Genomic DNA, 72,089 nt, shown 5'->3' with positions numbered 1-72,089 from the left:
TAATGCAATACTAGTAAAGTACAAAGAGGGACATTCCTGCAAAATTTTGTTAAAGAAAAAAAGAAAAAAAAAATACCATTGAATGATTTGATGAAGGTCTGAAACACAATTTCCCCCTTGTTTTTATTTTTTTTAATACGGCAACAAAAATAACAAGGCAAGTAACCCCAGACAGTTTCTGTGCTATAAGACTATTTTAGTAGTAGCCACTAATTCACCAAACCAAGAGTTTTAGTATATGAACCAAAGGATTAGAGCTAGGTAAGTCATGTTACCTGTTTGTGAGTGAAAATGACCAGTATATTAGTCCACTTCTGAAGATGGATTAATTTAATATTATGTGGTTAAACATATCCATTTCCTGAAAGTGAAAGTGTTAGTTGCTCAGTCCTATCTGACTCTTTTTGACCCCATGGACTGTAACCCACCAGGCTCCGCTGTCTGTGAAATAAAGAATACTGGAGTGGGTTGCCATGCCCCCCTCCTGGAGATCTCCCCGACCCAGGGACTGAACCCGCCTCTCCTGCATTGGCAGCAGATTCCTTACCACTAGAGCCACCTGGTAAGCCCATCTGTCCTTGGATCGGTGTCTGGACCCGAGTCTGGACATGTCCGATGACTGACGTCACAGCTCTTCCGGACACTCGCGATCGCCCTCACAGTCCCTTACGCACATCCTTGCCATTAACCGAGCATCCTCAGACTCGGTAACTCCTCCCGCTCTTCTCTGCACTCCCCAAAGACCGTCTTTCAGAGCGCGTTCAGCTAACCGCGTTCCATTTTTCTCCTGGGCAGCTTCCGCTCCTAGCGCTCAGAGAGGACCGGTGCATCGGGCCGGTGGCAGAGCAGACTCCTTCCCTGTGCATTTGTGTCAGGGTGGAAGGAATCTGAATGACAGCTGCCAGGTCTTTTGTGCTGATTTTGCAAGGTTCAGGAAATCTAATCCTCACTAGGCCGTAAATGTACAATACAGGCTTGCTTTTTCTTCAGGCATAAGTGTGTGCCGCTTTCCCCCCCACAGTTCAATCATCTCTTGAGATCACCAGTAGCTTAATGATAAAGAATAAAATACAAACGTGAAAATGACTAGCTGATGGAATATCCTTGCCATTGCTTGAGTTGAAGGATTAAAGGCTTATGTTTGTCAATTTCTTTCTGTCAACTTGTCAATAGAGTTGTAAGCATTCATTCCACCCAGTAGTCCTCTTAATTATTATTACTGCCATTTAGTCAAGCGCAATAGTCCCTCGGTTCCCCAAGGCATTTGAATCAGTAGGCACTTAGCTAAATTAGTTGGTGATGGTTAACCGTGATGTCACACCATTCCACAAGGTACCAGTATCTTGTTGCCAGTGAGGGAGGATCACCGTGTGTAGGCCCAACCGCGCAACCTGATTAATCCCAGAATCTCAGCTTTGAGGATTGCGTTTCTTGAACAGTTCCTGGCACTCAGGACCATATCTGTCAGTGTCAAGTCAGAAAAGCAGAATCTACATGTTGTTGAAACAGAGTGAGTTTCATATATGGAATTGTTTGAACAGATATTGAAGGAAGGACTTTCAGGCATAAAGGAAATGCTGAAAAGAAGACAGACAAGCAAGGATAGGAAGGAGCTCACTTTTAGAAATGAGAATACAGGCAGGAGAGGCAGGGGCTGTTACTTTCTAGAAGCTATGAGGGTGAGGGATCCCAAGGTATTAGCACTGAAACCTCCGAGAAAAGATGCCCCCCAGATGGTCCCGGCATCTCAGACGCTCGGAGGAGATGCCACGCAGAGCTGAGACATACACCTCTAGGAGCAGGAGCTGCTTGTCTGGCGCTGGTGCCTCTGAGTGGAAATGGCAGGACAATTCTGGGAGTGTGAATAAAAATCCTGGACCCTGAAACTACTTGCTACTCATCAGCTGGTGCTCCTGAGAGTAAGGCTGGGGAAGAAAGCTGCTGGAGAATTATGCAGAGAGAAACAAGTGGATCAGTGAGGAACAACTCCTGTGTCTTCCCGCCTTCCCGTCTCCCGCCAGAATCCCCTTTTGATACGTCCTAACAGGGAGTATAGCTGGCTTTTACAGGGCCCCAGAACCAGTATCATGATAGAGAAGTATGAAATCTGGAAAATATAAGGTAATCTGTGGTCTTGATGAAATAAGGAAAATTTTAATGGGATTCCCTAGTGGCTCAGACAGTAAAGAATCTGCCTGCAATGGAAGAGACCTGGGTTCGATCCCTGGGTCAGGAAGATCCCCTGGAGGAGGAAATGGCAACCCACTCCAGTATTCTTGCCCAGACAGAGAAGCCTGGTGGACTACGGTCCATGGGGTCACAGAGTCGGACATGATTGGGCTACTAATACTTTACTTTTTAGCCTGTCACCAACGTTTTTTGCTCCTGTTAAATTCCACATAATTCTATGTGCCATGATTGATTTTAAGTATTTATCTGAGAAATGAAACACACACACAAGAGGTACAGTAGGATGAGACTGGTAAATGTGGAAACAAAAGCATTCCAAGTAAGCAGCATAGTCTACTATGCCGGGGACTGACTTCAGAGAAAGCAAATTGCATGTAAATTTGTGACCATCAAGAGGTTGTTAGAAATAGAAACAATTGGAATTTCTTGGGTAGAATTGAGAATATTTATACAAATTATGTTCCATATTTTAAAAATAATTTTAATTTATTTAAGTCTACAATGTCATTGTTGATTGAATAGGGAACTCTATAATTTTTGACTGCAAAGAAGAGTTTGACAATTTGACAACAGAGAAGAAAAACCACTATAGTATATTTTTTGACACATTATCAATTTTTCATATGATCTTCATGTAGTTAACGCAGTGAAGGCAAAGACCATTATAACAGCTTCATCTTTTCCAAACTTATGGTTGATTAAAATTCAACATTAAACATCATTTTCATGTACATTTGGTTTTTAATCAACAGATCAACATATATAAAGTTTATTATGCAAATGGGCTGTGTTCCTCTTTCATATTCACAGCTCAGGAAACTTTGAAATATTTCAATTAAATTGGAAGTCTCTTCCACTCTGCCAGGTTTTTCTCTAGGATTATGCCTTACTAAATAAAAAAGGCAATCATAAAATTGAACAAGCTTTTAGCCAGAAATAGAGCACCCCCAGAGTCTCAAGGACACTTCACGTGCAGGCCTTGCATTGGTCTGAGAGCTTTGCTTGATGTGCCCCCGGCGCTGTGAATAACCTCTGATAACCAGATCACAGATCTGCCATATCAACTTGGGTGTTCTCTCTTTTTGGTGAGGAGTCTTGGATGCCCCAATGATAGCGTTCGGCTACAAGAGAGATACCTACCCATGTGATTCACTGAAAAGAATCAAGCTAGACCCCAAACTTCTATTATTTCTTGCACTCAAGTGGTTACTGGCTAATCATCTTACATATGGACTCAGAATCTAGTGAAGGATTTGGAGCTAGCCATAAATGCTTTTAATGGAAATACTGTTATCTCTATAAAAATAAGGACGACTAAGAAAAATTAAGAAGAAATAATTAAATTTCCTTGTGCTATTTTGTTTTCCGTTGGCTTAAAATAGAATAAATGTAATATACCTAACTTTTTTTTTTCAGAGAATTTGCTGTTGGAAGAGATTTAAGAAAAATAAAATTTGTGTCTTATTTTCACGAGAGGAACAGTGAGATTTTTCTGAAGTAAGAGACATACCTTTGGGGGTAATAATTAGAAATTGAAACTTAGAGAATGATAAACATGTTACATCAAACTGTAAATTTCTCTTGAAATGAGATTTGAGCATAAGTAAACCAAAAATGATAGATTTTTTAGTAAAAGACACTGCCTTCAGCTACTGTATTTAATTATTGTTGGTTTCATTTAGAGAAATATATGTTTTTCAGAATAGAATAGCAGAACACACGTAGAGAGGCATGCACACACACGCAAACCAGCACCTAAAATCATTTTATTGTCTTCCTGCCTCTCACACACATACTTTTATTTATTCCAATGCAAGGGGCACAGGTTCCTCCCTGGTCAGGGGATGAAGATCTCACATGCCTCCTGACCAAAAAACCAAAGCAAAAAACAGAAGCAGCATTGTAACAAATTCAATGAAGACTTTAAAAATGGACAGCATCAAAAAAAAAAAATCTCTTTTTTAAAATTAAATAGTATATGATGAACCACATGAATATATACATACATGAAAGAAGTGATTCATTAAAACATGACCTTAATTCATATGGTCCTACAAAATATTTAGTAAGCAAACACACACACATACACAAGTGCTGGAAGAACAGATATATAAATAAAATTAGCAATGTAAAGCTGGGCTTCCCAGGTGGCTCAGTGGTAAAGAACCTGCCTGCCAATGCAAGATTCACAAGAGATGAAGATTTGATCCCTACCTCCAGAAGATAGGACTTCCCTAATAGCTCAGCTGGTAAAGAATCTGCTGCAATGCCAGAGACCTGGGTTCAATCCCTGAATTGGGAAGATCTGCTGGAGAAGGGATAGGCTACCCACTCCAGGATTCTTGGGCTTTCCTTCTGGCTCAGCTGGTAAAGAATCCACCTGCAATGTGGGAAACCTGGGTTTGATCCCTGGGTTGGGAAGATCCCCTGGAGATGGAAAAGGCTACCCACTCCAGCATTCTGGCCTGGAGAATCTTATGGACTACAGTCCATGGTGTCGCAAAGAGTTCAACACGACCCTGGAGTAGGAAATGGCAGCCCACTCCAGTATTTTTGCCTGGAGAAGTCCGTGGACAGAGGAGCCTGGCGGGCTGTAGTTCATGGGGTCTCAAAGAGTCAGACACTGCTGAGTGACTGAGCACACACAGAGCAATGTAAGGCCAGAGCTGAAGCTGGGACACACTTATGGAAATGGCAGAGCAGAGTGAGAGAAGCCGGATTTCAAAAATGATTTTATTACAAAGCAAGAAGCTGGCTATAAAGGAGCAAGATTCAGCAATAAAACTTGTGGAACACAGAGCAGTCTGATGTTTTGACAACTGGCTACTGGCTACTGCTACTTGAACCCCTTCCAACACAGCCACCTCAGAAGTGTGTGTGCATCCAGGGCAGAGCAGATGAAAGCGGATCTGAAAGAAATGCCGGGCCGGGCTGAGTGACCCTGTGCGCGTTTTCAATAGGGAGACACAAAAGAAGAATTATTCTCCTCCTCAATTTACTGCTGCTCTGTCCATCTCAGCACTGACAGCCTTGGTAGGTATAATGACCAGCTGGGGTCTGAACCTGTATTTTATATTTTCTCTCAGATCTGTGGATTCAAAGACTAGCCAGGTGTGGGGAATTCAAAAGCAGACCAGCCACAGTAGAGAATCACCTGCTCTGATTCTAGAGCTCATGTTGGAATATCCGAAGTGCTAGTGTGAAAAACCTTAAAAACTGCAGTGATCCTGTGTAATCTGTTTATTAATTTTCATTGGATTGCATTAGCTCCCAGAGCTGGTATAGCCTGAGCATCTTTGAAGCATCTGCAAAGACATGCTTATAATAGTGAAGAAAACCACAAGTTCAGTCCAAAGCTTCATTACTGCCCCTCAGAAATTATTTTCAAGATTGGACATTGTGAAATAAAAGGGTATTAGGTCAGCAAAAATGTAGAATTCTTCAAAGTTTTATCTATGCCACATTGTATATAGATTTTAGTAGCCTGTTACTTGAAAAAAATAAACAATGTTAAGAAGTTAAGTAAGATCCCCATGGGAACTTCTAGAAAGACTTTTAGTACTGAAGACTCACTAAAATTTACCTATATTTACCCCTGGAAATTTCACCCCCACCCACCCACCCTGTAGCTCAGTTGGTAAGGAATTCTCCTGCAATGCTGGAGACCTGGGTTCAATCCCTGGGTTGGGAAGATCTCCTGGAGAAGGGAAAGGCTACCCACTCCAGTATTCTGGCCTGAGAATTCCATGGACTTGCATGGAAGTCCATGGGGTTGCAAAGATTCGGACACAACTGAGCGACTTTCACTTTCACCCCTGCAAAGCATAAAATAATATATAGATGTATAAAATAGTATCGTATTTCCTAGGTGATTTTTTTAAAAGCCTATAGAATAAAGGGAATAACACACGCATACGTCTACAACTTCTTTGGAATCCTGCTTTTTTATATTATATATCTTGCTTAACCAATGGTAGTATATTATCTAGAATCTCTAAACTTAGGCATTCATACAAACATGAGATAATGTTCTTACCACACACACACACAAAATAGTAATTATGTGATGTAATGAAGATGCTAGTTAACACTGAAATGGTAATCATATTGCAATATATAAGTGAATAAAATTAATACTTCGTACTTTAAACTTATACAATATCTGATGTCAATTAGATTTTGATAAAGCTGGGGAATACATGTATTATTTCCCAATTTTAGATATGGGGCATAAAATTGTAAAATGTCAGAACTGGAAGAGTCTACAAAGATCGTCTTGTCCAAAGCTAGAATTTACAGTTAAGAAACAGAATCCAACAAAATTCTCTAAAGCAACTATCCTTCAAATAAAAAAATAGAAACAGGTATAGAATTAAAAAGGCAAAATCACATAGTTAAGAATATCAGTAATAAGAATGAGGAAAAACGCAAGAGAGAAAAAAGAAGGGGAAATTGTGATTTTTATTTGTGGATGCTACGGATACATGTTGCACATCACAGAACAGGATTTGTTCTCTTAATTTTTCTACTACTCCAAAACACTGAATGAATATTTTCAAAAATATTCAGACATACCACATTCGTAATCTTCAAAGAAAACCACTTCCTTCAGAAAGGAGGACCTCATTTCATTAAAGAAAGCAGAGATAGCATTTCTTTTTTTAATTTTTTTAAAATTTATTTTTATTTTTTATTTTTCAGTGGGTTTTGTCATACATTGATATGAATCAGCCATAGAGTTACACGAATTCCCCATCCCAGTCCCCTGCAACAATAGTCTCACCCACAGAAAGAGAAGAGCCATGGAAATATTCTGAAATGCCAACTCTCCTTAGGGGTTTTGTTAGAATATCATTTTTCTCACTCCTTGCAAGTCAATCACTAGATATGAAGGATCCTGAAAAATGTCTCCCTTCCTTTCCATGTATGCTGCCTAAAGAATCTGGCTGGTTGCTGTTGCAGCTTTGTTTTTAATCTGTTAAGCTGCCACTTACTAATCTGTTATTCTTGCTTGCATTTACTTTCGGCTTACTTATACTTTAAAATTCTGTATAAAAGACAATCTCTTTAACAAGTGGTGCTGGGAAAACTGGCCAACCACTTGTAAAAGAATGAAACTAGAACACTTTCTAACACCATACACAAAAATAAACTCAAAATGGATTAAAGATCTAAATGTAAGACCAGAAACTATAAAACTCCTAGAGGAGAACATAGGCAAAACACTCTCCGATATAAATCACAGCAAGATCTTCTATGACCCACCTCCCAGAATATTGGAAATAAAAGCAAAAATAAACAAATGGGACCTAATGAAAATTAAAAGCTTTTGTACAACAAAGGAAACTATAAGTAAGGTGAAAAGACAGCCCTCAGATTGGGAGAAAATAATAGCAAATGAGGAAACAGACAAAGGATTAATCTCAAAAATATACAAGCAACTCCTGAAGCTCAATTCCAGAAAAATAAATGACCCAATCAAAAAATGGGCCAAACAAGGATATACAATGGAAAAAAGACAATCTCTTTAACAAGTGGTGCTGGGAAAACTGGTCAACCACTTGTAAAAGAATGAAACTAGAACACTTTCTAACACCATACACAAAAATAAACTCAAAATGGATTAAAGATCTAAATGTAAGACCAGAAACTATAAAACTCCTAGAGGAGAACATAGGCAAAACACTCTCCGACATAAATCACAGCAAGATCTTCTATGACCCACCTCCCAGAATATTGGAAATAAAAGCAAAAATAAACAAATGGGACCTAATGAAAATTAAAAGCTTTTGCACAACAAAGGAAACTATAAGTAAGGTGAAAAGACAGCCCTCAGATTGGGAGAAAATAATAACAAATGAGGAAACAGACAAAGGATTAATCTCAAAAATATACAAGCAACTCCTGAAGCTCAATTCCAGAAAAATAAATGACCCAATCAAAAAATGGGCCAAAGAACTAAACAGACATTTCTCCAAAGAAGACATACAGATGGCTAACAAACACATGAAAAGATGCTCAACATCACTCATCATCAGAGAAATGCAAATCAAAACCACAATGAGGTACCATTACACGCCAGTCAGGATGGCTGCTATCCAAAAGTCTACAAGCAATAAATGCTGGAGAGGGTGTGGAGAAAAGGGAACCCTCTTACACTGTTGGTGGGAATGCAAACTAGTACAGCCACTATGGAAAACAGTGTGGAGATTTCTTAAAAGACTGGAAATAGAATTGCCATATGACCCAGCAATACCACTTCTAGGCATACACACTGAGGAATCCAGATCTGAAAGAGACACGTGCACCCCAATGTTCATCGCAGCACTGTTTATAATAGCCAGGACATGGAAGCAACCTAGATGCCCATCAGCAGATGAATGGATAAGGAAGCTGTGGTACATATACACCATGGAATATTATTCAGCCGTTAAAAAGAATTCATTTGAATCAGTTATAATGAGATGGATGAAACTGGAGCCCATTATACAGAGTGAGGTGAGCCAGAAAGATAAAGAACATTACAGTATACTAACACATATATACGGAATTTAGATAGATGGTGGCGATAACCCTATATGCAAAACAGAAAAAGAGACACAGAAGTACAGAACAGACTTTTGAACTCTGGGGGAGAACGTGAGGGTGGGATGTTTTGAAAGAACAGCATGTATACTATCTATGGTGGAACGGACCACCAGCCCAGGTGGGATGCATGAGTCAGGTGCTCGGGCCTGGTGCACTGGGAGGACCCTGAGGAGTCGGGTGGGGAGGGAGGTGGGAGGGGGAATCGGGATGGGGAATACGTGTAACTATATGGCTGATTCATGTCAATGTATGACAAAACCCACTGAAATGTTGTAAAGTGATTGGCCTCCAACTAATAAATAATATTAAAAAAAAAAAAAAAAAAAAAAAAAAAATGGGCCAAAGAACTAAACAGACATTTCTCCAAAGAAGACATACAGATGGCTAACAAACACATGAAAAGATGCTCCACATCACTCATTATCAGAGAAATACAAATCAAAACCACAATGAGGTACCATTACACGCCAGTCAGGATGGCTGCTATCCAAAAGTCTACAAGCAATAAATGCTGGAGAGGGTGTGGAGAAAAGGGAACCCTCTTACACTGTTGATGGGAATGCAAACTAGTACAGCCACTATGGAAAACAGTGTGGAGATTTCTTAAAAAACTGGAAATAGAACTACCATATGACCCAGCAATACCACTTCTGGGCATACACACTGAGGAATCCAGATCTGAAAGAGACACGTGCACCCCAATGTTCATCGCAGCACTGTTTATAATAGCCAGGACATGGAAGCAACCTAGATGCCCATCAGCAGATGAATGGATAAGGAAGCTGTGGTACATATACACCATGGAATATTACTCAGCCATTAAAAAGAATTCATTTGAATCAGTTCTAATGAGATGGATGAAACTGGAGCCCATACAGAGTGAGGTGAGCCAGAAAGATAAAGAACATTACAGTATACTAGCACATATATACGGAATTTAGAAAGATGGTAACGATGGCCCTATATGCAGGGCAGAAGAAGAGACGCAGAAGTACAGAACAGACTTTTGAACTCTGTGGGAGAAGGGGAGGGTGGGATGTTTCGAAAGAACAGCATGTATATTATCTGTGGTGAAACAGACCACCAGCCCAGGTGGGAGGCATGAGTCAAGTGCTCGGGCCTGTTGGGCTGGGAAGATCCAGAGGAATCGGGTGGAGAGGGAGGTGGGATGGGAGACCAGGATGGGGAATTCGTGTAATTCTATGGCTGATTCACATCAATGTATGACAAAACCCACTGGAAAAAAAAAAAAAAAAGAAATTCTGTTCGATATTGTAAAAAAAAAAAAAAATCTGTATTAGTTGGAATTCAGATCTAGTTGTTAATGAATGAGACCAAACTGTGGTTACTTCAGAAATTAGGTGTCTTCTTTCAAGAAAAGGAAGTCTGGAGGTAGCTAGTCAAAGGCTGGCATTGCAGCCAATTCTGTGACATGATTAATCAAGGACTCTTTTCTCCTCTGATATCATTAGTATTTGTCTCACAAGCCCAAGGTTACCCCGTGGTTTAAAATGGCTACTGGGACTCCAGAGCATCAAGTTAAATAAAAACAATTACAGATTTTCCTAAACCACAGGGAGAAGTACAGAATTTAACTGCAGATTTCAGGATTTTGTTAGACATATATTATTTTGTAATACAGATATGTAACAAGTCCATGGGGTCGGGGTCGTAAAGAGTTGGATACAGCTATGTGACTGAGTACACACATACCCACAATAACTAGTTTAGTTAATAAGACTCTTAGAGATAAAGGTATTAAAAAGCAGCATGGCAGAACTAAGATTTAAATACTCCAGTCATGCAATTTTTTTTTTTTTTTTTACTGTTAAAGGGCAAAAATATCACCACATAATGCTATTTAAGAAACTTTAATTTTTCACAAAGTCCAATTTAAAAATATAAACTAGATAAGGATGAGAAATAGAACTTTAGGCTGCCTCGAGGTTCAGGTGGACTTGACAGCTTAAATAAAAGGAGTCATGTACTTTCTACAAATGGATTCAATTGTTAAATTAAAATTTCATCAGAAAAATACAAACAGAAATGTGAAATTTACAATTTGGATAATAACCCAAGTTTAAGAGATCCATATAAAAAAGTAAGAATGTTTTAACTCTGGAGAGAACAACCAGCTCATGAAAGAAATATAAGACCAAATTTCCTTGGTTCCCTAAGAAGTAAGAGCTCATAGAGAAGGATACAGGTAAACTAATCGCAAGCAAAAGGACTCTTGGAAGATCCCATTTACCATATTGATAGGAAACAAGAAAAACTATCAAAACCTGTTTAGTATGTCCACTTGAGGAAAAAATTAGTACTCCAAAAACTACCTGCCATTTCTCTTATCTTCTGAGAGGCATTGTCTACAAATACAGAAAAATGGCAATACACCGGTAAATTTGGAAGCGCTCCACCCACAATTAATTGCAGCTTTAGAGAAAATGTTAAGTAGTTTGAAAAAATATAAAATTGAAGACAAATTGTATTAAGGAAAAAAAGAGTAATTTTTGTCTTGAAGCAAAACATCTGGTTGTACCAGGAAATATTTAAAAATTCAGCAAACTTTTGCATGTATCAGTTGTAGAATTCTTAAGGGAGAATTAATTTTATTTTCTCTGCTTTACTAGAACTACTCAAGTAGTGGAACTTTGTAACAGTTCTAAGTATTTTTCAATTTCTAATATAGATCTTTAATTTGGAGAATGCTATCACAAAATATTCCTTTCTTCTTTTTGTTATAACCTGTAAAAATTTAATAAGCAGGATTTACTTAGCAAATAGAACTGTCTGATAAAATATATTTAAATTTCCTTTAATTTATCTGCACATAATCAGATTATAGCTGATCCAGAAATTAGAACACTACATTATGTATGAGACCAAAAATGAGCAAAGAATTACCCAAAGTCCCAGAGTCCCTATGGAGAAAAGACTAATGGGGTATAGGTAGAATAATTGGAACAAAATCCATAAGAATTCAGATCTATTCTTAGATTAATGTAGATCTTTATTTTTGCATGAATACGAAGAGGTTAAGAATATACCCTTAGGGTGCTAACTCAGGGCCCACATCAAAGATCTATTGTCTATAAAAAACTGATCTTCTGATCCAGTAGCCAAAACTCACCCTTCCTCCCTCAGAGAAATTAAAATCCTCAACTAAATTAATCAAAGCATCTTAATGTCTTCTATTAGGATCATCTTTATTTTTAACAAATTAATTTTATTTTTGGCTGCAGTGGGTTTTCCTTGGGGCTCAGAGGCTTTCTCTAGTTGCAGTGTGCAGGCTTCTCCTTGCAGTGGTCTCTCTTGTTGCGGAGCATTCTCTAGAGCGCAGGCTCAGCAGTTGGGGTCCACGGGTTTAGTTGCCCCAAGGCTTGTGGGATCTTAATTCCTGGACCAGGATTGAATCCATGTCCCCTGAATTGGCAGGGAGTTTTTAACCACTAGAACACCAGGTAAGTCCCTAGGATCATCTCTAAATCCAAAGCTACTCTGCTAAGCGAGTCTCTGTGGCTAATGAAAAACACACAACATTTTTCTAATTAATAAATGGTAAATAATTTTTGCTTTCTTCTCACATTGCAATTCGTTTTTGTAATGTCCCTAATCAAGCAACTCTATGAGGCTTACACAGAGAAAAAGAATCTCATGATTGTAACTTTGTAGTTAGAGAAGTATCGGCGCCCAGGGAACACTTTTGTCCCTTCTTATACCAAATAAATCTTAATGCTTTCCTTCCTAGCAATTATTTTTAAATAAAAAGAGTTGATACCAGCCTAGCTGTTCATAGTTAGTGTCTTAAAGAATTTCATTTCTAACCAGGAGCAAAATAGTTTCAAAGGGTAAAAGCTGGCCCTTTTTAGGACTTCCTTTGTGGCTTTGCCGGTAAAGAATCCGCCTGCAATGCGGGAGACCTGGGTCTCTGGGTTGGGAAGATCCCCCAGAGAAGGGAAAGGCTACCCACTCCAGTATTCTGGCCTGGAGAATTCCATGGACTGTATGGGGTCACAAAGAGTCAGACATGACTGAACGACTTTCACTTTTCTAGGGCATATCAGTTTGCTATTAATAAAGGAATAAGTATATACATTGAAAGTGTATATGTTTGTATTTAGAGTAATAATGATGTGATGCCTGCTGTCATTACTGTAAAAGTCAATAATAAAAAAAGATAATATTGAGTCTAGAGAAAATACTGTTAGTAGATTATCATGCTAAATAGGTCACACTGGCAGAATTTTTATGCAAGAATCTTTTATAATGCAAACACAAAGCATGAGGAGAATCAAAAATCTTGTCATAGATATGGAAATGTGGCCCCAAATTCAAAATATGAGCTCTGGAAATAATCAGATTGTAAAATCCATGGGAATAACATTTGGAAATGTTAGCATAGCCATCCAGTTACCCCAGATAAAACCTCCGATACGCATTTGCCAAAACCCCCCTTGAAGCAACACGGTGGATACTAACTGTAACCATTAAGCAAACGCTGTGAGAAAGCTAGAAGGAAATTTTTCTGAGACAGCAGAGCCTGGGGAATTCATGACTTTTGTGTGACTTAGATAATTAAGAAAAAGTCAAGGTAAGACTGAACTGGGACTATGTCCTAAAAGATCCTTTCATCTCTTCAGATAGATTTTATATCATTTCCTTCTGCTATGGGCATGGCAATATCCTAGTAGTAGTTTATTACCTGAACAAGTTGCACCAATTTCCTATAGAACTACAACCTCATAGTGGCTAAAACAAAAATTGATACTGTGTTTCCCTGCTCGGACATTCAGATTTATCAGTCTAGCAATAGAGGAACATATTTTACTGGCCCAGCTGTTTGTAAACTATGGAAAGATTTGTCACTTACTCAGAAACTTCATTTCCTTATCATTCCCAATACTCTTGAAAAATGGGAAAAAAATAAACATTAAGCCTAAAATTTTTAGCTAACCAACCAGATGCTACTGAATTCCTATGGTTTCAATTACTACCCTTAGTTTATATGAGCTTCCCTGATGACTCAGACAGAATCTGCCTGTAATGCAGAAGACCAGGTTTCTATCCCTAGCTTGAAAAGATCCCCTGGAGAAGGAAATGGCTACCCACTCCAGTATTGCTGCCTGGAGAATTCCATGTACAAAGGAGCCTGGCAGGCCACAGTCCATGGGGTCGCAAGGAGTCGGGCATGACTAACACTTCCTTTTTTTTTTTTTTTTTTTTTACATTATATGATCTTGTGTTCTTGCTTCTCAGATATGCATAGGTTGTCTGTTTATGGATCATTTATAAGCAGGCCCCCGCAACTAGAAATGTCACCATTCGTACTGAATTCTAACTATTTAAATGTTGCTCCAGCTGATCATTGTTGGGGAATGAACAAATATAATCAGTCCTACCATTAATGGCTACAGGCTGCTTTCCTTAAGAATCACCTAACCAGCCCCTCACATGACCTAAAAACAGGTGATCTAGTATCCTGGAAGAGATATCAGAGAAAGGTTACCCTTAAAACCTGCTGGCAGAAGACCTTATCAAGGACTCTATTGTCAGTACAGGAATTGATGACAAAGAATTCATCCTTGGATGCATATTTCTCAACTAAAATGACCACAAAGCCTATGAGAACCGGGATAACACCTATTAAGCATCCTAAACTGTTGTTCTTCACAGAAGTTTTTGAAGAGATTGGAATATGAATACAGGATATTTGGAAAATGCAGACAAAACACAGAGAGTTCTACATAAGATCAACAGAAAATTATTCTACATGTCACACCTTCATTTGCAATGCTTCAAAAAATAATTATCCCTTTGGTTATACATTTCCTTTTTACTGTTTTAAAATTACATGCTTCTGACTTTGCCTCTTTTTTTCATGTTAACAGTAAGACTTTCCTTAGGTTTAAACTTTACTACTATAATTTAATTTAATGAGATATTGTTAGTTATCACTATTACAAATAATATTAGTGCTGTATTTCACTAACCTACCAGTACTGTCATTACAGATATGTCTGTGTTAACAGATAGATAAAGAAATGTTTTTGTTCTCCATAAGGGATGCATTGATGCTTGGGCTATAACCATGTCTTGATGACACCAAGAAGCAATATGTTATGACTCAAAGAAGTTAACTGTGTCTCTTCTGAAGCTTCTGGATTGTCTATGTGGGAGATTACACTCTTCATTGTTTGGGTTTAAGAATAACTGTTTTGTGGAGTTAGTAGTTAGATCACTTCAACCTCTCACAAGGAATCTAAAGAGATAAAAATGTGTTGGGTGAAATAAATAATAACTGTTGGAACAGATTTCTAAAAATATCAATTTAATCCATAGTAATGGCCATGGAACATTAAACACCAAAAAGGAAAGAGAAGACCTTGTTTTTCTAAAAGTTGTTAGTATATTACATGTCATAGACAGAGTGCTCCATGGACATGATCTGACTATGGGGGCTTAGGTTTCAGAAACCCTGCCTCATATATCCAAGATATTGTCTGTAGTAAATGGTGACCCCTTGACTTCTAGTTACCTGTGCAGTCTGTCCATTACCTGTCCATTACCCATCAAAGAAAAAGGCTCTCTGGAGCCTGCTTGATTGACACAGGACTCTTCAAAGAAGTCAACTATTTGTCCTAAATGAATGTCTTATTCTCTCTGGCAATAGTTATCCATGTGGGGGTAAACAAAATATGTTTTGTGGGGAAAAAATAAGAAGTCATCACAAGGAAGAATGCACAAGTTTTATGGGGATTCAGAGTATCTCTGGGAAAAGAAATTTGTTTAATTACTTTCTATCAAATTTGATAGTTTAAATACTTAAATAGCAGATGGTCTTTTAAAGTATGCCAAAGTTGTCTCCTGGTACAGTTTGCTGATCATTATTTTATGTATGAAAAAAAAAAGCAATTTTAATGATTTGTGGAAGAATTTCACTGTTACTGGTTTTACATGAAGTTTCCTCTAGATAGTGTTAAACTTTTAAAGAGGAAAATGATTGCTAATAAACTATAATAATAATCTTCTACATGTTTTATAACAGGAAAGAGCTTTGAGGGAATAGAATGGTCACCATTTCAGTGATATCCATTATGCATTCATGGCCATCAATGCATGTTATTATAAAAGTTGAATTGTGACATTCACTATAGGGCTTCTTGGGAATATGAGCAGCTTGGATATAAAAGCTTAGGAATCATCAACTGCATCACAATTACCTATAAAGTAGAGGTTATAGAAATGTAAAAGAAATTGTCTCATCTTCTTCTATGCAAAACGCCTTTAAAAATCTTTCATACGGTTTGCAATTTTGTCCTTTAATGAAACTCAGTAATACATTGAAAAAATTGGAGTATGTTCTACGGTCAAAAATCCTTGACCCCTCCAGGGCTCAGGAACTAGCCAAAAGCTATGCTTTCAAAAGGTATACAATTCCATATCTCAGTTGGTATATTTTAGACCAGAAAGCTCTCATGGTCAAGGCAGTAATTATTGCATTAGGTCTTATTACATCTGGTGTCTTTTCCTGTCTCTGATAGCATTACACGTGGAATCAGCCATATGGTTCAAGCAGCTGTTTAGACCAACGGTGCTGCACGTCTGAGTCTGGCTCCAATGAAAGCCAGCACCTTCCTGTCACCGACCATGTAGTTCAAGGCACACACCTAGGTGTGAGACAGGCTGTCTGCAGAACTCAAAGAAACCCATCGAGTAAACCTCTCTCCTTTATCGTGGAAGCTTTTTTTTCCTTTTTATTTTTAAGATTTTTGATGTGAACCATTTTTAAAGTCTTTATTGTATTCATTACAAAATTGCTTCAGTTTAATATTTTGGTTCTTCGATTGAAAAAGGTATGCAGGATCCTAGCTCCCTGCCCAGGGATCGAACCCTCACTCCCTGCATTAGAAGGTGAAGTCTTCACCACTGGACCACTATGGAAGTCCCTTGATTAGTTTTAAAATAGGAGGTATTATGGGATTCAATGCAAAGATGCATGGTACAGATGAAAAGTAGTGTTATCATCACAAAGGTCTGTAAGAGGTTCAGTTCAGTTCATTTCAGTCACTCAGTCGTGTCCAACTCTTGGCGACCCATGAACCTCAGCACACGAGGCCTCCCTGTCCATCACCAACTCCCAGAGTCCACCCAAAACCATATCCATTGTGTCGGTGGTGCCATCCAACCTTCTCATCCTCTGTCGTCCCCGTCTCCTCCTGCCTTCAATCTTTCCCAGCATCAGGGTCTTTTCAAATGAGTCAGGTCTTTGCATCAGGTGACCAAAGTATTGGGAGTTTCAGCTTCAACATCAGTCCTTCCAATGAACACCCAGGACTGACCTCCTTTAGGATGGACTAAGGTAAGGTAATTAAGAGAATGCACAGGTTGAACTGGACATGTATATCGGGAAAAAATGGAGATATTCAGACAGGGATAAAGGGACACGCTAAGTTATTCTGGGCTAACACGTCACACAGGGGAGAACCGGGCATTTTGCTCTAGGCATGTTCACACTCTGGATATAGCTGGGTCCAAAAGACCCTGTTAGAATGAAATCCTTTGGGCATTTTTATGCATAATGATGTATGCAAAGGACATTTTGGTTCTTACTTCACACTAACTCATTCCATTACAGCAGACTTCTGCTTGACACAAAATTCGTTTTGACTTTTTGCTTTAATGAAGATGTTACTTTTATGATTACAATAGACCTAATTACTGTTTGTCATTACTCTCACCTAATTCCATTAGTAATCAGCTAAACGTATTATTAATTAAAAGGCCATTAGCATAATGAATTGTAACAAAACAGCAGTTCAGATAATATGAGTTATTTAAAACATTCACAAGCTTAGAGAATGAGCCTTTTTTATTTTTTTTTCTTTTCATTTATTTTTATTAGTTGGAGGCTGATTGCTTTACAATATTGTAGTGGCTTTTGTCATACATTAACATGAATCAGCCATGGATTTACATGTGTTCCCCATCCCGATCCCAACTCCCATCTCCCTCTCCATCCCATCCCTCTGGGTCTTCCCAGTGCACCAGCCCTGAGCACTTGTCACATGCATCCAACCTGGGCTGGTGGTCTGTTTCACCCTTGATAGTATACTTGTTTCAATGCTGTTCTCGCAGAACATCCCACCCTCGCCTTCTCCCATAGAGTCCAAAATTCTGTTCTGTACATCTGTGTCTCTTTTTCTGTTTTGCACATAGGGTTATCGTTACCATCTTTTTAAATTCCATATATATGCATTTACTGTATTGGTCTGTATCTTTCTGACTTACTTCACTATGTATGATGGGCTCCAGTTTCATCCATCTCATTAGAACTGATTCAAATGAATTTTTTTAATGGCTGAGTAATATTCCATTGTGTATATATACCACAGCTTCCTTATCCATTCATCTGCTGATGGGCATCTAGGTTACTTCCATGTCCTGGCTATTATAAACAGTGCTGCGATGAACACTGGCGTGTACGTGTCTCTTTCAGATTAAGTTTCCTTGGTGTGTATGCCCAGGAGTGGGATTGCAGGGTCATATGGCAGTTCTATTTCCAGTTTTTTAGGAAATCTCCACACTGTTCTTCATAGTGGCTGTACTAGTTTGCATTCCCACCAACAGTGTAAGAGGGTTCCCTTTTCTCCACACCCTCTCCAGCATTTATTGCTTGTAGACTTTTGGATAGCAGCCATCCTGACTGGTGTGTAATGGTACCTCGTTGCGGTTTTGATTTGCATTTCTCTGATAATGTGTGATGCTGAGCATCTTTTCATGTGTTTGTTAGCCATCTGTATGTCTTCTTTGGAGAAATGTCTGTTTAGTTGTTTGGCCCATTTTTTGATTGGGTCATTTATTTTTCTGGAATTGAGCTTCAGGAGTTGCTTGTATATTTTTTAGATTAATCCTTTGTCTGTTGCTTCGTTTGCTATTATTTTCTCCCAATTTGTGAGCTGTCTTTTCACCTTGCTTATAGTTTCCTTTGTTGTGCAAAAGCTTTTAATTTTCATTAGGTCCCATTTGTTTATTTTTGCTTTTATTTCCAATATTCTGGGAGGTGGGTCATAGAGGATCCTGCTGTGATTTAGGTCAGAGAGTGTTTTGCCTATGTTCTCCTCTAGGAGTTTTATAGTTTCTGGTCTTACATTTAGATCTTTAATCCATTTTGAGTTTATTTTTGTGTATGGTGTTAGAAGGTGTTCTAGTTTCATTCTTTTACAAGTGGTTGGCCAATTTTCCCAGCACCACTTGTTAAAGAGGTTGTCTTTTTTCCATTGTATATCCTTGCCTCCTTTGTCAAAGATAAGGTGTTCATAGGTTAGTGGATTTATCTCTGGGCTTTCAATTCTGTTCCATTGATCTATATTTCTGTCTTTGTGCCAGTACCATACTGTCTTGATGACTGTGGCTTTGTAGTAGAGCCTGAAGTCAGGCAGGTTGATTCCTCCAGTTCCATTCTTCTTTCTCAAGATTACTTTGGCTATTCAAGGTTTTTTGTTTTTCCATACCAATTGTGAAATTATTTGTTCTATTTCTGTGAAAAATACCATTGGTAGCTTGATAGGGATTGCATTGAATCTATAGATTGCTTTGGGTAGTATGGCCATTTTGACAATATTGATTCTTCCAATCCATGAACATAGTATATTTCTCCATCTATTTGTGTCCTCTTTGATTTCTTTCATCTATATATAGGTCTTTTGTTTCTTTAGGTAGATATACTCCTAAGTATTTTATTCTTTTTGTTGCAATGGTGAATGGTATTGTTTCCTTAATTTCTCTTTCTGTTTTCGAGAATGAGCCTTTTTTAGATAATCACTTATGAGCAGGTAAGTCAGGATTGACATCTGATTTTACCTGACAGAAAATGCCAAATCTCATAACATTTCTAACCCCACCATCTGCATGCCATGAGTGATCCTCTATTAGTTTACACCCACAGATAATGTTCAATATATTTTGGGGAGAAGTTTGCAAATTAATATAAAATTTTACAAAAATATTTTAAAAGTACACCACATTTACTATTAAGCTTCATTTACAAAGTGGTAAGTTATACCACCATTGTCTATCAGTAACTTTTAAGTCATTTAATTATTTTTATGAAATTGTTAATGCAATTTTTTGTATGATGCTACCATCACTAGAAAAGATGATCCTGTCTGAGGAGTGGGTTGATGTTGGTAAGCACATTAAATTTTCCCAAAGACTCAGAAAACATGAAGTCTCAGTGCACAGAGCAGTGACTTCATCATCTGTGATGTATTTTTTATTACAATAAATCCTCTCTTAGATTTTGCAAGAATAATAGCAGTGATGAACAAAGTATTGTATATATTATGTGTAAATATACTTGAGTAATACATTATATACCAAGTCACAGACAAAAATGTCACATTTGTAACAGCTGTTTGCAACTAATTGTCTTAATTCAATATTTTTGTTCATATTTATACACAGAAACTCACAAACATCATTTTGTTAGTTTCAGGACAACTGGAATGAAAGAGCCTGAATATTTATTATCACATATATTCACATAGTATTCACATAATTCATGAATTCACATATATTCACATAATATTAGCCATTCTAGCAGCTTTTCCCTTCAGAATACTTTTTGCTCCTCTTTCAAGCATATTGCATGTTCCCATTTTTATGTCTTCCACTTTTCTTTATTATTTTCTTTAAAAGTTATATACTTCTTAATTATATTGATTTGAATAGCTGAAACATTACTTTTTTGTAAAGCAAAATACATAACTGATATTTTTTGAATTACAACTTTGAAGCTTAATTTAATTCCTAATATCTATTAGAAGTTGCATATATATTATAAATTAAACTTTCTTAATTATACATATATATATATTGTATATACATATATATATATATATATATATGTGTGTATATATGTATATGTATATATATATATACATATATATATATTGTAATATATAGTGGTATGGTAGGCTTATTTCAGAATTTTAACCCTTTAAAGAGCCATGTCAAAGTTTATTTCCTTACGGAAGAGGGGGTAGGTTAGTGTTTAAGGCTCAGGGATGATTTAATGGGGGTGAAAGTGTGTATTTTGTTCCTTAACTTTTGTGGCTCAGATGGTAAAGAGTCCGTCTGCAATGCAGGAGATCTGGGTTCGATCCATAAGTTGGGAAGATCCCCTGGAGAAGAGAAAGGTTACTTACTCCAGTATTCTGACCTGGAGAATTCCATGGACTTTATAGTCCCTGGGGTCTCAAAGATTCGAACATGATTGAGCGACTTTCACTCACTCACTTGAAAGGAGAGAAAGGAATATAAATATGATGGTTTATTTTCCAGCAAAACCAAATTTTTCTCCTCTTTGTACTAACAATATCAATGTGAGTGTGTCAAAATGCACTTGGCATTACAATGTTTGTGTCAAAATAGCATACACCTTTAGGAAGTGTTGAGAGATAAATTCCAACCAGTAGATCAGAACCAAATAGCACATATCCTTGGAGTGCCTTGTCATGAATTCTGTAGATTGAGCCATTACTGGGGTGGTGCCAAGGGAATATCGTTGTGGAAGTGGTGTTTTGGGGAGGACTAATTTATTCCATAGCTAGGATTTGTGTTTTAGTACGTAAGTCATGTCCAACTCTGTGTGACCCCATGGACTGTAGCCTGTCAGGTTCCTCTGTCCAAGGAATTCTCCAGGCAAGAATGCTGGAGTGGGTTGCCATTTCCTCCTTCAGGGGACCTTCCCAACCCAGGGATCAGATCCAAGTCTGTTACATCTGCATCGGCAGACAGATTCTCTACCACTGAGACACTGAGGAAGTCTTAGGATAGTTTTGAGTTTGGAGAACATAAAGAAAAAGGTCAGTTAATCACCTGTTATCATTATCCAGGATTAAAATAAGAAGTCATATAGGAGTGGAAATGAGAAGAGTGATTTCAAAGACAGAAAATATAGGATTATGAGAAGTATCGTATATCAGAGATGAAAAGCAACAAGGACTATTAAATATAGTATTCCAGTTTGTTTTCTCTCATATTAAAAAAAAAGTATATTCAAATGTAGGCAACCCAAGGCTGGTAGAGTTAGTTGCTTAATGTGCTTGCCAGGAATTTTGGTTCACATCTGCTTTCCAGACAGAAAGAAAAGGAAAGGGGGGGAAGTTAGAACAGGGAGCATTGGTGCCATTTATCAACAAAAGAAAATAATTATGCAAACATTCTTCAGGTTTCCCCTTAGGTCTCATTCGTTAGAACTACATGTGTGTCCACTGATTGCTGATTGCTGTGCTGACCACACCAACCAGCTCCCTTGTCTCCTGGCATCTGGAGGGGTGGGGGGTTGGGCGGTGGCCAGAACCACCAGGAACTGAGAGTTGGGAATGCTTACTTCCTCTCCTCTCCCAGCGGGGCCGCAGTCTGCCAGTGAAGAAGGCGGCTTGCAGGGGCCACAGCCCACATCAAGTAGCCCTCTCCTACAGCTTGGCTCTCATGGATACGGGCAATCTCCCTCCCCTCTTGCCCCTTTAAGTATCTCTCACTGAATTCTCTTGGATTTCCCAAGTGGTGCTAATGGTAAAGAATTCACCTGCCAATGCAGGAGACCCAGAAGATGCAGGTTCAATCCCTGAGTTGAGCAGATCCCCAGAGGAGGGCATGGCAACCCACTCCAGTATTCTTGCCAAGGAAATCCATGGACAGAGGAGCCTGTCAGGCTATAGTCCATAGGGTCACAAAGAGTTGGACACAACTGAACACACATGCACACACAAACACACTGGTATCTCTTAACCCAGCCCACACCTTTGTAAACAGTTCCTTCCTTTCTTTAATCACTGCTTTTGTGAGTGCTACTCATATCCTACTGAAACTCAGACTAATGTATGGGGACACAAATCAAGTCAATTAGAAAAATCATTTCTGAATAAAACTGGGGAAAAAGAAATCAGTAGATCTTGAATAGGAAGGTAGATAATAAAAAAAAAATAGCTGCTTAATAAAAACAAATTAAAAATTCTCAAACTTGCATGGAAAACATGACCTAAAAAAATTTTAAGCAACCAATAAATTATTCTTATGTGAAGGTGAATGGCAGGCGTTATGAGTTTTAAAGGCTTGGATATAAAAGGGACCAGAAAATATGGCATCAGTGTGTTCATCCTTTTGACTGCAAGGAGATCAAACCAGTCCATCCTAAAGGAAATCAGTCCTGAATATTCATTGGAAGGACTGATGTTGAAGCTGAAATTCCAATACTTTGGCCACCTGATGTGAAGAACTGACTCATTGGAAAAGACCCTGATGCTAGGAAAGACTGAAGGCAGGAGGAGAAGGGGACGACAGAGGATGAGCTGGTTGGATGTCATGACTGACTGAATGGACATGAGTTTGAGCAAGCTCCGGGACTTGGTGATGGATAGGAAAGCCTGGCATGCTGCAGTCCATGGGGTCGCAAAGAGTTGGACACAACTGGTGACTGAATCAAACTGAACTGTTTTCATCCTTTTAAAAATACTTAAAGTGTATATATTGTGGGGTTTGAAATCAGTTAATATATGTATAATTGAAACTAAATAAAATGTCAGAAATTTTCTGAAAAATCTCATTTTACTTTCATTCAAATAATATATCAAAACAAGGAAAGTTACTTTTGAAAAATCATTCAGAAGTTAAGTATTTCCTGTACTGCTTACCACAAATTTCTGGGAGTTATAGTTGAATCTGATAATGAATAATAAAATGAATCACTTTGAAAAAGTAAATGATAGCCACAAAGTAGAATTTATCACAAAATATATCCTCTGAGACACCCAGGGAGAAAAAACAAATAAGAAATGGAAAGACAAGATGTTCATCAAAAGCAAAAAATAAAAAATAAAATAAAAAAGAATAAATTGTAAGTAACAGAACTAGAACTAACTTGAATATTTAGGTTATAACAATAGCTAGAAATAAAACAACTTGTTTGTTTGTTTTCATCAAACAACAAGCAATAAGAAACTGATTAATGGGGGTCAAGCAGAAAACCCTATATTTCCTGCAAGTTTTGGTGACACTAAATAGCAGAGGTAACTTTATAGGCAAATTAAAACAGGCAAGTGCAAATAAAATTCAAGGCAAAAGTCATTACGTGGTACAGAATTAGTCATTTCTGGTAAGTAGAAAGAACTTTCCTAATATAATCAAATTTATACTGAAAGTCTTTTAGACAAATGAAACTGAAAGGAAAATGAAAATTCCAAACTGTTCAAACTTTAAAGAAGGCATTGACATAAATTCAGAGGCTGTAGGATATAGGTCGACTTCGGTCATGTAGCCTGCATATGTGCTAAGTCGTTCAGTCGTGTCCAAATCTTTTTGACCCCCATAGACTGTAGCCCACCAGGCTCCTCTGTCCATGGGCTTCTCCAGGCAAGAATACTGGAGTGGGTTGCCATTGCCTTCTTTTGGGGATCTTCCCCACCCACGGATCAAACCCACGTCTGTTATGTCTCCTGAATTAGCAGGCAGCTTCTTTACTGCTAACGCCACCTGGGAAGCCCCTCATCCCTGTCATATAGGCTTAACATGTGAAATTCTTAGAAGTGTGAATATTAATTTTATGTAATATGGATTATGTCTATACTATATAAGAATATGTGTGTTAACGAAATACATTTTTAATTTTTGTAACAGGACACTAGAAGAAAATACTTGTACTAAATGACCTCTAGCTCCCTTACAGGGAGCTAGAATCTTTTTTGTTGTTGTTCTATTCACAAACTGATGCCTCTATTGATAAGTTACTCCCTAAATGCACATGAGTGTTTTTCTTTTTCCTCTTTTTTTTTTTTTTTTAAACTGCATCATGTCTCTCAGGCCACTAGAGTACATCCGAAAAAAATTATTGCTTCAGTGGATCCTCACAGAATGTATTTTTGAGTCTTACTTCCTATATTATATTCTGGGCAACTGCCAGAAAATTACAATACACTTTCCTTGTAGTATTTCATCATTTTAGGCATCCAGTCTTGGCTGAAAATTCAAAGAGAAAGTTAAAAAAAGGTCAAACTTCTTAACACTAAGGAATTTATAAAACTCTAGGTAAAAGTTAATTCCCACAACTCTCATAAGGGCACAGGCACAACAGTGATGCCTTGATATATAGGCTGTTGGCAAAATAATTTGGTCTATTTTGAGTCTCATTTTTAATTAACCAACCAGGTTTTGTTGCTCTAAATGGTCCATTAAATAAAATGCATTAGAAAAAATATTGAAAATCCTAACAAAAATCACTTTATAAAAATGTACCTTTTCATTACCTGCAGAACTTCCCTGGCCACTTATTTCCTGGGCAGAATTTTCTGTTTCTTAGCTTTGCAGTATTAGAATAAAAATATGCTAGAACAATGTATCTAAGTGTGGCAAATTGCCATGAGCCACTGCAATTGTAAGGTCTCCTTCCAACAAAATCAAATACAAAATGAATCAAAAACTATGTAGTTATGTGTAATTATGGCATTGAAAATAAATTATTGTCATTGTTATTTAGTCAGTAAGTCAAGTTTGACTCTTTTGAGACCTCCATGGACTCTAGGTTGCCAGGCTTCTCTGTCCATAGGATTTCCCAGGCAAGAATACCGGAGTGGGCTGTTGTTTCCTTCTCCAGGGGATATTCCCAACCTAGGGATGGAACCTGCATCTCATGCATTGTAAGCAGATTCTTTACCATTGAATCATCTGGGAAGCTCAAAATATTACACCATTCAGTTAATTTTCCCCTCTGATTTTCCTCTTCTGTTTGCATATTATTCTGAGATACGGAAGTTGAGGGCAGTATGCTAAGTGAAATAAGTCAGAAAAAGACAAGTACTGAATGATTTCACTTATTTGTGGAATCTAGAAAACAAAGCAAAATAAAACAAAGCTCATAGACACAAAGAACAGATTCGTGGTTGACAGAGGACAGAGAGATTAGGGGTGTGGATGAAATGGGTGAAAAGGATAAAGTGGTACAAACTTCCAGTTATAAAATAAGTAAGCATACTTATAAGTTATAATGGGTTCCAGTTATAAAATAAGTAAGGATGTGATGTACAGCCTGGGGACTATAGTCAATAATATTATATTGAAAATTTCAAAGTTGCTAAGAAAGTAAATTTAAAAATTTTTCCTCATAATGTATATATATATATACATATACACACACATATATAATTGCTTTTCTTTCTATACTTTGTCTGAATATGATCCTGCTCTGTCAAAGGACTATGAAAGATCCAAACTCTTATTTGGGTTGTAAATAAATCACACAAATAAATTTACTTATTCTGTGTTCCAAATTTCAGGGATAAATGGAAATATCTTTGGCTGAAAGGCAGGCATAGATTGTATAAATATTAAGTGCCGACAAAGGCAGGTGCAATTTGTCTTAACAGCCCAATGGAGAGAGCAGACGGCCTTGCTTAAAGAAACTCAGGAAACAGAAATACCTCATGTAGAAGATCGCAGTTGCTCTGGGACTTGGAGAATAATTAGGAAATCTCTGGGTAGTAAAGGGGAGAAAGAGCACTTGTCCTTTTAACAAAATTCAAGAATTAAAAGGAGAACAAGTAAGAAACCTGGAAAACCCAAGTACAGCAATTGAGAGGTAGCCACTTCGGTTAGTTGCCATGGAAGAAGCCACTTTTATCAGGACTGCTCTACCCCCAATGGAATTAGTTGCCATGGAAGAACTCAGCTTCTATCAAGTTAGGCTACCTCTGATGATACACTGAGTTTTTTATTTGATTAACAGTCTTTAAATAATAGTTGCTTCTTGATTATGTCAAGGCTGTTAAATCTATTTGCAATTAGCTGATACTCTGATATATTGTGCCTAATGATTGTAAAAAGACATTTTTATTTCTTTCTCTAATTAAAAAGCTGTCTAATCTTGATGGTTACCAAGTTATTTAAGAGATTTGCCTACCTACTCGTTAAGTTGTAACCTCCCGAGGAGTCCTTATAAAGACATTAATTATACCATAAAAAGCTGTATTCAGTTTTAATTACATTAGCACATATTTCTTCCCCTGTCATTTTGCTGATAATAATCCCTGAAGTACAAGCAATCACCCAGTTATTTGGACATCTGGGAAAAACTACACATGAGAATACACCATTGGTGGTAAGTAGCTTAAGTAACATCAGCTGCTAGCAGAGATACCCCTCTGATCAGTGACTCACTCACGTGACAGATGCATGCAGATTAGCGCTTCTCCCTCAGTGACAGAGTCAGTGCTTGTTCATTCTGTCGCTTTGCCATCTTGAAGTCCTTCACTCACAGTTGCAAGGATGAGAGAAAGAGAGAGAGAACACAAGGATTTTGCAGGACATCATTTCTGTGATGTTCTGGACCATTTGCAGGCATGGTCCAAACCCAGTTACACTGCTCACACTCTATTTTATGGGAAGTTAAGGATGTTGAGAGATGTGATCTGATCAGATTAATGAAATAGAATTGATGAACATCTAGCCAGTCTCCACCACACCTGCCTAAAGGATTAAGAGGAATAATCAATACTTCTCCCTCTCTTTAAACACACACACACACACACACACACACACACACACATACATACACACACACAAAAGAGAGAGTAATTTTGACAGTGGAGACAATGGAATGGGAGATTAGTGATTCCAGAATTTATATTAGAAGGGTTTAGAAGATGCATATTTCTTAGAAACAGGTGCCAGAGCTTTCATTCATACTATTTATTCAACAAGCAAACTTTTAAAAACCTGTTGATGTGTCTTGAAGTTGAGGTTGGAAACTAGGTTAAACATTTTTTACTTGTTTATCAAACATCCTTTCTTAATCCTTTTCTCCTTTTCCTATCTCCCTAAGGAGATAGAATGATAAATTCTCCTATTTCTACACTCTCTTGGCTAAGAATGTTCGCATGTTACATTTCTGTCCAATGAGACATAATAAAAAATTCTGCTAGAATATTCTTGGGAAGATTTTGCTTTCCCAGTGAAAGGATTGAAGCACCTGTTGCCGTCACTTTCTTGATCCCTTCTGCCCTGAGGGTGGATGTAACATTTTGATCCTGGCAGCCATTTTGTTACCATGAGAATATCAGAGCTGCACCCTGGCACCATGGAACTGAATCACAACTGGCATCTACCTTTCTCTCAAGACTTTTTATTATCCTAGAAAAAATGAATCCATATTTATTAAGCTTACTGCTTGCAATGATTGTTTACATGAAGCTGGAAGCATTCCTAGTTCTGGAAAGTTCTTTCCAAGTTGAGAAAGCAAGATCAATATTTCAAGCCACGCCTTTGGTTCCCCCATTGTTTATGAAAACACCAATGGCATGGACCTGAGGCCTGACCCAGTGAGGTTATGAGAAATCTGAATGGGTTTAAAGACAAATTTTTAAATACCGACTCGATGGGCATGAGTTTGAGTAAACTCCGGGAGTTGGTGATGGACAGGGAGGCCTGGCGTGCTGCTATTCATGGGGTCGCAAGGAGTCGGACACGACTGAGCGACTGAACTGAACTGAACTCTTTTGGTTTTCATGTTTCTCTCTTCATACATAACACTGTGATTTTGCATATTTAAATGGGCTATTGTTGTTTTTCAGTCACTAACTCATGTCTGACTCTAAACAATCTCATGGACTACAGCATACCATGTTCCTCTGTCCTGCACTATCTTCCAGAATTTTCTCAAATCTATGTCCATTGAGTTGATGGTCTAAATTCTGGACTATTAACAAATCTATTAAAATTTAATTCATCTATAGTGAAAACAATGTGATTTCTGATATCCAACATTGCTTAACATTTCCAAGTGTTCATCAGTTTGGATCTTAGATAACTAATTGCATGTTTATTTCTGTTGTTCAGTTGCTCAGTCCTATCTGTACAAACAGTGTCACATTAACTTGTGGTTATATACTGGATACTTGATGGTATATGTGATTACTCATGCCACAATATTCTTAATTATAAACAAATTCCATTAACTCAGACTTAACTTCTTCAGAATATGTGATACAATACAAAATTTAACTAGTCAAAAGTTAACTTACCACCATCAGTAAATAAGAGGCACTTACTCAGCTAGTGGAAAATATTTTTAAAAAATGTTTCTCAAGTACTACATAAATTCAATGCCTAAGACATAGAACTTTAACAGAAGCAAACACTGATTATACTGGTGATTTGAAATCCTCATTACAGATGTCTTCATCAAAGATCAAAATTGCTTAACCTAGTTCAAATTACTACCATGATTCCCAGTTTTCCCTTTAAAGTGTCACTGCAAACAGCAGAGGGAAGCAGATGTTGGCTGGGAGGAGGGAGGTTGAAGGGAGTCCTCCCTGCGTGTGTTCTGTGTAGCTTGATTTTACTGTTGTTTGCTACCAGATGGTGCTCCTTCACTGATAAAAGGAAATCCAGAAGACCAAAGGAAATCACCACTAATGAATGAATTAAGGTGGAAAAGGGAGAAGCAGGCTCCTCTGAAGTGCCTTTACAGAAATACAATTGGTGAGAAAGAGGCTGTTTTCTGTGTGGCATTCAAAAACATCATTATCCTAGAAAAAAATCGTCATATTTTTAAAGACTTCCTTTGAAAGAAAGAAAAAAAATCAACAAACATTTACAAAGAAAATACAATTATGGTACCTAAATGTGTATTTGATTGGGAACTAGAATACTACCTACTCTAAATAGTTAGAAGTTCAGAAAATGGGAGGATCGATAAGAGAAATTTTTATGAAAGGAAGATAGTGCATATGTGGAACATCAGAAAATGAGTTGGTCTTTGAACAAAGGCTAAATATTGAAAAGATCTAAGTGCTTTGCACTTGATAATATTAAGCATAACATACTTTGCATTTTTACTTTCTAAGTAATTTAGACTGGACTTGCTTCATAATTTCCTCAAATATATGTATGTCCTTTTTCTAAGAGGGCTACTATTAGCAAAACTTTGTTTAAAAAATTAGGTATAATAGTAATCGTTTATTGAACTGCACCAGAAAAAAAGTAACTGTATAGATGGAAAAGATTAATAATGTATGGACTTAAACTAAATGGTAAAAATACCTATTTTTGAACACATGGAAACACATGTACACTATTTAACATGTCCTTTGTATCTGTCATCTTTAGAAACAACTGACAGTGTATATTAGTATTCTCATTTTACAGATGATGAAACTATGGCTCAAAAGGCTAAGTAATTTGCCCCAAGTCATGCTGCAAATAAATCAAATATTAAAATTTAGGAGTGCCGACTCCCAAGACCCAGACTACACAGTGCGGCTGAAACGTCACCGCACTGGTGTGGGTTGCATAACGCCTTCCCCCGTGCCAATCACGGTCTTCCTCTCTGCACTCAGAGCCATGATAGTATTGTAGCCCCGTTTTATCCACATAGCCTCCCACCAGCCTGTGAGCTCTTTGTGTCTACCTGAAAATCTGTGACTAGGGTATATTATCTCAAAAAATATTTTAAAGATGGTTATAAACAGCAAAACCCCAGGTTGTAGTGACAGGATCTTGGTTTTGAGCCAGAATGATATTTTGAGTTGAATTTAAAGCTCAGCTGAAGCACTTTTAATGATGCATTATTTTCCTAAAACAAGGGCACCCTATTTATCTCTCAAATAACTGCACATAGTTTTTTTTTTTCCCCATGCATAAAAGTTTCTCTCAGATGGAGAAAAATCACACTGCTGTAAAACCCATTTCTTCCCATCCCTTGATGGAAAGATTGATGTAGGAGAGAGATGGGGTCCAGGTTAAACAGTTACAACTAGCCTCCTCTTTGCATTTCCTGAAACAAGAGATAGGTAGGTCCCAGTTGAGGCATTTATAATCAGCCTCCCATTTGCCTTCCAAATTGGAAGTAACAACAGAAACGGGGTAGAAAGCCAGTGCTTGTCTCTCATAAACACCTTAAGGTAATAGTCATGGTTAGGACAAAGAAGGTAAAAGCCTGTTTGAGTAAAAGGTTAAAGGATCTCCACTCATCCCTTTTTTGGAACAAGGAAGATGCTACACATGCGCAGAAATCCTCCTTGTGGGTCAAGGGTCAGGGGATAATGCCAGGCCGTAACGAGGCATGCTCACCCAGAAGCCTTCACTTTGAGATCCATCTTGGTTGAGGGGGGCTTGTGCACCCCAAGAGAGTGTCCCAGGACAGGTCAGATGTGGGAGGAGAAACCAGATAACTGGCCTGAAGGAAGACAAACAGCCGGAAGAAGTGCCCTATATAAATGACTTAACCGCCTCTCTACAGCACTCCTTCTCACCCTTTCTCTCCAGGTGTTCATCTCTGCCTTGCTTCTGTCTTAACTAAACAAACCATTTCTCTCTGTGCTCTCCCACTTGCTGTTGTGATATGTCTCTAATAGTAAACTTTATACCTGTATTTATAGTTTCTGCCTCTGTGATAAATGCATCTTTCACTGGGGGCAAAGACCAAGAAAAAAAATAAGTTCTAGCCCCTAATCCTGGCTGGTCTGGTGCCAAAGATTCCTGGCGCTCACCCAGGTTCAATTCCTGGGCAGGGAATTAAGATCTCACTTCACGCCACCGCCCACTGCTGCCTCGCTGAGATCACTGTCAGGCAATCAAGATTTGACTGTTTCATATTAGAATTATTTCATATTATTCTGTAACTAGACAGATAAAAAGTCAGTATCTCACAAAAATCCATGAACAGTAAAAATGACATACATTTCAAGATTGGTTTCTGTGGGGACTTCCCAGGTGGCGCTAGTGGTAAAGAATCTGCCTATGTATCTTGAACATAGTTCAGACATATTAGACATGGAATTGAATTTAAGAATCAGAATGCAGAGCTCAAGTCCTGAATACTTCTAACTATAAGACATAAAAAGAAAAAGAAACCTCTGAGTCATTCTTTATTTTACCAGGAATGCATAATAATTTAAAACATTCCACCTGTTGTTCTAAGAGCTTTACATATAAGTTTACAATAACCTTATGGTAGGTTCTATTATTATAATCCTTGTACTGTTGAGGAAACTGAATCAGAGAGATGTTAAGTAACTGGCCTGAAGTCATTCATTGTAGAGACAGGATTTGAACTCAGGAAGTTTGGCTCCAACCAAGTGGAAATTACTTCCTATCTCAATGTGAAGGTTCATCTATCCTTTGCCTCAACAAACCTTTGCTTAATTCTTGAGACATGCATGGTCCCAGCCTCGGTCTCAAAGAGCAGTGACTCCAGAGGACAAAGATCTTTTATCACACACCTCATACACAGATGCCTTGTTTTACTGGGAACGTATTTTGCAACCTGTGGATTCTGGTGGAAAGAAAAACAGGTATTAGTAACATATTTATAAATATTCAGATTATTTTTTAATTGTTTCTCTCAGTATTTTCTATGCTTTAAACCAAAATTCTGTTTCTCTATTCTAAAAATATATGTAAAGCAGCCGCTACCAACATAAATAGTTTTAAAATGAAAGCTATTTGAACGAGTGGAGGAGCAGATTATTTGGAAAATTACTTCTTACAGTTCAATTTATTGGGATAAGTCTTGCATGTTTCCTGACACGTGTATTTCCGGATAGTTATAATATGGTATAATATTATCAACTTTCTTTTTAACTGATTTTGAAAGTGAAATTGTTAGTCACACAGTCGTGTTCCACTCTTTTGCAAGCCCATGGACTGTAGCCCACCAGGCTGCTCTGTTCATAGAGTTCTCCAGGCAAGCATACTGGAGTGGGTTGCCATGCCCTCCTCCAGGGGCTCCTACCAACCCAGGGATGGAACCCTGGTCTTCTGCATTGCAGGCAGTTTCTTTACTGTCTTTACCAGTTAGTAAGGAAGACTTACTAACTGACTCTAGTAAGTTTCTAAAAATCTGTCTTTATATTCAAAGGTAAATGCTAGTTTGTCTTTATCCACAACTGTTTTTGACAGGTTGAATTGAATAGATAGATTGTATTTCTAATGAAGTGACTGGTCTTTGGGTGGAGAGGGGAGTGCTTCCAACCCCCTGTGTTGGTTCCGCCTGGGGGGGCTTTGTGCTGGTCACTGGTCTCGAGTCTTCTCCCCAGGGAGTGACATTACCCAGTGGTGAATCCCACTGGCCCATAGCCCACACTCTTGTTGCCCCCAACTTAGATGCTCTAATCTCCTCCCCCAAGCTGAGAGTACCGTCAGGGTCGATTCCCATGGGAGACTTCCAGCAGCACTTGGGACCTTTGGGAAAACTCTGCCTATATCTAGACTAAACGATCAGGGACCCCGCTTCCCCCTAGTCCTCCAGCCTAGTCATTCTCACTGATAAAGCTTCCATTTCAATCTTTAGTCATCTGTTCCTCTGTTTAGGAATGTGTTAGCCTATATGGTGAAGGAGAACTAAGGTTTCTTATTGAATGTTGCCGGTCAGCTGACTTCCGGGTTGGGGGATTCTTATATATTATTTGTGTGGGTTCAGTATAATCACAAGGATCCTCAAAAGAGGATCAAAGGGGGCTGAGAGAGGAGGGAGTCATGAAGAGATGGCAATGTAAGAAGCATATGGCCCAGAGTCTCCACAGATGAAGAAATGAAGATATGAGTTAAAGAACAAGGGTGCCCTCTAGAAGCTTGAAAATCCATAGAAACACGTTCTCCTCTGGAGTCTCCAGAAAGAAGCACAGATCTACCCATAACTTTATTTCATCCTGTGAGACCTATGTCGGATTTCTGATCTCTGTAATTGAAAGATAGTAAATGTGTGTTGTCTTAAGCCACCAAGTTAATGGTAATTTGTTACAGCAGTCACAGTGTCCTTATACATACATGCACAATCAAACTTTTATGAAAGCACAAAGAAGCCTGTACCCAATCCTCCTTGGATTTTAGTGAATACTGTGCGTAAGCAAGAGTCAATCACGAGCAGAAATTTTCTTCTATCATTTTAGGTATGATTTTATTAAGATTTTCACAGTTATAAGCCTCCTTGCCATTATTTAGATTAAAAATTTTAAATTCAAGTGGTAGCAATTTATAAATGAGTAATTTTTGCATCTTATATATCTTCTGGTTTTCTACATGAGATGATTTTAAGTACAAACTACATGAAAATAAAAGCAATTTGGGCACATCTTTTAAAAAATGTTTAAATAAACATTATGATTTAACAAACTCTGCTAAGAACTGTCAAAAGAAGTAAGAAATATGAAAACTTTTTAATACTACGTGTGAAGTAGTTTCTCCTAGCGTGAAGTCAAAATATATTAGTGACTCAGCACTGTGACAGCCAGCACACTGGAGATTAGCTCTTTAAAGTACAGAGACAGACTAGGAAATTAATGGTATTTTGTCTCAGATTCAATCTAAATGTCTGCATAGAAGATACTGGAATAATATTTCCTAGCAGATAGTCACATTTTCAAATTTGGTAAGGAATGTTAATTTTACTTTTAAAATCTCCCGTCTAGCTTCGCCAACTGATCAGGGTGCCAAAAACAGTTTTGCCCTGTACCAGAGTATTTGAATTTTTAAAATCATCTTACTTACTACTTCCATGCCTGGCAGGAAGTATTCACACATACTTACTTCAATGAATTTTGATTTTGTACGTTTGTGAAAAACGGCTTCCTGAGTAGTTCACAGTGAAGCATATGTCTGCAATGCAAGAGACCTAGGTTCCATCCCCGGGTCGGAAGACCCCCTGGAGAAGGAAATGGCAACCCAGCCACTATTCTTGCCTGGAGAATCTCATGGACAGAGGAGCCTGGCGGACTACGGTCCTTGGGGTCTAAAAGAGTCAGACATGACTGAGCGGCTAACACACACACACACACACAACCACCAAACACAAATGTTTTGAATTTTATTTTTGAATATTTTGAATTTCATTTTTCATCAAATATCCATACCAGGAAAAAAGATGAACTCTGTTTCTTTTATCAAAGTGTAACTTTAATTAAATTTACAAGATTAATGGCCAAAACTCACTGATGATGAAGGCTTGAAGATAAATTTTTAAAATATAGAATCATCTACTTTATGTTAAAAGTGAATTCAGTAAGTTTACTGAATTTACTTCAGATTCTTGTCTTCCAATCCACTCAGGATACCTGTCTCTGAGACAGTCTTCTCTGAGTGCTATGAAATCAAAACTGAGGTTAACCTGTATGAGTGGCAGTGTCATTTATCCAATCTAAATTAGATCAGTTAACAAGCAAAATGTAAGTTCATCTGTCACATGAAAAAACATTACTGACAAACAGAATTGATTCAAAATGTGTACCCAGCAGTTTGGTACAGGGATTGTTATTTCAACAACCCTTATTTGGTGAAAGTTGAAGAACAACAAAAAGTGATAACTGCAAAAATATTTCCTATATTAATTACCTATGTGCACAATTTCAATGAAAAATGCATATAGTTTTTGCAACAGTGTTATTTTCCTATCTATTTGATTGGATTATTGAAATGTGGTCTTATGTCTTTTGAGTCTAATAATAAAATGGTTCTTATTTCATTTCCTTTTTATTTATCATTTTTCTGGAAATTTTTTTTTGCATTTCATTCATATTGTATTGGGCAAAAACACAGATACCTGACAAATGGAAATTAAAAAGCAAAACTGTCCCTTACCATAGATGCTTTGGGAAACACTGCTATGAAATCCACCCCATACTTAAGATAAGGAAAATAAGTCAAAGAAGATTAATGGTTTCTCACAGAAAAATCAAGTTGTATTATAGCTAGATGCCCAAAGAAAGCTAATAAATATTAAACTGCAAAGTGGAATAGTCTCTAGCAGAGTTCTACAGTGTGTGTTGGCTCTTATCCCTATCTTGTTAAAAATTTGATTAATACCCAGGAGAAAGACAGATAAAGGGCACAGCTTTAAGATTTGTAGATGGCAGCAAGCTGGAAGTGATAACTAAAGCAATAGAAACAAAATCAAGAAAGGGGAAAAAGAAACAGTTTTGACCATCTGGTATGCTGTGTAGAAACTCAGACAAAAATTTATAGAAATTGAGCAGAAGTCTGGTACTTTTCAAAACTCAGTGGTATAATTTCAGAAAAGAGGAAACTTCCTTTGCAGTAGTTCCTTTAAAAAATCTGGAGATTTGGACATGTATATACATTTTGATTAGCAGGATGAGATTCCTAAAAATGCTAACAGAGAAATGCTTGGTTTGCAGAATAGAAAGTTAATGCTAGATGTTATATTCCTCCACCCTCCTGGGTTAAAGGGCAATTTCAAACAATATTTTTATTTCTGCCTTTGTCAGATGAAAAGGATATTGCCTTCCATCACAATCAGTTCTCAATTTACCCAAGTCTTAAATCTAATGGCCGAGGGGTTCATATGTAAAACCACACAACAGGCAAGATCTAGTTCTTGCTTCTCAATTTTAAGTGAATATTTTTGCAGAGAAATTGTCTCATGATTGTTAACAATAGATAAATAATTTTACTATTAAAACATGTCTGTCTATATCATGGGATAGTCTATGACATTTTTACCTCCTTTGGTAATGAGGCTTTAAAGAAATTCTCCCTGGAGAAGGAAATGGCAACCCACTCCAATATTCTTGCCTGGGAAATCTCATGGACAGAGGACCCTGGTGGGCAACAACAGTCCTTGGGATTGCAGAAGAGTCAGGCATGACTTAGTGACTAAACAACATAGTGTTTCATGTAGATGGACTCTTAAAAAAAAAAAAAGAAAGAAACTTAAAGAAATTTGGAGTTTGTACTAGGCAACTCCAAGGAATACCCACTTCCCTGCCTCCAGGTCCCCATTTCTCATCTGAGGATAATCACAGTACTCTTCATGCTCATATTATTGGCTCTATTGTCACTCCTTCTTGAGTAAACAAGGTTTCAACTGTTTGATTACTTTTCTACTTAAAGAACTTTCTTAGCCTTTCTTGTAGCTCACATGGGTTGATGATACATTTCATCAAGTTTTGTGCATAACATAATGTCTTTAATTTTTCCTGAGATACCCGTTGATTGTATAGAGACTTCTGCGTTGAAAGGCTGTTGTTTTCATTCAGCACTATAAAGACATTGGCCCAATATCCTCTAAATTCTATTTTTTTAAATTAATTTATTTTTTATTGAAGGATAATGCTTTACAGAATTTTGCTGTTTACTGTCAAATCTCAACTCTATTGTTTTTAAAGTCAGGAGTTATTTGAATTATTTCCCAGTGTACACACGACACCACTTTGCTCTCACCGTATTTAGATGTTCTGTTGTCTTTGATTTATAGCATTTTTGACCGTGGTGTGTCTTGGCATAGTTTTCTTCACATTTAACATACTTGAGGTTTTCTGCGCTCACAAAATATAAATTTGTATCTTGCCACAAATTTGAGAACCTGTCAGTTATTATTCTTTGAATAATATTTTGTCCTATTTTTTCTCTCTTTATAGAACTCCAAATATGTGTGTTATTGCTTCCAAATATTACTAATATCTTCTTTAGTCTTTAAATAATTTCTATGGATCTGTCAAGCTCACAGTGTTTGCTATATCCATTTTGCTGTATCACTATCAAGCATTTTTATTGGTTTTTTAATGATTTCAAATATTGTGCTTTTTAGCTATGGAATTTTCCTTTATATTTTATATTTCTCAATGGAAATATTCTATTTTTTAGCTATTGCAAATTAAGCTTCCTTTATGCCATGGAGCATGGTTATAACAGCTGCTTTAAAATCTTAGTCTGTTAATTAAAAAATCTGTGTCTTCTAGGAGTCAGTCTCAAAAAATTGTCTTTAATTTCAAATATAGGTCACATTTCTCTGTTTCTTTATATATTGTGTGATTTTAAACTGTGTCCTGTGTGCTATGAAAAGCATTTTGTTGGAGAATTTGGATTCTGTTATTTTACCCTAAAGAGACATTTTTATTTTGTTGTGTTTTTAATAGGCAACTAGTTCAGTTGTTCTCAAAGTGAAAACTCAGTCTTTTGAGTAGCAGGTATTAAAATTAAAAGCAAAATGAAGACCAGACTTGAGAATTTCCTGAGAAGACAAAACCATTTAAGTCGTATAAGCAAAACTAAGTCTATTTCATGAGCACAAAAGAAAAAGCTTAGGTTATTTCTTTCAAATGCATCTGATAATCATAAAAGAAACTTAAGTTATCTTCCTAAAAACAGTATGAAGTAATCACTTTTAAGCAATCCTTTGCCCTCCAGAAACCTCCATTATAATCTCTCCAAAGGGTAAACAACATCTTTGCTTTTCCTTTATAAGTCATCCTTATAACTTAATGAAGCCCCTTTTGAAAGCTCCTGGTTTGCAAACGTATATGCATGATAATATAAGTAATGCTCAAAATTCTCCAAGCCAGACTTCAACAATATATGAACCATGAACTCCCAGATGCTCAAGCTGGACTTAGAAAAGGCGGAGGAACCAGAGATCAAATTGCCAACATCCGCTGGATCATCGAAAAAACAAGAGAGTTCCAGAAAAAACATCTATTTCTGCTTTATTGACTATGCCAAAGCCTTTGACTGTGTGGATCACAGTAAACTGTGGAAAATTCTGAAAGAGATGATAATACCAGACCACCTGACCTGTCTCTTGAGAAATCTGTATGCAGGTCAGGAAGCAACAGTTAGAACTGGACGTCGAACAACAGACTGGTTCCAAATAGGAAAAGGAGTACATCAAGGCTGTATATTGTCACCCCACTTATTTAAAATATATGCAGAGGACATCATGATAAACACTGGGCTGGATGAAGCACAACCTGGAATCAAGACTGCTGGGAGAAATATCAATAACCTCAGATATGCAGATGACATCACTCTTATGGCAGAAAGCAAAGAAGAACTAAATAGCCTCTTGATGAAAGTGAAAGAGGAGAGTGAAAAAGTTGGCTTAAAGCTCAACATTCAGAAAGCAAAGATCATGGCATCTGGTCCCATCACTTCATGACAAATAATGGGGAAACAGTGGAAACAGTGAGAGACTTTATTTTGGGGGACCCCCAAATCACTGCAGATGGTGACTGCAGCCATGAAATTAAAAGACGCATACTCCTTGGAAGAAAAGTTACGACCAACCTAGACAGCATATTAAAAAGCAGAGACATTACTTTGCCAACAAAGTTCCATCCAGTCAAGGCTATGATTTTTCCAGTAGTCATACAGATGTGAGAGTTGGACTATAAAGAAAACTGAGCACAGAAGAATCAATGCTTTTGAACTGTGTTGTTAGAGGAGACTCTTGAGAGTCCCTTGGACTGCAAGGAAATCCAACCAGTCCATCCTATAGGAAATCAGTCTTGAATATTCGTTGGAAGGACTGATGTTGAAGCTGAAACTCCAATACTTTGGCCACCTGATGCAGAGAACTGACTCATTTGAAAAGACCCTGATGCTGGGAAAGATTGAAGGCAGGAGGAGAAGGGGAAGACAGAGGATGAGATGGTTGGATGGCATCACTGACTCAACGGACATGCATTTGAGTAAGGTCAGGGAGTTGGTGATGGACAGGGAAGCCTGGTGTGCTGCAGTTCATGGGGTCACAAGGAATTGAACATGACTGAGCGACTGAACTGAACTGAAGTGATGCATGATAAATTCTTACTTAAGACTGTTTATTGATTTAATGGTTTTAACTCTGCTAATTTTTGGACTTTTGACATTGAATCTTAGATTGGTTATTTTATCTTTATGCTTAAGCCAAGACTCTGCCCTTAGCTCTCATGGTTTAGGGATAGGCCAGGTATTTAGGGGCAGTGGTAAAGAATTCACCTGCCAAACAGGAGACCCAGGTTTGAGTCCTGGGTCAGAAAGATCCTCTAGAGGCAGAAATGGCAACCCACTCCAGTATTCTTGCCTGGGAAATGCCATAGACAGAGTAGCCTGGTGGGCTACAGTCCATGGGGTCACCAAAGAGTCGGACATGAGGGAGCACACACTCAAAGATACTTAGGCAGAGTTTATGCACGGAGTTTGTGCCCCCAGGCTCTGGCACTCCCCTTTTCCAGTTTCTTCTTTTACTGGAAAATGGCCTTTTTTAGTCTGTTGGCATTTTAGCTTCCATTTATGCTGCAGGCAAAGCCTACCTTCAAGCTAGAAGTGGTAAAATAAGAAAATCACTAGTGCCTCTTCCTTTTTCCAATAGTGAAATTCTTTCAGATTTCTGCTAATTTTTGAATCACTCTCCAGTGTCTTCTATTAGTTGTGTGTGTGTGTGTGTGTGTTTATTATTTATTTTTAAAAGTTTTCTCTAGAGTTAAATGCTGCTGTCTGTGGGAGGGTTGAAGCAATCTTGGTTTCTTTGGTCCTTAACCAAAAGTGAACTCAGGCATGTGAATATTGAGTCTTAGTTAGAAAGTCTTTCCCTGTACCCAGGTTGAAGAAAATATTCTAAAGTAATCAGATAACTCTAACTAGGTGACATTGATACTAATGTTTTCACCAATATCTATTTTCTCCAGTTCTCATTACTGTTTAATTTTTTTGTTACTGATTCAATCTTCTTACTCATTATTGGTCTTTTCAGATTTATATTTCTTCGTGATTCAGTCTTAGCAGGATGCATGTTTTTAGCAATAAATCTAATTTCTCTAGGATGTCCAGTTGATTGGTATATAATTGTTTATCATAATATCTTAAGAGTCTTTGTATATATGTGGTAATAACTTGGTAAACCATCCTATAGTTTTTCACAATTTTGTTTATCTTTTTCAAGAATGAACACTTAGTTTTATTAATCATTTCTATTGTTTTTCTATTCTCTATTTCATTTATTTCTATACTAATCTTTATTATTTGCTTTCTTCTGTTAAATTTTGGCTTAATTTGTTCCTTTTCCTAGCCCCTTGAAATATGCTGTGGGGTTGTTTATTTGAGATCTGTTCTCTTAATGCAGTCACTCATAGTTATTAATATAACCTTTCCTCATAGAACTACTTTTGCTGCACCCCATGAGTTTTTTATATATTGTGTTCCATCTCGGTTTGTCTCAAGATATTTTTTGATATCTCTTTTGATTTTTTCTTTGGCCGATGGGTCTTTCAAGAGTGCATGCTTTAATATCCAGGTATTTATGGATTTTCCTGTTACTGATTTTCACTGATTAGTTCACCTTTGCACATGTGCAGAGCTACTGTGTGGACTGTCCACTCAGGTATCGCTGGAAGCAGGAATGCGGTCCGCAGAGATTTGAACACTGGTTGCTCTTAAGTCCCGTCCCTCTTCATTTCCCCAGCTACTGAGCTCCCCGGATTCTTCCAGGGACCCCATGAGGTGAGACCAGAGGAGACCCCCCGGGAAGTACCCTGCAATGATGGAGAAGCTGGATATCCACCTTAGATGTTCTTCCCCACTGGACTGGGGTCAGGTGGTTTTCTGGCCATCTTATATCTCTATTTCCTGAAATAATCTGAATCAGGTTCCTTGGTGATTGCTGATTTCTTTCCTGAAGGAACCCAGGGCATTTGTGAACATGAAGTGACCTGTAACAGATACCTCTTTTCAAAATCTGAAAGTAGAGAGCCCTTAAAAGTTGGTCCAGCATGGCCCTCAGAACAATTACTTGTTCAAGAAAGGACGAGAAAATACCTGAAATAACTTTCCCCTGGGAGGGGATTTTAGGCTGGTATCCAGTCTCTATAAAAATGTCTAATGGTTTTTGCAAGGATGGGGTGGAAGGTAGGAGTGATTTCTGCATAGTATCAATACATACCTAATGTAGGCAAATTTTCTAGACCCAAGAACAGCGGTCCAATAGTTGTGCTTTCAAGAATAAAATTAAGGAAAAAAAGGTGGGCGGGGGAGGTGAATTAAAATGAACCGGCATTTTGTGCATGGGTCACTAATGTGAACTCTGCAGAAACAATATAAGCATGTGATTCTAGCCTCTGTAGAAAAGCGTCATTTGTTGCATTGGACAGGCCCAGTCATCTACAGTGATACATTATACCAGTGGGAAACAGGGGGAGTATTGGTCACATGGGATTAAAGCTCTTTCTTGATTTATGTTTGGAAGTAGTCCTAAACCTTCTGATTAAATCCCAAGGAATTTTAGACTTTTTCCCCTGTATTTTTTAAAAATTTATTTAGTACTGGGAGGACAGGACTTAAGTAGAAATAATTTGGAGGCCAAGATACAAATTGTAAAAGAAAAGGAAAGTGACAGTATTTGTACTTTGAATTAGTGAAACCGATTTTCTGCTTTATTGCTTTTAACTTCTGTCTCTTTTAAAGTTGTAATCATTGTTTGCTTACATATAAGTAAAATCTTTTCTATATTAAATATATTGAATCTTTACTTGTTTGTGATAAAATCTTATTTTCTAATTGGTGCTTTTTTAAATGCTGTTTTTGTTAGTTCATTTTTTGATATAGGGCAGAGCAAAGCTGTACTGCTTAAAACCTTCTTACTGTAATAAATCCAGTTTGTTCTTGGTGGTTTTGGCTGGTGGACATTGACAAAAATTAATGGGGCATATAATTAAAGATTAAAAAAGAAAAACAACTGATGTTAGATAAATAAAGGAAATACATAAGATTAGGAGCTGGGTACGCAACAGCAATTAAACATAAAATATTAGGTAAGAACAAAAAAGCTAAAAATTAGTCATTGTAAAGGACCTTCAATTTATATTACTAATAGAAAAGATAAATAGGGCTTCCCTGGTAGCTCAGTCAGTAAAGAATCTGCCTGCAATGCAGGAGACCAGCGTTCAATCCCTGGGTCGGGAAGATCCCTTGGAGAAGGAAATGGCAACCTGCTCCAGTATTTTGCCTGGAGAATTCCATGGACAGAGGAGCCTGGCGGGCTACCTTCTATGGGGTCCCTGGCGGGCTACAGTCCATGGGGTTGCAAAGAGTTGGATGTGACTTAGCGACTAAACCACCACCAATATAGAAGGTAATATAACTATATGGCCTATTATTGTCAATATCCACCAGCCAAAAGCATCAGGAACATAAAGAAATAAGTCACACATACTCAGTATTAGGGAGAGAAAATACATGTGTGGGAGATGGATAATTATAAATGCAAATTATGTAATTTGCATTTTAAGCAAATTTAGCTCAATAAATGTGAAAAATTAAAAGAACAGTACAGATTCCTTAAAAACATAATTTGCCAAAATAGGCTTCAAAATAAATTCATGAGATAAATAAAACAACCCTACAACCACCAAATAAAATTTTATATTTAGTTAAAGTGTTTCTACAAAGAAAACAGAATGCTCAGATAATTTTACAAATGAGTTCTAATAAACATTCTTGTATTAGGTCATTTCAATCCCATGCAAGCTCATCTAGAGAATATAAAAATAGAACATCCTCAACTTACTTTGTGTGACAAGTTTGTTGACTTCAAAATTAGACAAGTATATCATGAGAAAATCACAATTACAAATGTTGATATAAACATCTTAATTATTAATAAGCTCAATTCAGCCACAAATATAAATAGAATAAATCATTCCCAGTCTGGTTTCATCATAGCAAGCCAAATTTGGTTTAATCTCAAAAGAAAAAAATATTTTCACAAAATACATTGCATTAACAGATTAGGGCAAAGAAACATATGATTATCACAATAAATACAGCAAAAGCATGAATAAATCTCATCATGCATTGATGATAAAAAGGCAATTATCAACTGGCAATAGAAGGGAGTACCACATCCTGATAAAGAGAATCTATGAAATACACACAGCATCCATTCATTTGCTCAGTGGTGAAATGCACAATTACTCCATTCACATTAGGAACAGTACAAGAATATTCACATTGCCAGATCCACTCAGTACTTTACAGGATGTCCTAACAAATCCAGTAAGAACATTAAAAAATTATAAAATTAAAAGGAAGAAAATGTATTCCATCAATTACAGATTACAAAATCATCTCATATAAGTATTTCAAAAAAATTTACAGGTAAATTATTAAATTAGTAAGTTCCCTGATACAATATAAATACACAAAAGTCAACTGTATTTTCTACATACTATCATCAGTTAGGACATATCATTAAACATAAATATGATCCACTGTAATATATAAAGTGCTTATACTTAAATCTATCAAAGGATTAACAAATGTTATATAAAAGGAGAGATATACATGCTTATGAGTTGGGATTAATTAAAGAGGTCAATTCTCCCAAAATTGATGTAACACATTTACAATAACATGTATTGTTCTTTGTTTGCTTGCTTTGAGGATCTATGCAAACTAATTCTAAAATGCATACGGAAGAACAAAGTCTTAAGAAATAGAAAAAAGAAAATAAGACTTGCCTTGCCAGATTTCAAGGCCAACAAAAAGACTGCAGTAATTAAGACAGTGCAGTATTGTCATCGGGTAATCAGATCTGCCAGTGGAGTACAGTAGAGAACTCAGAAATCAGCTCACACAAAATGTAAGGACTTGATATGCAGTAGAAATGGCACTGAAGATTAGTGGGAGGGAGAGGGTACTGAACCCTTTCAGTCTAGGACAGCAGGTTATTTATACAGGGAAAAAAAAAAAGAAAACAAACCTCAGAATGGATTTAACAATTAATGTAAAGCAGATTAAATGGAGAGGGAAATGGCAACTTAGTCCAGTATTCTTGACTGGGAAATCCCAGGAAATTTCATGAACAGAGTTGCCTAGGAGGCTACAGTCCACGGGATCCCAAAGAGTCGGACTTGACTGACCAACTAAATACGCAGATTAAGTATTTAAATATAAAAGGCAAAATGTGTGGCAGGGAGACTCGAAAATAAGCTCTCCATCTCCTGGTAGTCCTCTCCTTGTGGAAACCCTTTCCCCTGGGTGTAGGGGTAAGGGGACCTCTGACTAGCTTCTAACCAAAGCTGCCTGGGTGTCGCTTCCAAGATGATGATAGCGTGTTAGCAGTTTCTCTATAGATTCTCTCATCTTGACTTCATGAAGTTAACTGCCAGTGGAGAAGCTCACATGGCAAGTGATTCAAGGTCTCCTGCCAACAGGCAGAAAAGAACTGAGGCTTTTAGTCCAATAGCCCACAAAGAATTCAGTCTTGCCAACAATCACATGAGCTTGGAAGTGGGTGCTTCTCAGATGAGATCCCAGTTCCAGCAACCTCACTGCAGCCACATGTACGAGCAGGCTGACCAAGTTCAGCCAGGCTTGGATTCCCGACCCACAGAAACTGTGAGACAATGAATGTGTGCTGCTCTAAGCCATTACACGTGTGGTAATATTGCTTGGCAGCAATTGATAATGATAGGAAAATACAGGAGAACTTTTTCAGTGCCAAGACGCTCAGATTCTTTGATAAGATGTAAAAAAGTATAAGTAATAAAGAGAAATTACTTGTAAACATATTTTGTCTACATTCAAATTAAGAACACCTGCATATCAAAATGTCATAAAAGTCATAGTACAAAGATCATAAAAATATAAGCCAAGAAGCTATTCACAGCAAGTATAACCAAAAAAGGGTTAGTATTATTAATATACAGTAAATGTCAATGAATCAATGAGAAAAAAATGAATGCCATGGGAAATGGAACAAAGACAGAAGCATGATTTCTTTTCACAAAAGAAGAAACACAAATGGGAAAAATAAGGAATACTGTGTGTGTGTGTACACTAGTGCATGTGCTGCACATGTGTTCTATGTCATTAACAGAACTGAAAAAAAATAGCACTCTTTTATCCCACTAGACAGAAAAATATTTAAAAGTATGAAAATGCCAAGTACAGGAGAAGCTTTGGAGCAACACAAGCATTTCAACAATTGCTAGAGTGTCAACTTGTACAAACAATCTGTGAAAATAATAATTTGGTATCAAGAATACTTGAGGATGCACTTTGAGCCCTCAATATATACACTAGGCTGCAGTGGGGCTGGGTGGGAAGGTTTCTGGGTACAAAAAAAAAAACCACAATGACAAAATTCTTGCATTAACATATGTGCATTATATAGCATATATAAAGTTTTATGTGTAATGTTTAAAATTACAAAAATTAAAAATATTCCCCAAATCCAACAAGATGAAAGATTCATAAAGTATGCTTTCTGGACAGTAGTCTATACTGGAACCCATCATGTTGGAAATAAGTGCTCTCCACCTACAAACATCAACATGCATTAGACAAAATTTTGAGTGATGAAAAGCAAGCTGTGTAAGAATATATGCAGTATGTTACTGGTTTACATAATGTATAAAAACATGCAAAAATGCACAATGTGTTGATAAATATAGAGACATATGTGGTGGAGCTATAAAGAAGAGCACAGGAATGGTAAACACAAAATCTAGGGTAGTTGTTACCTCTGGGGTCGCTGGTGAGGGCAGGAGGATGTGGTAATGGAAGGTCAGAGGTATACGCTCTGTACCACAGGGCAGGGAGTGACTATAGGAGTTCTGACTCGGTCCCAGCTCTGGTCACAGAGACTTATCAGTATCACAGAAGAGGGCTTCTGATAGGGTCAGCACGTCTTTTCAGTGTCCATATACTAGCATAACCTATCCATCATACCTACAGTCGGAGAAGTGGGGGCAGCAGGCCTGACATGTGCAAGGCTCAGCAAAACAGTGCCTTCTGTTTGCAGATGGTGAGCCTCAGCCAGGATTTGGATGGCAGTATCCAGGGAAAACCAGTCACAGAAGAGGAACTCCTGTCCACAGTGGGATGAACCCTGTGATCGTAGGTGTGTGGCAGAGGCGCGTGCTGTCCAGGGCTCCTCGCTGGAAGGCTGAGGTTCCAACTGGAGGCTCTGGAGCTGCTCCTGGGTTGTGATCTACAGCCACAGAAGAGAAAGAACATCCATACTTACAAAGCAGCAGGCAGATGATAACGTATCGTAGAACTTAACCCTGAGCCAAAGAATGTGTGTGAAGGATGTGGGCATTAAGTGTTCTGTAAAGAGATCATTTTCTATTCATAAAACCATTTGTTACATACGGTGTCAAGGTATATAATCATGACATGTGTAACTTGGATATGCTACCTCTGATTATTGTTGCTTATTGCTAAGTCGTGTCTCTTTTACAACCCTGTGGGCTGTGGCCAAACAGGCTCCTCAGTCCATGGGATTTCCCAGGCAAGAATGCTGGAGTGGGTTGCCATTTCCTTCTCCAAAGGATCGTCCTAACCCAGGGACTGAACCTGCATCTCCTGCATTAGCAGGCGGATTCTTTACCACTGAGCCACCAGGTTGGTCCTCACTTATTCCATCATAGCCAGTGGAGTAAATCTCATGTTCATACATAGTCTGCAACACTCCCAGCTTTTAAGCATATTTCATAATAAATAAATGAAAACATTAAAATAGGAAAAATACATTGATTATGATGCATAAGATCATAATAATGTATCCACTGAATGAAGGTATGAACATAAAATTATGATAAATGTTATACAAATAGCTCTTGTAACATGATATAAAACTTTAAGTAATAGCATCATACTTAAATTCAATAGGCTTCCTTGATGGCTCAGAGGGTAAATAATTCTGCTGCAATGCAAGAGACACAAGAGACACAAGTTCGATCTCTGGGTCAGGAAGATCCTATGGAGGAGGAAATGTCAACCCCCTCCAGTACTCTTGCCTGAAAAATCCCCTGGACAGAGGAGCCTGTGGGCTACAGTCCATGGGGTTGCAAAGAGTTAGACACAACTGGGCAGCTAAATATAAACTTAAAAGAGTCTATCTTCACAAAACTCAGAAGGAAACACAATATTCTCTGGAATAACTCAAACATGACTCTAGAAATAAAGCACTGAAGTAAGTGAAAATTTGAATGACTTTTTCTTAAAATGTGAACATGAAAAAAGCTCCAAATTATTTCCAAATTAATGTATTAATTGCATAATTGTGATTTTACATGTTTTTACAACTCAGTTGATATGTGAAACATTAAAATAGGTGTCTATCTGGTCTATATGCCAACTATGTAGGTTCAGATTCTCTGGGGACATTTTTAATATTTTCTTCTTGGGAGAATGGTGCATTCTGTTTTATATGGGTTTGATAGAAAATGAATTGGAGGTGATTGCAAAGAGGAAACAAGTATCATTCTATTAATTTTCACGTGTGACTTTATTTAATCCTTACATCAGCTCAGGGAGAGTTTTACAGATGGGGAAATGGTGATTTCAAATTAAGAAAACTGCCCAACACCTCACAGTTGGTCATTATTTATTGACCTAGGGATTTGTATTCAAATTTTATCAAATTTCAAAGTTCATATAACATACAAAGTGTTGTTAATATAACATTTTTAATAGAAATCTCCCTCTCCAAATTAACCAAGGAAACGGGAGAAAGGCATAAACATAGCTTGTGAAAAACCCATGAGTACAACATGTTGATTATACACAGAAAACCTTATACCTCATATGATAATGGAATCCTGCCAGATTTTCATGTGGGTGCCCAAGAAAGTCCTGGAGCAGGAAATGGCAACCCACTCCAGTATTGCCTGGAGAATCCCATGGACAGAGGAGCCTGACAGGTTGCAAAGAGTCGGACACAGCTGAGTGACTGACTGAGCATAAAAGCAAGTGCCTTTTAGTAATGGGGGTTTTGTTCAATAACTATAAACTCAAAATTTATAGTTAATTTTGAGTAAAAGATAAAGTATAACTGAATGCATGTACATTTCAGTTTATTTTGGTCAATTTAAAGAAAAATAACACAAGTTCCTTGGCGCACATAAGCCCACTGTGAGTGTGATATGCTTGAGTTAACACTGAATTGGCCAGGACACCCAGGTTAATGTCTGGAATAGAAATGAAGAGCAGAACCCACCTATTTCACTGTGTAGGGTTAACTTTTATTAACTGCACTCTTTATATGCAGTTGTCTTTTCATGGGTGTTTTATGGAAGCCATTTCATCACTTTTTGGTTGTATTGTGTTCTTGTAAATCTCCCTTCAAAGTTTTGTGAAATACTGCATTAAGGCATCAAGTTAAAATGGCTCAACATAGTTTAAAAAGCCTTATTTTAAAATCCCAGAAACTTTAAACAAATATATAAAACAAAATTAATCTTTTGGAACATGGCAAAGGAATAAATGAATACTTAAAACAATAAATAAACACTAATAAAGTTGGGCAGTTATCTTTCATTGCAGTAGAACAAAGTTTGGAAGCATTATTTCCATTATGCAATGAATAAGGTAAGAAGTGCCTTATGAATTGTCCATAGAGGGATGTCAGATTTTAATGCAGGGATTAGACATTTCTGTGTTGTTCATTTACTCATGAAGTGAGAAAAGTGACAGTGATGGGAGCTGAATTAACTTCCAAAAGAATGGAGAGCACCATAGATGTCCCATGTGTATGAATATCTGCTTCCTTAAATCACTGGGATCATGGTATATACCCCTTGCTTGGAAACAGCGAGGGAGACAGTATATAGGAAAACACCACACTATCTAGGGAGCTGTAAAACCTGACACTTAGATGAAATTCAACACCAGTGTTAATACCCTTGAAAGAAAAAATTCATTTCATCTCAAGAGTCACAGCAATACAGATATAGTTTAAAGAAATAAGATAGAGCAGCTGCAATGTACTATAGAAAAGATTTGCTCAGATTACAATCTATCCTTTTTTTCTGAAGTTTTAGCTATAATAAGATTTCAAAGAGATTCTTAACAGTTAATACAATAATGAGCTCAATTGTTAGAGGAACATTTCTCCTTATGCACCTTACTTTGTGTTCAGATTTAGGTTCAGAGTTCCTTCCTTCCATTTTTCATTTCTTTCTTCTCTCTTTCCCTTTCTTCTGACATTATTTCCATAGTAGGGATAAGAACAGTTTATTTTCCCCCCAAATGAATTACTTTTAAAGATATTTGGTTGACTGTCCACTCCATAGGTTTTGTTCACTGCTGCCTTCTCAGGATTGGTCAGCTCTGCCTGGTAATGTGAACCTGGAGGCACTGAGTGGGTAGGGGAAAGAAAAGAAATACTACTGGCCAGCAGGAGCACGGAGGAGATACCCTGAGGTATCCTTTACTGTTACTACCAGCAGCGATCTGCATGCACCCCGCTCCGACCACACTCACACAGCCTTCTCTTCAGGGCATCCCTTGCTGTTGAGTCATGGACTGCATTTCTCTATGTGAGAAATGTGTTGGGGCAATTAAGTCAGGGGAGGACTGGGAGAGGGCGAGTGTCAGCAGTTTGTTCCGCTGTGCCTCTCACTGTTTATCGATGGAACATCCTGTGACAACAATAGAGTCAAATCTAACTAGGAAAGGCATGGATGGTGACCTCTTTCCAAATGTACTGAAGCTCCATAAACTACTCCCTTTTCTCATAACCACCATTCTACCGCAGAGCAGCTGACACTGCGGTGCCTCCAGCGGTAATCGCTACTGGCACGCCCTTCCTCTCCTTCTCCTCTGGATGAACTCCTACTAGCTCTGAAGTCTCTGGAGAGACCACCAGTTCTTCACAGGGCAGGAACAGAGTCAACTCATTGTTGTCTTCTTTCCTCCTGCAAATCAATACCTTGATGGTAGATACCCCAAAACTACTGTGAATTGATAGCTGAACTGTAAACCTGCTCCAAATGCCTTCACAAAAACAGATTCCCTGCAAAGAGAATATGGGCTTCAGATGTATCTGTAAAATCAACACCAGTGAGTTGCTGTGAAGATTGTAATGATGTACATGAAAACCTTATAGTTCTGGGCAGCACATACTAACAAGCAGACTAATTTATAATAGATCCTTCTCTATCTTTAAAAACAAAAGTCTCCAATATGCTGACGTTTGGGCCATCTATCTACTAGAATGACTCAAGGGACCTGCACCAACCTTCCTTTCATAGATCTCCTGCTCGAATGGAGATTCCACCATGGTAGGAGGGGCAATTGTGGATGTTCTTGCTACTTAGTAAGTTAGGACAAAGTACAGAGAAGAGTGAAATGGACTGAAGGCAGGACTTAAAATTAACTTACAGGACTGGAGTCATGGCTTGTCCATCACTGAAGGGTATGAGTTAAGTGGCTGAAATCACGGGACTGCATTCCCAACTCTGCTTTCTCAGCTCCAAACAAAATCCTAGCACAGGTATCCAAAGACCTAAAGAGAGGGCTATTACAAATTATCCCAACCATAGCCAAATTGCTTTTAGTTTTTTATTAAGAGAGGAGTCACATTTTACATATAGTTGGAATAATCTGGGCTATGATCTCCAGTTAGGGCTTTCTTCGCTGTGTAACTGGTTAGACGTGAAAGAAAAATGAAAATGAAGAACAAAAGCAAGACACCCGGCTAAGGTTCGGAAGCCTTCTCCAAACCTATCTTTGGAAATGGAGCTAAACATGTTACTTGGACTAAACACAACAGAAGCTCATGTAAATTACAGCTCAAGCATTTACAAGTTAGCTAGAGAATGTGAGAATCTGTTTTAAGTTCCTCCCATTCTTTGTGCAAAATAAAAAATAAAAACTCAGTCTAGTTCTTAAAATGTTATTTGAGTTTTTATACCAACATGAAGGGAAATAATACTAGTCAAGTACAACACTGCTTTAGCAGCTATTTTTAGACATACTTTGGTCTATATTTAAACAAGCAGTAGGTAGCCCACATATGTATATTAAATTCCTAGATCTATCTTAGAATATTAGGCTTCCTTACTTCTGTAAGTGGTGTTATAACATATTGTCTTCTACTTACACTTTTCACTAGTGACATTTTTCTAATTATGATCAGAATTAAGTCACATTTTAAAACCATTGTCCATGTCTACTTATAGATAACTGAATGAGATAGACTTTATATAGTAGCTCAGTTGGTAAAGCATCTGCCTGCAATGCAGGAGACCTGGGTGATCCCTGGGTCGGGAAGATACCCTGGAGAAAGAAAAGGCAACCCACTTCACTATCCTTGCCTGGAAAATTTCAAGAACAGAGGAGCCTGGCAAGCTTCAGTTCACGGAGTTGCAGTTACACATGACTGAGTGATTAATACACACAGCATCTATGATGATCCTAAACCAAATCACCAAAAACTCTGCTGATAAATGATGCCAATCAAAAGTCAATGGCAGACAGAAGGGGTGGCATTTTTACAAAAAGAAAAAAAACATACCTAGTGTGTGGAGTGTCTTCTTCAAATATGAAGGTACTAAAGGCAGATCCTATCCCACACCTGGGAATTAGACATAACTAACTACCCCATTCCTGCCAGGCATATATAGTACTAATTATTCTGTTTGTCCAAAAAGCCAGTTAATCAAACATCTAATACTCAGGTTCTAGGCTCATTATGGAGGCGTTAAAGTGTATCTACCTAAAATTCATGCCTTTCAGGTTTCTATAGATTAAGTATAACCATAGACTTCTTTCTCCTAAGCAGGTTCTCCCATTTCCTTCCTTCCTGGAATTGTCATTACAGTAAATTCAGCTATGGATATGGCCTCTATCATCCAAAGTGAGTAATTTGCATCATTTCTAACTTTTGAAAACTAGATCAACATTACCACCACCCTTGTTACTTTTTGTGTCAGCAAAAGTAACCCATTCTTTCAGAATTTCCATATGTAAACAGTATTATTTTAATAAATGCTTTTATTCCAATTGAGCCCAATTTTGGGGAAATTAATGAAGGAAAGAATTATTTTTATGGAAAGAACTTTGTGTTTCCTTTGAAAATGTCACAAAGTCATCAGTGTTGATTTATTTTTGTGACGATCAGAGTAGAAGTACGTGTAGAGTCTGTTCACATTTTTTCTAGGATAATGCTCTAGAAGTACAGGACCTTGGTGTTCTGAGATCATAATTGGAATGTTAAGGCAGTGGGTCCCAAGCATGAACAAGTCCTTGCATATACAATGGCTGGGCCAGCTTTCACCTATGTGTAACACTCTTCAGAAACAGAACCTGTGAACCTAAGGCATCTCCTCCAGCAAACTTTCCCTTGGGTCAGAAGTAGACAAGGAAATTCACCCTGACCTTCCTACGTGGTGAGAGATACCCTGTGAAGATCACCTTAAGTGCATTCTCATCTTGTTCCCATATTCATTCACAGAACTGCTTTCTTTTTCATTTTCCGCATCTCTCCCCCAACTCCTGCGCATACTCAACCTGGCTCTCTTCTGCCTGTGAGCATGTTTCTGTGCAAAGTTAAAGGCAAGGCAGCGGTCCAGAATCTGTGTTCTCTGCTGTTACCTGCACACATTGGTAATTCTTACCTTGATCGAACCTCATATTACTTTCAACCCAAAGCCTTTTTATTTGATATAAGATCGCACATCCTGGGAATTGAAAGCAGACACTGAGACGCTGACCAGTAATGGAAATGGTGTTATCATCCATGTAGAAATGTTACATGCATCGTGATAACCCTGAGATGGGAAGAATAATCTTCCTTGAGAATAACAGTGTGGATTTGAGTCTTTGGTTGCCCTCTCAACCTGTATTAATACAACAGGATTTTCATTCATTTTGACATTGTAGAGAGAGGGCAGGGAGAGCTACGTCAGGAAGTAGACGTGGGGAAGGAGCGGGTGGCTTTCCTACTGTAAGGGAAGGAAAATGACAGCCTGGTTAGCTTCAGCTGGAATGTAACATACCCACAGCTTGATCACCCTGGAGGCACATTTTGACATAACAACAAACTACTGAGAAACAGCCACTTTTATCTAGGTCAGAATGACAGAATCCCAAGTGTTGGTGCCTGGGGGATGAGGGGGGTGGTGTGAAAATACAGTTTGAAACATCAGGAAGAAGACTGCGGTCTACAGAGATTTGCATCAAGTCTCCACACTGCCCCATCATTTTCATCCAGTTCATTGTAACTGCTCCACTGGTCTCTAAAGGCATCACATTTTGATTTCAGCGTCTATCAAAATAAAACGAACCATGTGTTCTGACGACGACATTTATAATAAGATGCAGATGGTAAAGGAAACAGATCCTCTGACATCATCTGCCATTGGCCTTCAACTTCTGCAGACACCAGCAGTCTGGAGACTCATTCAAAGGGACGCAGGCTAAGTCAGGCAGTTTTCCAATTCTGTTTCCAGTCTAAAAAACACTGGCGGCAGCAGCACTGCTTTGACTCATAGAGTGATAATTCCACAAGGAGAAATCTGATTCTAAGGTGGTCAGACTTTGATACAAAATTAATCATCAGGACAGGGGGGGGAAAATCCCCACAAATATCAGAGTTTAGCCATTAGTAACTACTGACTGTTTTGCGTGAGTGGCAGAAAGGACAGGGTGGGAGTGGTGATGGTGAACAGCTGCAGTTTCAAGGAAGCAAGAAGGAGAGGGTTTTAAAGAGACAAGAGGGCCTAAAATACCCTACCAGCCCTTGGCATCCACTGTTCCAAAACTGATTCCTTATGACTTTTAAGTAAAAAACTTAAAGGAGGATTTTCAGGTCACTGTTTCTTACCTCAAAAGAAAGAAAGAAAAAAAAAAAAAAAAATCCATTCTGTATTTCCATCTGTATTTTCCAGAAGGGATCTGATAATTCCGATAGGAGCTTTCACCATTTCCCCAGTGATATCTGTGAACATTCTATACAGTAAAAGGATTTGTGTGTATGTGTGGCGTGCAAGATAAATGTGTTGGGACACCTTCTAAAAAAGATAAGAAACTTTTGTACTTCGTCTTGAAAGCAAGAGGCGCTTGGGTAAAGCAGTAACTGCCAGGCTTTCAGCAGTGCATGAGGCTCTGGGCTAGATCAGCTGAGTTACAGATGAAGCGGAGAGTTAGACAAAGACCTTTAAAATCCACCTATCTCCCCTGACCATGGTAATATAACTTCATCTACACCTCCGTGGCACAAACATCTGAGCAGAAAAAAATTCAGAAACAAAGGCAAGGAAAGTGGTGACATAAAAATAAATCCTGGTAGGCCAAATACAGTGCTTATTTTTAAAATAATCTCTCTCTGCATGTAACGAATTGATCACAAACACACACACAAACACACACAGTACAAGAATAAACAAACTTCTAATTCATATCCACAAATTGGGTTGGAAAGTATTAGTGCAAATCTCTGCTGACCTGCAGCACTCAGTCCATAAACTTTGGGTATCCTAGACGATCCATCAGCGTCCAGCAGATGTTCTCAATTAATTTAATTTCATCCTTCGGCAAGTTTCGTTTCCAAACGTTAGTATTAGCGGGTGATATCTCCCCTTCGTAGGGAAGGTAGAAAAGGTTCGTGGAGGTGGCAAACAATATTTGGTTTAAAGTAGCAGGAGATAAAGGAATCCCAAGGAAGGCAAAAATCCTTTCCGTGGTTTTCTGAGGGAAATGCACAAGATCTTCAAACTTGATCAGCTGGTAGCTGGTGGGCAGCAGGTCTGCATTTATCCTCAGGGCAGCGGCCGTATTTGCCAGCCACGCGTGGGCCAGCAGCGAGACTGGATGAGGTCTGGATGCCAACAGCTCCTTCCTCAGCAATTCATACTCGACAGCATAGTCTGAGTTCAAGGTACAACGGCCTGCACTTCCCTCCGTTTTTAACAGCTTACCTAAGTGCTCCTGTACATTCTTCAAAGAGTAAAGGCTAGGTTTACTACTGTACAGCATGGAATAAACCCACGCCCGAGGGTCCCTCACCACGTACAAGGCCCTCATGGAGGCTCCCAAGACCTCGTGAAAGAAATGCAGCTTTAAGGTCCAGCTCCCGCTGCCCAGGCTGAGCACCGGCCGCGCGCTGGGGTAGTGGACCAGGTGTCTCCGCAGAGTCCGGACGTATTCAGCGTCTCTGTCAAAGGCGCCTTTCATTCTGCTTCTTTGTTCTGCCAGAGACTCTCTCCTTTTCAACTTCCTTTTCTTGTCTTTATTCATGGTAAAATATTGGGCCAGTTTCCCCCTACTGGGTTCATGCAGATGGATGTTCTGCAAGTGGAGTTTCGTGTCTCGGACCAAGGACTGCAGCCAGCCTCGGAGTAAACGGAAACGTACTCCGTGGACGTCGGACGCTGTCCATTCACATGCGTCCACAAAGGAGTCGATTTCCAATTCCGTTTCCGGGATATCAATGTAGGCTGTGGGGACCCGGATATAGAGGAAGTCACTGCTGTTGAAGAAGAGTTGTTTGAGAATCTCGGCTCCAGAACCAGGAAGTGAGGTAATGATGACGTCTGGCGGGTCTGCGCGCTGGCCTCCCATGGCCAGTGCTTGCTCGCTCGCCTCAGTCTCCGGCCTCGCCCACTTGGCACAGATGGGCTGCGTGCAAGTGCTCCACACGTCCAGCAGCTCAACGGACCACAAGGCAATAACAAGGATGAGGATCCACCGCATAAGCTTTCTAAAAGAAAGGTAAAACCGCCACTGAAAAGTTAAGATCACCAGGCCGATGCACAAAATCAACCCAACTGCTACATTAAATTTAAATCCAAAGGGGAAAATAACTCTATCACGTCTTACAGGCTTTACTATTGCCTCAGTGCCCAAACCAAAGCGGGTTACTTGGACCTGATCAGCCACAGTGGCAAAGCCGCCAAATCCCAGGTAGTCAAACCTTGTCTTCAAGTTCTGGTAGTCGGTCACGATCGAAACAACATGGTCAGTGTTATTGACATTGAGAGAAAGCTGAAGTCCAGAATTGGAGTTATCAATAAATCTGCAGCTGGAAACATTGACGTATGGCCCATAGAAGACATACGCGATTCTTGTGATTGCGGATTCCATCTGAAACGTAACATTGACGAACTGAGTCCACCGTTTCTTAAATTCAGCGGCTTGCTCTGCTTCCTGTATACTAGCAAGGGGGCTATTGCCACGATGATCAAACCAAAACATCTTGTAGTGAGCATCCCACACGTCCATTAAGGCGCCATTATACCTGTTCATGAATCTATATGGGATGTACTTAAAATCAATATCCAGATTATGGAAGAAGGCACTGACAGATTTTATTGGGGAATCTTCTTGCTTCTCGACGTGATCAACAACTAGCAGAGTCTGAGAGTTTAAGAGAAGCAAAGCCCGATACACGCTTTTCAGCTTCATTGCTGAAGAGTAAGCCGACACGGCTTCCCCACTCACAAATATCATGTCCCCGTGCTGAGAGGCAGTAATGATTTCCCCGGCTGCATCACCAACCTCTTCGCCGGTCCACTTGAGCCACTGTGCACATTCTCCCAGCTGACCTTCCCAGGGCTTATTACACTGGCTCGTGGGTGACGGTGCAAACACCAGCACGTTGTTCAGGTGGCTCAACTTGGGTCCATAGAGAGCTTCGGAAACAAACACCTGCCCGTTGGGGGCAAAGGTAAATGAGTTCTGATCCGGATGTTCATGTCCAGGGTTGAAGCTCCTCCACCCATCAATCCAGGAGTATGGCTGGAAGTGAACTATGTCATACACAGCACGCCCTCCTAGCTTCCCAGACTTAAAAGACACAAAGGTATTGGTCTGTGTATTTGGCAGCCCGGCCCCATAAGTGACCACACCCCAGTTAGGGAACATGTGCAATTTTGCAGTGCCATATTCTGCAGGAGGCTGTGGGGTGAGCTGGGGGTCATACCAGATGTATTCAGTGTGAAGGGTACTCCACCTCTGGGCGGTGGAGGGAACCATGGGTCCATCTTTAGGTCGGTGCCTTCTGATTTGCTGAGCTAACCAATTCCCAGCTCCATTCTTTAAGACAAATTTATCCAAAAAAACTAACTGGCTCTCAGGACCATAAAACCAGTTATAATTGGAATCTGCTATCCCCACGGTCCTTTGGAAGCCTGGCAAAAGGGTGGAATAATAGAACCAAAAGTGCATTTTTAACCAGTTGTTATCCAAGTTGTTGATATTAAAGTGGCGCTGGGCCAGAAAAACATACTGCGTGATTGATTTAGCTGTGTAGCTTCCATAGGCCACACCTTCATCCAAAGAGCCATCAACAATGTGATTCAACAGAAACATGGTCTTTTCCATCACATCTACTACAACCTGTTTCCACAGATTTACCTTAGTTGCTTTATCTACCCCAGTCACCAAAGCCCCGGTGAGCAGTGCTATCATGTTAGTAGCTTGGTGGTTGTGAAGAAGTTGTTTGCCCCAGGAGCGGACCTTAGAAAACTCATACATTTCCTCAGTAATAACCCATATTTTTTCTAGGTATCTTTGTCTCCGACGACCATCTAATAAATTATATAAAAAGTCAAAGGCAGTGGCAAAACCTGTTAGGGAATGGCCAACTGGAACCTCATCCCCTGGTGCATTCTCCACCAGCCAGTTTTTGTAGCCCACCATCCTATCCATGTATTCCAAGGCAAATTCAAAGGCAACTTTGTCTTCCGGGCACAGTAAACAGTACAGCGCTAAAGGAGGCAGATTGTTACCATAGATTTCATTCCACTTGGCAGCAAAATCAGCATGCTTGGGTGGAGGTAGGTAGTATGTTGGGTTCGACAGCATAGCAGTCACCGCGCTTCTGATTGCTCTAAAAAGGTGCAAATGGGTTGTGCGAGACTTCTGTCTCATTGCTTGGATCTCTCCAGCATCAAAATACAAACGTGGATGAAGCATACTCTTCTTCGGTTTTTGATTGGGTCTGATATCTTGCACTCTTTGTGTCTTAAATGGATCTATGTCATCTGTGAAAACTGCCCAGTCAGAGTAATTGCTCACAGATTCCTCCAAAGTAGAGAAAGCAAACATCACTAATACTAAAAATAAGCAGTGTCCTGTAAACATTAACGCCATGATCCATCGGGGAGCTCCTTTCCTCAGGCATACATGTCAAATGCAGCGCTCAATGTGCTTCCCATCTGCTGAGTATAAAACATACATTTAAGGCCTTGATAAAACAAAGACTGTAAATTGTATATGCTGTGAAATCCTGCTGACATTCAGCTCATTCAAAGTATAGTTGCCAAAAAGAGAAAACTTACACTGTGAATCTGCCTCCCTGATGCAGTGCTGCTTCCAATAAAACTTCAAGGAATGTTAAAGCCTCTGATTTTCCCATGTCACATAGAAAACAGGAGTGGAGATAGTCAAGAATACTATGAATTCACAAGTTACTTCTTTGACAGAAATCTACCTAACATGAAGAGTCAAAAACCCCACATTGTAATAATTAAAAAAAAAAAAAAAAAAAAGCACTCCAAAATCCAAATTAAGAAGTCATTCCTGGTGCAGGAAACCATCACTGGTGATAAGATCATCATACCGGTCTGATGCTTTTGTGTGCTCTCAAAGAAGTTGATGAAGTACTGAAATCCTTGGAGCAGACTGGGTTGATACTCCGCTCAGCTTTTTACACTTCTGGCTGTGAGAATTTTTTTTCTTCTTCCATTTTTGGGAGAAAAACATCCTCAGCAAGTGTTCAAAGTCCTACTTGGTTTTAAGACACTCCGGATTCCTGCCCTCATTTCCAATCTGTCTTGTTCAGGCTTACTTACTCATCAGCCTATTATGACCCATCTGAGAAAGCATTTTCTCATCTTCTTTTAACAAAGCTTCATCTGTATGTACAACTATGAAAATCTAATCTTTGCAACCACCTAGGTACTTCTTTTCCAATCATGAAGTAACCGCCAACTGGGAAAGAAAACTCCCCTTTCACCAACAGTGACGTCTCTTTTCCGTTCCTTTTTCATGACACTGGAAAAACAAAACAGAAATTTTGTTCTGGGGGACAAAACAAAACAGAAATTCTCTGAGGCTACAGGTATGCTGGGACATAAACGGAAGATTTAAACGTTCTACCATCTCCTGATAGAAATTTTAGAATGACAATAAGATCTGTTATTTAATACAATGCAAGTTACACTAAATGATTCCTTTTTCTCATACTTTTCAAGGCACATATTAGGATAACAATGGTGGTAGAAGACAAGCGGCTACAAGATGTAACTTTCCCCAGAGTATTTACTTTAACGGTGGCTTGCTTTCGTAATTTAAAATGTTTTTACTCAAATACAGTCAAGAGAAGATTGAGTACCACTGTTATTCTTGTTTTGATCACGGAAGACTCAGAGACAAAAACCCAAAGTTGAAAGGACCATTTTATGATTCTCGATGAGGGTTTAGCTTTCAAGGGCTCAAGGTGTCTTTGCCAGAGGAACTATAATACTAAGCGCAGTCACTCTTCTCGAAGAAGAAATCATGACAATGTGTGGGAGCCAGGAACGCCGGTTCTGCTCCACTCTCCCTCCCGAAAAGCCTGGTTTTCCATCCTTACAAGAAGCCGCCAGAGGGAGCTCAGACCCAAACCCGGACTCAAGGAGCAGCTTCGCGGCTGCCCGTCTGGGTTCCGAAGAACCTCACCAAGTTTCAGTCTTGGACAAGTCTCCTCTCTGTGGGAAACATGAACGCTAGGAGTTTCCTGCTCCGCTCCGCCTGTTGCATTTTGTGATTCGCTTCCTACGAACATGCCCGCTCCATCCTCCGCTCCCCATCCCCGACCCCTGGCAAGTGGTCTGGGGACAAGAGACCCCTCAATGGCCAAGTCCGCTTACCTCTGCAGATCTGGACGGGGTCTCTCCGGGTGGCGGTGGGCCCCGATGAGACGCAGGCGGAGAGTTGGAAAACACTGCTCTGCGTGGGACTCGGGCGGCCCGGCCCCCGCAGGGCTCCAGACGCCCCCGGTCCGGCGCCCCCGGCGCTCCAACAGGCTGAGGGCCCGCGCCCGTGCCCCGCCCGGCGCCGCGCGGACACGCCCGCCCTCCGGGAGCGCCGGACGCCCCCGGGCAGCCCGGGACCGTGGAAGGCAGATCTGCGCGCGCCGGGCGCTCTCGGGGACGCCGTGTGCGGCGAGGCGCTGGCGTGCCTAGAACGCGAGGCCGCCGCGGCCGCTAGTGCTCAGTGCCAGCTCCGGCCGCGCGGCCCGGGGAGGGCGAGAGACGGCGACGCGGGCCGGGGGCGGGGCGGGAACGGCCGGGGGCGGGGCCGGGGCGGGGCCTCGGGTCCTGGGAGGGCGAGGCGGGTGGTGGGCGGGGCGGGGAAGACGTGGGCGGGGCGGGGCGGGGCCTCGGGCTGAGGGAGAGTGAGCACAGACGATGCCGGAGATGGGTCGGGGGCGGGGCTAGAAGGAGATGGGGCGGGGCCGAGGGCGGGGCCGACCGCCCCCGGGATCTGAACCCGAGGGCCCTCGGAGCGCGCGTGTTCCCGGCTGCCGTGGCGGCGCGCGCTCCCGGAGCGGCGGAGCCAGAGAAGGAGGGTGGGATGGATTTGGGAGTGCGAGGGTCCGAGGACCTCCCCCTGCCGGCCGAGTCCCGCTGCTGTTACCCCTTTGGTTGTGGGGAAAGGGCCGACCTCACAGGGCTAGGAATGGGAGGAAGATAGAGGAGGTTCTGGGCTGGATTACAAACGACGGGGGAAGCGGGGATGGGCGGGGTGACGCCGTGGGGTGTCTGGGATCGGCCTCCAGGAAGAGCAAGGGCTGAGGAGAGGAATGTGCGGCAGCCGGGCTGGAGCTGCTGTCATTTAGAAATGCAAAATCAATTTACCGTATTAATACAAGATGGACTTCAGGAGCACAGATGCTAAAGATCAGGGGAAGACAAAAAAGACTAATCAGCCTTATTGATTGCAAAAATTTCTCTGGAAGTGTAAATATGGAAAGGTATGTGACAAACAGGTGGAAGGAACCTCTTTCTTATTCAAGAAATGGAACCTGCAGTTCAGTAAAGACCCACAGGCGGCGAAGACTGTGTGACTGTTACTGTGACGCGTGTGTGCAATTCCAGACTTTGGAAATCGTCAAGCAGCTGTAATTCCTGTGGTACTGGACATATGGAACCTCTCACTAACATCTGAGATTACACTTGGACATGAGTCAACCTGAGTCTGCTGTCTAATATACTGAAATACCAGTTGTTGCAAATAAACAAAGTCAACCCCGTTGGGGACTGGTGATGCCTTCAATTTCCTCCTACTCCATTCCATTTTGGTAAAAAGGGACAGATATGTCTACTAAAAAATGAGTGTCTTGCTCTGATCACTTCCTGGTAAAACCAAACAGTAAACTGTTGCTAGCAGAATACATTTCAAAATAATTTACCTTGGGTGTGAAATGTGGTCTCTGCTTCACTGTCAATCTTGTATTTGAGCCCCTTGGGAACTCTACCTCTGTCCAAATGGCCAATCTTGCTTTTCGCCTGCTGCTTCAATAACTATGCTTATCCAGCTCCTTCCTGCATAGCTTTCTCTGCCCCCGATACCCCAATTTACTGGCTGAAAGTTTTTCTGACTGTTGAAGTTCTCTCATTAGACTTGTCCCAGCTCAGATGCTTAAATTCTTCTGTAAATACACCCTAGGTTTTTCCCTAACCAGCTATAGTTTTTATCTGTAAATATATCCAGCCTCAGATCATTTGTTTTATGTGTCATACTTTCCCTGGCTGACTACTGTGCTCTCTGCAAAGCTCTGTCAGGTCATGGTCAGTCACTCAGCCCCTCTCATAAGGACTGTACCTGTGTGTGAAATGAGTTGAAGCGTCAACAGTTGGGCTCACGTAGAGTCTCATATCCTCCACTGAGATTCATTCTGAAACCAGGATCCTCCTCCAACCTCCAGAGACAGAACTTCCTATAAACGTCAGGACTGTCCCTGTTTATGTTCCACGATGGAGAAAGATGACCCCTAGCTTTTAGCCTCCCTTACAGGAGAAAGTAGAGTTGGAGGAAAGAGGAGCCCAGATGCAAAGATTGGTATAAGTTTCTGCAAAGAGGAACTTTAGAAAGTGACTATGAATCCGTGTTAGTAAATACAGTAAATGCAGACCGTTTCTCAGAACAAAATGTGTGGATGGGCTTCTTTCATTCTGTGAATCCAAAGTGTCTCATGCTACAGGGCAAAAGTGAACCTTGGAAAACAATTACAAACCCTAACATCTGCTAGGGGAATATTTTAACTTCCATCCAAGCCTTTGCTTTTTCTTTTCAGATTTAACATCAATATGATCATTTTCACTTTACAGATGAATGCATTCCGTTACAGACATTATGACTTTCAGGTCTGCCCCGAACATCTGTACCTAAGCTGTGGGGTGCAGCAGGCCTTTCAGCATTTCCAGATGAACTTTCAGGTGAATTCACTTTGAACTGGCATCGTCTTCCAGTTGTGAGTCTGTTGAAACAAAACAGGAGCTATAGCTGACCGTTTCAAATCATTGGCAAGAAAGGGTGGCAAGTAAACGGCTCTGTGAAAAATGAAGAGTGTCTTGCTTCCTGTGAACTAAAAATGGATAGCTCCAATTATTGCTCCTTCCACACATGAAGATGGTATGAAGTTAGTTAATTATAAATAATGCATCCAGCCATAGAAGGCATGAGGTATATATTATGTTATTGCACATTAAAAATCTTTATGAGTGTGGCAAGAGACACATATACCAACAGCTGCTAAATTCAGAATCCTGGAGCAGTATCTTATTTTAATAGAAGAACCAGAGAGTCTGTCACTCTAGCTCTAGGGATTTCCTGCTATATCCTATTACATAAAAAGATCTTAAATCTACATGAGATTTTGCTTGTGATTTCAAAGCACTTAATGAAAATCTTTTTTTTTTTTTTTTTTAATTTTAATATCTTTCAACCCTACCCCCAGCAGGAGAAGGCAATGGCATCCCACTCCAGTACTCTTGCCTGGAAAATTCCATGGATGGAGGAGCCTGGTGGGGCCGGTAAGAGTGGACACAGTTGAGTGACTTCACTTTCACTTTTCACTTTCATGCAGTGGAGAAGGAAATGGCAACCCACTCCAGTGTTCTTGCCTGGAGAATCCCAGGGATGGGGAAGCCTGGTGGGCTGTCGTCCATGGGGTCGCACAGAGTCTAACACGACTGAAGTGACTCAGCAGCAGCAGCTACCCCCAGCCACTCTACTTACATCAGAGATGATGCTTTCTCAACTAGATTCCCCAAAGCAGGAGGTTTCCTTTCCTCCTCCCTTCCTCTTTCTTTCTTTTTTCTTACCTTTTCTTTTTCTTCTTTTCTGTTTTTAAACTCTTTAACACCTAACTCAGAGCCCAGCACTTCGTGTCGAGTGTGTATTGACTGTTGAACATGAATTCTCACCCTCATGTTATGGCAGGCAAGGAAACAATCATAAAAATCTAAAGTGGGTTGCTGAGTTCTGAGTAGAACAGAAGCCCTTACTCTCCCAGTGGTGCAGAGGACCTTGCCACAGCCAGAGCTATGTCTTGGAGGGACTTAATTCAAGTGAAACCTCAGAAGGAAGCTGGCCAACATTTTAAGGAGAATTTCTGCAAGACGTTTTATGTCTTAAGATAAGCAAATTCGAGTTCTGAGCCTTAGAACATAGTTAAATACTGCATCACCTTACAGAAGGATAAAGAGCAAGCAATAAAACAAACCAAGACACTACATAAAGTCCCTTGACTGAAATCGTATTTGTTCGTGATCTGTTATTCTGGTGGACTCTTAATAACTGGGGCAAGGATGTCAAGGAACTAATTGCTGTATGTTCAGCAGCTGACTGTGCCCAGGTCTCCAAGGCATAGGCTGGTGCAGAGCTCAGGTGTTTGAATCTAGGGAAGATTTAGTTATTCTTCCCTTAGCACATCTCTTCCTTGGCATGGTTTTGTCTGCATGAGCTCAGTTGCAGATTCCTTGAACCACTTATCAAGGACAGAGGTGTGTTGTCTTGATCCATGAGTGCTGCTGTGACTAGTTTTGCACCAGAGTTTGGGAGGGTAGCTGCTCAGCTCTGTACAGAAACAGACACCAAACTTAAGCTGCAAATGTTATTACACAACTGGCCAGCACTAATAGGCTGCCCCAATGATAAAAACAAAACCACAGATTTAAAGCAGGCAGTAGGATCTGGAAATACTCCCTGCAATTGCTTTGAATACAAAACATCTCAAAGTGACGTGGATTCTGCCTGCAGAGCTGCTAATGAAGATGTGGCTGAGTTTGTTTATCCAGCTGTACAAGTCTGTATGACAGTAACGGGATTTATGAAAATTCAAAAATACCAAAGCCAGCTTCTGAGGAGAGAAGTTGCCCCGTAAGTCCACTAAAAGCTCGTGTTTTGTAAATGAGACATCTTACTGCTACCGCTTCTGCTTACCTATAGTTCTGCTTTTACTATGAAAGACAGTTTTAAAGGAGATGAAACATACTAAGGGAGCCCAGCATGGGGCCCTTTCTCTTTTCCTCCACCCACCCCTACCCCCACCCCGTGCATCTGGAACAGTGGTCTCTACTGGGGACAGTTTTGCCCCTCAGCACCTTCAGCAAAGTCTGGAGAAATGCTCAATCATCACACTTGGGGGTGAAGAACTGCTGGCATCTAGAGAGAAGAGGCCAGGGGGGCTGTTCAACACCTGACAATGCACACAGCCTCCCCGCCTCTAACCTCAAAGAATTTTCCAGCCCAGAATGTCAATACTCCTGAGTTTGAGAAACTTCACCCTAGCCCCCTGACTCTAAAAATTGATTATGTGCAAATGGTTAGTAGTTGTTCAATTTGAGTCCTGAATTCTTCCCTGGGTTTTCAGTCAGCTCTTCACCACTGGTTCTTGAGCTAGCTGTTACCTAATTTGTTCACACATGACTTTCTGTTTAGGGGGTACTGGGTCCATTTGTCTTCTCTTGACCAAAAACACTGCAGAACCCAGCTGTTTCACCTCATATGAAAGCCTGGACTAGGCTTCCAGGCAAAACTGGCAGTAAATCAATGACTTCAAAACAGTAAGGGAAAAATGTGACTTCAGGGTTATCAGAAATTCCCTTCTGATATTAAAAATATCAGAACACACAGATACACACACACACCACGTACACCCCACAAACATCTTTTTGAATATCTGATTTTTTTTTTCCTTTAGGGCTAATCCATCCATCATGTATTCAGTATTGTCTGCTTCTTTGCTACCCTGTGAAGTATAGCCCATTGGGCTCCTCTGTTCATGGGATTTTCCAGGAAAGAAGACTGAAGTGGGTTGCCATTTCCTTCTCCGGGGGATCTTCCTGACCTAGGGATGGAACCTGAGTCTCCTGTGTCTCCTGCATTGTAGGCAGATTCTTTACTGCTTGAGCCATCCAGGCGACTCTCCTTTTGGACAGTGCTTTCAAAATTAAAATACTTGTACCCCCAGTATCAGAAAGACCAAGGTGTTGTAAAAACATGCCAGTTTCTCCAATCTATCTGAGCCCTATGGATTAAGAATCCCTGCGTGTCCAATCCAATAGTCCACACCTTTGAAATGCTCCTGGGGTGCACACCGAGTTTGGAGTAACTATTCTAGGACAAGGATTCTTTTGTTCCCCACACACCTGTGCATGTGTCTCTGCTGGTTTGTCTGGATATGTAACCGAACCATCCCCAGGCTGACCGGAGCACAGGGCCTAACTAGGGATGGAAATCGGTGTTGTAGAAAAACCCAGAGACACATGGGTAACTACTTCACAGTGAGTTTATTTTACATGCTAATTGTTTATTCTCACAATTAGGAAAGAGTGAGGTACAGAGGGTTTCTAAGAGAGAGGAGAGAAAAAGTAAGATCATCTGGGAACAGTGGAACTTGTATTGCGCATTTTGGGGCAGAACAGTCGACTGGAAGATGGCAGAGACATCAGAGACATTTGTCTTGGGTCCTTGAGTGGCCAACTTGCAGTTCTTTATGGATTCCCCAGAAAGCAGTGAGAGCTTAGCCAATGTGACAGGCTGTCCTTGCCTGATGTCAGCCAGTGACGTCCTCTCAGTTTTGTCACCTGAATCAGAGCTAGTCTGCGCCCTGTCCTCGCTGAAAAGCCACTAGGATGTAAAGGAGGGTCGTTCTCTCTCCTTCCAGCCAAGGCCGGGAGGTGCCTCTCTTTGCTTCTGAGCATTTGCTTCTTTTTTCTCTTTTCCTAGGAATCGCTTTACCAGATCCTTCATGGGGATCTGAATAAACCGGGCTGCCCCTCACCATAAGTTTATATCATCTTGATCCTCCCATGATTTCTTCTGTTTGAACTCCAAATTCAAAGTCTCAGGACAGAAGAGATGGCTGCCCAGCACGGTAGAGGTTCTACCACAACGCATACAATGATGGAAAAAGCAGTTCAAGGTCACATAGTTCAAACACTGCTGCAGGGGTAGCAGTTGTGGGTTTAGGGCATAAATCATCACAAGAGAACAGAGCTGGCCCATATCTGAAAAGTGCCTGTTAGGAAATGACTCACCAGAGCGCCACACTCCCTCTTAGAGGCCCGTGGGAAGGAATGGACTTGAGGGCGGGTGGTCGAGGTGGGGGAGGTTGGGGCGGGGGTGGGGCAGTGGAAGGTGGGCCGGGAGGTTGGCACTTGTTCAAAAACGTCTGCACGTTGCATGATGCAAGCTCACTCCTCTTCCTTATCCCTCTTTGAATTAAATTTACCTGATTCTAAGAACCACCTAGAAGATACTTGCTAAACACGTGTAATATGAGTTCTGAGTCCCTGCTTAGAATCGTGAAGGTAGGATGGGGAAGAGGACTCAAAGAATTCGTGTTTTTAAATGTCATTTTGTCATTGCAAACTGTTAAATTATCCTTGAAGACAATGGCCCCCAACCTCTGAGATCTAATGCCTGATGAACTGAGGTGGAACTGATATAATAATAGAAATAAAATGCAAGTACATGTAATGAACTGGAATTATCCCAAAAACATCTCCTGCCCCCCATCCATGGAAAAATCTTCGGATGAAACCAGTCCCTGGTGCCAAAACGGTTGGGGACTGCTGCTTAAAGAGATAACCTGTATAAAATATTGCCAGTTTCTTATGATATAACACAAATTAGTTTCAGGTCTGGAGGGCAGAGTTTAACAGACAGGGGAAGAAAAATAAGCTATATTTGAGTGAAGCGTTGAAGCTGTGTGGTCCAGTATAGTAGCTGTTAGCCATGTGTGGTGAGCTAAAGTTAAATAAAATCAGAAATTCAGTTCTTTAATTGTGCTATCCACATTTCCCAGTGTGCAGTAGCTACTTGTGATTAGTAGCTGTAATACTGAACAGCACACACAGAGAACACTTCCTTTGCTGCAGAAAGTTCTGTTGGATAAGAATGCAGAGGAGGAGTCAAGGAGAAAGACAGTATAATATTTATGTCAGAGTCCCCATCCTAGGTCTGTGCAGAGTTGGTGCGTAAATATCACAATGTTGATGATGTTGCGGTGTTGAAGTACTGATGCTGCTGCTGATAATGACAGCATGTGTTACTTCCATAAAATTCTACTGTAGTCCTCCAAAGAACATAAATACTGTGGGACCACACCATCTCCTTAGGTAACATCTATGGGTAACCCTTGATGGTTGTCTTGTGAAATTTAGAATCACATCTAACCTAAATATTGTGGTACCACACTGTCTCACTAGGTAACATCTATGGGTAACTGTTAATGGTTGTCATGTGGAATTTAGAACCACGTCTAGCCAGATGATCTGATTTTGCAAGGACAGAGAGAAACCTAGATTTTTATGTGAAACAATGTGATTTTTTAAATGGCTTATTTTTCTTTTCAAAAAAGTATGAAGACCAAATGAAATATGTCTGTGAGATGGATTCAGGTTATATAATGCTAGGTTATGACTCTATAGAAGCTGGATGCACTGAAAATTAATTTTCTGATTTAACTATCTTCTTCCAACTCCACTCCAGGAATTCAACTTCTTTTTTAATGCTGGAGAGAAAAGTACCATTCTTTTAAATTATCTACTCCTATAATCCATCTCAGTCTGGAATAGTCCAAGACTGATGATATGTTCAAATAATTTTATTCATATCTGTAGAGATGTGTTAAAGTTGTTCCATTTATTCAATAAATATGCACAAAGTGCTCAATAAGACATTCTGCCAGGCACTGTTTAGAAAAAGTTTACGAGCAAGAAAAAAAAAAATCCTAGCCAAATGAAGCTTATCTGATCTTATGGACAGAAAAGGCATAATGAAAAGTCATAATAGGTATGAGATGTTATTTCATTGTTTGTATTTTAATCACTCCTTCATGAGATTTGTCTTTTGAAGGCGCCTCTATGTCTTGCTGTCCATTATTTTAAAAAGCACATTTGAATTGACAAGGATGGAAGATCAGTAATGACTCAGGAATGGGGTAAGTGGATAAAACCTTTCATTTTGTAAGAAATCTCGAGGCTATTTGCATTTTCTCAGAGCTGCACCCTCCTCTGTCAGAATCCCTGGAGTCCAGCCAGGCCCCAAATTCGCCGGATGACTAGTGCAGAAAGGAATCCTGGAAGCTCTGTTGCTGACCTGTCTCTAGACTTCCCAGCACCCTGCACTGGGCAGAGACTTCCTGTGGACAATGAGGGGATTCAGCAACAATGAATGCAGCAGCGCAGCTGTTTATCTGGGGACCGCTGGGGATGAGACAGAGCCGTTATCATGCAGCAGGCAGCAAAGCCGGCCACGGAGGAGGCTTAGTCTGAAAGAACAAGGCCATGCAACTGGCATACACCTCATTCTGAGCTAGAGATTTTAATCATAGGATTCAGTCAAGCCCCAAATGCAAGATGAAAATCACCTCTCATTGATGAGAGCGTGCTAACTCATTTCAGTCTTGTCTGACTTTTTGCAACTATGGACTGTAGCTTGCCAGGCTCCTCTATCTATGGGATTCTCCGGACAAGAATACTGGAGTGGGTTGCCATTCCCTTCTCCAGGGGATCTTCCCGACCCAAAGATCAAACCCACTCTCCTGCAGCTCCTGTGTTGGCAGGCGGGTTCTTTACCACTGAACCATCAGGGAAGCCAGCCTCTCCTTAGGTACTCATAATCAATAGAAAAGAGATGGACAGAACCATGCTTTCCAAAAGTCCTTGATGGTAAGAATCACCAAAAGGCATGTAGTGATTCTCCATGCTGGAAAGGCAGATTCGGGGGCAAGGATGGAATCCGCAATTGGTGTCTTAGCGGATACATTCAGTGATTGTTACCACCAGAGATATGAGATACTGGAGTGGGAAGATAAAGAAGGCTTCTCTCCCTGTGATGGTGTGAGTCCCAGTTATCCAAGTATGTCAGCTTTCATGGTGAGATGGTCCTGAGTTTGAACCTGAACTGTGAGGCAATATTGTACGTTGCTGTGAGACCTGAGGTCACTTCTGTAACTTTTCTATCATTGTCCTTGACTGTAAAAATGCAATTGTTGTCTAGACACTAACTCGTGTCCAACTCTGCTACTCCATGGATTGTATGTAGCCCACTAGACTCCTCTTTCCATGGAATTCTCCAAGCAAGAATACTGGAGTCGGTTGCCATTTCCTCCTCCGCCAGGGGATCTTCCCAACCCAGGGATCTAACCCTCCTTTCTCGAATTGCAGACAGGTTTTTACCACTGAGCCACCTGAGAATACTAACTGTGCCATAGGAAGTTAGGAATTTTAAATGAGAAAAGCCAGGTCAGGTTCTTCCTGCAGAGTTTGGGGAATGTTCACTGAGCACTCTTCACAGTTAAAAAGCAATTTTACTTACGTTGTCTCATTTGGTCCTTTTAACAATCATATGAATAATACTTGACTAACTCAGTTTTGTATACTAAAAACTGAGGAAGAGACATTCTGGAGAGAAAACATATTTTGGGAGAGTGTGACAAAAATAGTACACTGGTGTCTAGCAACTTGCTTTCTAAACTTGTCTAATTTTAAAGACTGAGAGTGTTTTAAGGAAATATTGAATGCATTTCGCTCACTTTACAGGTGAAGACTCTCAGACCCAGTGAAGTTAACTAATCTGTTCAGTGTGTGAGAGAGAGAGATGGATGGACAAGTGGACCCAGAACTCAAGTTTGTTTTTTTTTAATTGATTGATAATTGGTTTATAATATTGGTTTGATTCCTGTCATACATCAACATGAATTAACCATAGGTATACATATGTCCCCTCCCTCTTGAATCTCTTCCCACCTCCCACCCATTCCCACCCCCTCCAGGCCATCTTAGAGTCTCAGGCATTTGCTTCTTTGATATTAAAAAAAAAAATTAACTCCTAAATCACCATTCTATATGCATCCTAAAATAGGGCATTTTTTCAAGGGATTATCTAGCATACAGTTGTACCAAAATTCTATCAGAAACTTTTTAAATACATAGATTTCTATGTCCACTAGAGATCATTTTTGAATCAGAATCTTGATGGGGAATGAGAATTTGCATATTTATCAAGTTTACTAATTAAAGTTGGAGAACTAGCTAATTAAACCATTAAGTCCTTGAGAACAGGAATTGCATACTTTCCTTCTTTTGTATTCCTCTCACTTCCAGCCAGAATTTTACACAGACACTTTGTACTCACTTAACTCATTGAATTGAATAGTGATAGAATCAAATTATGGTAAAATGATTTGATTATATGAAAATCTGTGAAGCAGGTGTATGGATGAATCATTTCCAAAGATATATCATTTATAAAATTTGATCTGAATTAGAAGCATAATTCTCTTGCCAGATATATTGTTTGTTTGGAGAGAGAGAGAGAGAGAGAGAGAGAGAGAGAGAGAGAGAGAGTGTGTGTGTGTGTGTGTGTGTGTGTGTGTGTGTGTGTGTGTGTGTGTGTGTACTATTTCTTTCCTATATATATGCAAGAGGGAGATCAGAAAAAATTAGCCTTCAGACAAAAGGAATCTAATTTAATGGAGAGGGAGAAAAGCCCAAATATCACGCCAATTTTGAGGAACATTAGCTTGAATGTTAGTTATCTATTACTTCATAGCAAACTATCCCCAAATTTGGCAGTCAAAAATAATCAAAGATTTATTTTCTCCAAGTTTCTGAGGATTAACAGCTGGTAGCAGGGCTTCCCAGGTGGCACAGTGATAAGAAATCCGCCTGCCAATGCAGGAGATGCAAGAGACGTGGGTTTGATTCCTGGGCTGGAAAGATGCCCTGCAGGAGGGCATGGCCCCCCACTCTGGTACTCTTGCCTGGAGAATCCCTTGGACAGAGGAGCCTGGTGGGCTACAGTCCATGGGGTCGCAAAGAGTCAGATATCGTGGAGTACCACCACGTCATACCATATCTCAGAGGTTCTCGGGAGGCTGTAGTCAAGAGGTCTGTGTTTTAACCACATCATTTTGGCTGAAGTACAGTGAGGCCAAACTTGGATCAAGAGAGAGAAACTGGAAAGAGCCTCCCATCTTCGTTACTCCCAGCGCCCTGGGGAGAACGAGCAGGCCCCGCAGGGTCTCTTGGCAGAGTAGTGAGTGGGTCGCAGGGAAAGGGAACTGAAGCCGTGGACATGAGCCTAGCCGCGTGGGGAAGGACGGGCGATGCTGGGGTAGCAGGGTTAGGACGGCCCAGTTCACGTCGTCTCGGCAGGTTCTGGGTGGAGGGTCCTTGTTGTCTGGGACAATTCAGGTGAGTGTGTAGCAGCCCTGAACTGAGACCCCATAACGCAGGTGGTTGGAATGTGGACTGAAG

At 39.7% G+C, this 72,089-nt stretch overlaps 1 protein-coding gene across 5 annotated transcripts; it reads right to left on the bottom strand.

Annotated features, from left to right (window-relative positions):
- Positions 1-43,003: 43,003 nt before the first annotated feature.
- On the bottom strand, positions 43,004-60,317 carry DSEL (dermatan sulfate epimerase like). 5 transcript variants are annotated; one of them, XR_010662872.1, is made up of 4 exons: positions 60,183-60,317; positions 54,775-59,325; positions 50,710-50,833; positions 43,004-46,531 (listed from the first exon to the last, which is right to left on the bottom strand). XR_010662872.1 is itself a non-coding variant. In XM_065932318.1 (3 exons), exon 2 carries the CDS (start codon positions 58,420-58,422, stop codon positions 54,784-54,786), a length of 3,639 nt encoding a protein of 1,212 aa, XP_065788390.1. In that variant the 5' UTR covers positions 58,423-59,325; positions 60,183-60,317; the 3' UTR covers positions 43,004-46,531; positions 54,775-54,783. The 5 variants fall into 5 exon arrangements, 4 of the variants coding, with proteins under 4 accessions (XP_065788390.1, XP_065788389.1, XP_065788392.1 ...); XM_065932318.1 differs by lacking the exon at positions 50,710-50,833; XM_065932317.1 differs by lacking the exon at positions 43,004-46,531 and having other exon boundaries at positions 47,839-50,833.
- Positions 60,318-72,089: the final 11,772 nt, after the last annotated feature.

Source organism: Muntiacus reevesi, chromosome 4 (genome assembly GCF_963930625.1).
Source record: "Muntiacus reevesi chromosome 4, mMunRee1.1, whole genome shotgun sequence".
NCBI lineage: Eukaryota > Metazoa > Chordata > Mammalia > Artiodactyla > Cervidae > Muntiacus > Muntiacus reevesi.
This window is presented reverse-complemented; position numbering and strand designations above follow the sequence as displayed.

Coding starts and splice junctions, on each gene's coding strand:
- DSEL (XM_065932318.1), bottom strand. CDS start 58,422: ATGGCGTTAATGTTTACAGGACACTGCTTATTTTTAGTATTAGTGATG.